This window comes from Ambystoma mexicanum, chromosome 7q, assembly GCF_040938575.1.
Source record: "Ambystoma mexicanum isolate Mex_15411 chromosome 7q, UKY_AmexF1_1, whole genome shotgun sequence".
In the NCBI taxonomy this organism is placed as follows: Eukaryota; Metazoa; Chordata; class Amphibia; order Caudata; family Ambystomatidae; genus Ambystoma; species Ambystoma mexicanum.
Window position 1 is genome coordinate 430,391,004 of NC_090941.1, and position 72,089 is coordinate 430,463,092.

Genomic DNA, 72,089 nt, shown 5'->3' on the forward strand with positions numbered 1-72,089 from the left:
TTGCTTACGGATGAGCAAGGCCTGCTGGTTCGTAGTGGTGAGTGCAAGAATGTTATCTATAGTGTTAGACCCCTGTTGGAAACCCATCTAATTTACTCAGAATATATTTCCTTGTATTATCCAGGACTTCCTGCAGCCGGACGCAAGCATAGATGTTTGTAGGTGCATCAAACATCGTAAGTAACTCATTGTTACCAGGCTCTAACCGCAAACCTTTCACATGTAGTGGTACAATGATGCTATCTTTCCATGGCTTAGGTATTATGTTTGTCCTGCTGGGAGGAAAGCTCAGACAACGCATAGCAACACAGGTTGTAATCCTAATCTTGTGCTTAGAAACTGGTCTCCGGTATTAAGCGTGTTATAAAAGAATTATTATTATTATTATTATTATTATTATTATTATTATTATTATTATTATTATTATTATTATTATTATTATTATTATTATTTGTATTATTATTGCCCAGAATAGTCTGTGTAAGATGTTTGCCCATCTAGTTGGATTTTTCTTGATTAAGGATTTGCAGATGTGTGCCTGTCCGAGGACACCTGATTAATTTACCGTCATGATGATATTAGTAATATCCTGCATACAAAGTGTAAAGGGCCAAGTCCCAGGAATCAGATCAGATCAGGGTGTGCAGCTATCAACATTGAATTACCTATGGCCATTCTTATATATTTTTCCCAGTCATTTTGCAAAGCACCCCTAATTAGATATTAGCAAGACTTTTATGTTACAGAAAGCTCTACAGTCTTTTCTGAGAGAACAGTATTCGTTTGAGCCATTTCTCTCTGCCCACTTTCCGAAAACGCAGTCTTGGCCCTTTGATATGCTGATCGAACATTTTTTTTTTTACTTCAGTTATGTAGTCCATAGTACAGAGTTGCTTATGAGATAAGATTTGTAAATGACGTTATTTCTAATACTAATTTCCCTGTTATAGGGGAGCAAGTGTACGTTCTGCTTTCCGTCTACTGCCCCAGAGAGTTTATAGGCTGTTTTCCATGCTATGAGCGAGACAACATTATTTGCATGTTTCATAATGCTCAAGAAAGAAGCTGTCAGTGGTTGCATTGCCACTGGCATCCCGAGTTTGAGTCTGTGCAATTAGAGATAGTAGCATTAATATAGTTCTTAGCCCTCACCATGTTTTCAGAATTCAAATTAAACCTGTGCCTATGTTAATTCCAAAAGTGCCCACTGGACCATGTCTGGGGTCATACATATTAACAGTGAGCAATGTTCCCTTTCCTCTCTATGTAGGACACCCATATCAAGTTTGTGCTGTCTAACCGACCTATAGACAAACACATAGTTTATAGATGTGGCACTGTTTTAGTCACCCTAGTGTGTTGTGCAGGGCTGTCTCCTAGACAGTTCCCATTGAGCATAGTGAAACCAGGGGCATATAGCAGCTTAGTCCATTTGTGTCCCTTATGATTGAAACCAGTGGCTTTGGGCGTGCCAGTGGAAGAGTCTAGCCAATAAATGTCTGGGGGTATTTTGGCATTTAGGTCACCAGTAACAACGATGACTGAGTGTCCTGTGTATTTTTCAATAAGTGCTTCTGTTTTATTTAGAATGTCCAGGTGATTGTACGGAGTAGGAGGGTCATATGTATTCATTACACATATCTTAGAATTCTTTCCCTTAATTGTTTGTGTGGTCAATTCTCCTGCTAGGATATTATGGGATTGTATTTCAGTTTTGGTAATATGATCGATGTTTCTGACACTAGTCTGGAGACCAGCTTTAGGACTGCCTTTAGGTCCTATTACCACAATTATTTGTATGGCATGTTTGCCCTCCATGATGAGGTAGGAGGTTAGCCAAGCTGAATCTGAGTATTATGTCTAGAAAGCCTTCATAATCTGTGTATTTTGTATTCCCTTGCGTGTTCCATGAGAGTAGGGTAAACAAACTATTAGGGTCACAGCATCACGCAGAGTTGTAGCCATTCCCAGTATTACAATGGGAGCCATTACCCATAGATGAGAGGGAGGGGTACTATTAGCAGGGACGTTTGTCACTTAAGAAATGTGAATGGGGTGATCAGAAGTGAGAAGGATGCATACTGATGCATGGTTTATGAAATAATGACTATAGCTTTAAAACCCAAGGGGAATTGGTTAGGCTCACATTAATCTGTATGATGATCTTGTGGCCAAAGCTATGTATATAGTGTATAGTTCGTTTATCATGAAAGGCTAGTTTATTATGTAATGTGGTTTGCTTCTGTAGGGTATTTTGTGGAGATTTGGGGCCTGACGGTATTTTATTACCGCCGAAAAATAACTTAGCAATAATCACTCTTTGTATTCAGATTTGGCCATGTGCAACAATAATACAATGGACATGCATTATTTCAGCACCCAGACCTGCATATTTGGTATACGTGGTTGGTGGTATTTTGGTGAGCATAATTCCCTTGTTTTATTTGTGGCCCCAATGTCCAGAATCCCTTATCTTTGCTTAGATTTTTCGTGTGATCACTAGAGAGACCTCAGACCTGCATTCTAGGAATACCACATTTCCAGTGATAGTGTTGGTGTGCCACCATGGGCGAACTCACTGACTTATTTACGACAGAGAGCTATATGTGGTAGTCTTGTGGTAATTTCCACTACCTTATATACGGTAGGGAGCTATGTTCAGAGAGTCTCTCTTCCCGTTGGCTCATGTACCTCCAACAAGCTATGCTACAGTCACTCACAATTATTCATACTGATTCTGACATGCACACATCTGTCTTAAAATGACCATTGCACTGTTTAAAAATCTCCCCACATCATCGGCATTGTAATGGTAAATAGAAAATAAAACACCCGTCTGTTTTCAAATATTTTCTGTATTATAAAAGCTGCATTTAGACACGATCTCATTCTTTACAGAAATAAATAAAATGGTACAGTCAAAGCATTGTCTATGACACACTGCAAAGAGCGTGGCGGAGAACAGAACTCAAATTGCAACATTGGTATTTGATTAAGACACGCACAGGAATCCTACACTGACTGCATATTACCGTACACACTCAGCTCCCACACTTCTCATTACCTTATCTTTTTAGTTGTTCTCTTTGTGAATGTGGCTCTCTTGGATTAACTCCAGCAAAAAGGAACGCTTGCCTTCTCAAGCCGGGGTCATTGCCTGGAATTCTCAGCTTTTTCAGATAGGAATGCCTCAACCAGTGGAAAGGTTTTTCTTTCAGCTCTCCCCAATCTCGACTGCAGCAGGACACAGGAATCTGCATTCAGTCAGGACCCCACAGCCAGGTCTTCTCCCCAGTAGTGCAGAAAGATGTCTGCCTGTCTTTTTCCCTGATACTGCCCACTAAAACTTTCCTCTCAGCCCTCTGTATGACGTGTCCCAATGAAATCCATCATCTCTCATCCTCCTACTCTTCAACAATAGCTTCGCTTATACATTTGCAATTGTTGCAAATCTGACTTCCTTCTTCCTGCAGTTACTGTGCACAAAAACACGGAGAATCAGGCAGAGAAGAGAAGAGAAAAAAATCTGCACACACATTTAAATGGTTTTCAGAGTATGCCTAATTCTGCAGTGGAGAACACATTTTATTAGTGGGTTATATTAAATAAGGTTTTATTAGTCAGGTTAATGGTTAATAGGTTAGCTGTTAATTTTCAAATGTGTCTCTCACACCATAGGCATTTCAGGTGAAAAATAGTGTGCATTTTTAAATGAACACGTGTGCTTTTAACTGTAAAAATAGATTTTCATCTTATATGTTAAAATCGTTTTTGACTGAATAGCCTGTCTTTCCTTGTTAATCTGGTAACCCATATAGCAATGCACCGCACCCTTGTGGTGGTGCTGCGAAAAAAATTGCTACCTGTGTAGTAGTGCTGTACTCTGTGCTGTTTGCTACCTGTGTAGTAGTGCTGTACTCTGTGCTGTTTGCTACCTGTGTAGTAGTGCTGTACTCTGTGCTGTAACACGCTAAATATCCTTACATATACCCTCCTTTTGTTTTTAGAACTTGGCTATAATCCAAGCCAATTCCTAAAAACAACTTGTTCTTTTTTTTTTTTTTTACAATATAGCAATCCAACAAAATGAATATTCATGTGCATCAATGAAAATTTGCAATCAACATTTCATCTGAGTTCATCAGTTCATAAAATGTTCCACATTTGTCTTCTCAGTGGAAGTGGCATTACTTTAAGTTTAAATTTTCCAAGTCAATTAAAAACAACGAAATAAAACAACTAACTAAAACAAATAATTAATATAACAAATTAAAATAAATAATTAAAATAATAAATACGTGAAACTTCATATGCCGGAACTTCTGTTTTGTCTCTTTTGGTATGTCCCGACCAGCGATGTTATTAGGTTCATTCGAGTATTCTTTCATCTTGGCAATCTTGAATCCACAGCAGTCATCTCTTTTGGCATTCCGGTTATTTTGTCTTCACCTCCACCTGGAGGCAGGCATCTTTTGGTCTTCATCCAGGGGACTCCAGGACTCCATCGTCTCCCGTGGCCTCTGGTCCCAGAACCTCCGACCAAATAATGTTAATTTTCTAAATCAAAATAGAAAATAAACAAATTAAGTACATAGCACAATACTAATTTCCACCTTTTGCCAAAAATAAAACATGCTTGGTAAAAATATTTCGTTTATATTTTTTTCTGTTTTTTTTTCTGAAATCAAATACAAGTTAAAAGAAAACAAGCATATATAAAACAGCATTCAATATTTAATACACTTTCTCTCTGCACACCAACCACGAGCTTCCGTTATATGTGCATTTATTTATTTATTTTTTTATATTATATATTTTTACATATATTACAGTGTTTATGCGCCATCATAACAATCAACTTTTTTTTTTAACTTCTTTGTCACTGCCTCCTGATTACACCCATTTATTTTCTCAAGGGACTCTATCTGTTTCTACATGTTCAAGCTGCCTGATCTCATGCCTGGGATGGCATGGTTTGATTTGATTTACATGGACAAACTGCTCTATTGCTGTTTCACCTTCATTTTTCAAAATTTTATACACTACAGGAGAAACCTTATCTATAATTCGAAATGGCCCCTGCCAGGCTGCTAGAAATTTAGAATTTTTCTGTTTACTTTTTCCAAAATGAAACTTGTACACCTGATCCCCTACATTGTATTCCTTTACTGATGTCTTTTTGTCATAATATGACTTAGCACTGTCAGCAGCCCTTTCCAGATTTCTCTGCACAAAAGCAAATGCATGTTGCAAATGCCTCCTCAGTTCATCAATATATTTATGAACCGTGGATGCACTCACTAGAGTTTGCTCATGTGTTCTGTATAGTAGGTGTTGTGGTAACACCATTTTCCTACCTGTCAAGACCTCATGGGGGCTAACACCTGTTGCTTTGGCAGGAGTCGACCTGATTGCCATCAAAACCAATGGTAAACGCAAATCCCAGCTGGAACCTGCTTCTGCCACAAATTTCTTTAAAATATCCACAACAGACCTATTGCTTCTTTCAACTGTACCTGAAGACGCCGCCCGATATGCGATATGTAGTTTCCTTTTCACACCTAGTATTTGCCATACCTTGCTCATTAGAGTACTTGTGAAATGACTTCCTCTGTCTGACTCAATTCTTTGCGGCAACCCAAACCTTGAGAACACATGGTTCACCAGCAATGTGGCTGCTGTTTGCGCACTACAATCTGGTGCAGGAATGCACTCAATCCACTTTGACATCAAACATACCACACTCAAAATATAACGGTGTCCCCTGCTCGACCTTTTTAAAGGACCTACATAGTCTATTTGCAAATCTGACCATGGGAGAGTTAGGCCTCTTTTCATCAATGGTGCTCTATGCATTGGTGAAGCAGGTTTAAATTGGGCGCATACTAGACATCCTCTAGTATATAATTCCACATCTTGGGACATATGAGGCCAGTAAGCATAATCTTTTAGTATTTCTAATGTTTTTTGTGAACCTCTATGGCCTGCAGTTATGGCATCATGTGCATGGTGTAGCATTAGTCCTCTGAATGAAAGGGGTACTACCCACTGTATTTGCCCTGTTATGGACTCTCTAATCATGAGCCCATCCTGTAATCTAATTCGTGTTTTGTTCTTTAATAACACCCTCAACTCTTCTTTTCCCATACAATCTTTTTCTGTTAAAGGATTTTGTTCAGGATCTATCAAATGATTATAATAGATTCCCAAAATTTGATCATTCTTTTGTGCCTCAATCAAATCTTGGTCTGGCGTGTCATGACTCCACTGCACCACCGGTTGATCTACCTCCTTTGGTGCTTTAGAACGTGTGACTGCATCAATTTGTATTTCACCCATTAAATAATCAATAGGTAGCAATTCTCCCATCACAGCCCCAATCTTAGCCAGATGGTCTGCCTTATCATTTCCCTCCTTATCCTCTCCTGGTGTTTTTAAATGCCCACGAATTTTTCTCCAGTATATTGTTAAATTATTTTCTGACACCAATTTGTCTATGGCTTGTATCATTTTTCCATGTTTAAGGGGCTTTTTGTTGTATGTAACCATGCCTCTTGCTTTCCAACCAGGCAAATACTCCACAAAGCTATTCCGTGCATAGTCAGAATCAGTCACCAGGACAATTTCACTGAACTTTTTATCAACTGCAGTAGCAATTGCTTTATAGATGGCTGCCAATTCCGCCACCTGACTGCTCTTATCTCCAATCCTCATCCCTATACTAGGAATGCCTTCACATTTCAACCAGACATTTCCTATTCCTGCCACTAATTGTTTATTACTGTCATTTTCAATGTGAAAAGCACAACCATCCACATATACAGTTGGCAAATCCTTGCATGTTTTTTCATCAAAAGCTTTGTGTGATGATTGTTCAAATTCCTGCAAACTAGTTTCCACTTCCATTTCATTTGGTATTTGTTCAGCTGCACAGTCATGTAAGTCAGCTAACCCTTGAGCAATTGGGCTCTTTTTATTTTGTCCATATCTCACTTCTACGGGAAAACCTTGTAATGCCAGCGTCCATGAAGTGATTCTGGATTGCGCTAGATTGCCTGATCTAATTCTTTTACTCTCTAAAAATTGCAAAGGTTGATGATTTGTTTCAATAATCACCTTTTCTCCCTGAACAATGGGGCGGAAATGTTGTAGCGCCCACACAGTGGTTAATAGGGCCTTTTCACATTCATTAAATTTCATTTCAACTTGGGAAAATGCCTTACTTGCATATGCAATGGTTTTGTGATTCAAATCGTGTTTTTGTGATAACACTGCTGACATACAATGTTCAGAAAAGCCTATTTCTATAAAGAAATCCCTGTCCTTTATGGGGTATGCTAAACATGGTGCCTTTACAAGACATTCCTTCAATCTAGCCACTGCATCAGACTGCTCTCTTTCCCATCTCCAGGGAGTATTTAGTTTAAGCAGTTTAGTCAATGGTTGAGTGATTTCTGCATAATTCTCAATGAACTTTCTGTTATAGCCTGTCATCCCTAATAAACTTTTTACTCCTTTCACATTTTTAGGATCTTTTAATCTTTTTATGGCCTCTATTTTCTTCCTTTGTGGATTTAGCCCATGTTCAGTCACTTCATGCCCTAGAAAGTTCACTTTTTTCTTGCACCATTGTGCTTTTTGCAAAGATACTTTGGCGCCTGCTTTCTGCAATTGGCCAAGCACATGTCTTATTTCATCAAAATGGCTTTTAAGGTTTTCATTTTTTATCAGGACATCATCCACATAAACTATTGTTCCTCTTTCCGCTGCATCCGGCATGGCCTTTCTCAAAAATATGCCAAATTCACTCCCACTATTGATGTACCCGAACGGAGCTCTAAGCCAGGCATATTGAGTCCTGTCAAATGTAAAGGAAAATAAGTGTTGTATCTCCTCTGCCAATGGCACACACCAATATCCAGAGGTGAGATCTAATGTGGTAAATACCTTTGAACCATGTATCTGAGCTAGGCCCTGATCAATGAATGGTAGTGGCCATCTAGATACTGGTACTCTTTTATTTAACTCTCTTAAGTCTGCACACAGCCGCCATTGACCATTTGGCTTTAACACACCTAAAATAGGCGTATTGGATGTGCTATGAATGGGCCTGATTATTCCCCGTGATTCCAAATTTTTAATAATCTCTGCCAATGATTCTAAACATGCCAGCGGTAGTCTATACTGGCGTACAAACACTGGATTTCTGCTACAACCTTCTGGTAGTGTGGCTACATGTAAATCAGTTAAACCACAATCATAAGCATCTTTTGCAAATACATCCTTAAACTCCATAAATATTTCCCTCAGATTGCGTCGATCCTCATCGCTGCCACATGCATCCGCTAAGGAGATCTGCTCTTCTACCATTCTGGAAAATTCTGGAAACTCTTCTGGTAAAGGAATCTCAGCGCTTTCCTCTAACTGTGTGGCTGTGTCTTTTTGTAGAGCTGCCACTTTTAAATATTTTGGCATATCAGCTTCCACTTCAATGGGCTGATTTCCTGTTTCATTTTCATTTAAATTAAATATTATGCAATCCTCTTGATGGCAGCACACTGTCTCATTTGAATCATAAGGATACACAGAATGAATTTTAAATATTCCTTTGGGCTGAGAGTCCAGGTGTTCTGGCAACTCGCTCTTGGCATCTACATATTTTTCAGGAATATTCCCAATCACCATGTTATTTAAATCTGCCGTATAATGTGATTTTTGTATGGCCATTCCTAATGGGGAGTTTTCCTCTAAATGAATATCCTGACAACCTTTATTATTTACCATGATTTTTACAGATCCCTCACCAATGTCTACCAATGGAATGTATTCATAATCCAGGCCTTGCTGTTTTATGGATTCATTCAGGCATACAAATGCATCAGAGCCTTTCATCTGCTGTCCATTTTTGCATTTCAGTGTTATTGCAAACTGTTTTGTAAATGCAGGAACAATAGTATTTTTCCTCATTTGTAATTCGACTGCATAAGGAACTAGTTGTGCACAATGATAAGCCCTTCTTTTGTCTTCAAATTCAGGTGCCGGACCACCTAGGCGTGACCATATTTTTTGATTAAGGAAATCTAACACCATACACATTCTGTGCATGATGTCATTGCCCATGTAAAATTAATTTTGTGCTCCACTCACTATCCATACATTATGGTAAATTATTTTCTGCCCAATGCTAATTTTAAGCATGCATCTGCCTGCAATTCGGTTTTCAAAGTCTGGACTGTCCAACCCAGAAACATATTGGTTTTTAATCCTAAATTTCGGCATTTCTTCCCTCTCCATATTTTTTTGCAACAATTTCTCATTAATGAAACTCCTTTCATGTTCAAGCGCTAAAGTGGCTTTTATTGTTTTAAGATAATCATTTATACCAACGTGAACCCATGGTTGCTCATCTTCCATGTGTATTTCTGCCAGAGTGGTAATGTGTTTTTCTGAATCTGTTTTAGGAACAATATTCTGTTTGCATGTATTCTCTTTTAAGTAAAAACGTAATGTGTGCTCATCTATAGCAGTCTGCCAATCTTTCCTTGGGTCCAAGTATATTCGTACAGGTAGTTTTTCATTGTCGCTCTGATCTTTGTCTTGACACATTAATATAACAGTGACACTAGGTATGCAGCTATTCTGGAGATATACCTCCACAGCATCATTTGTTTTGGCAACGGTGTGACATTCTTTTATATTGCTGTTTTGTGATTTTAGTTTCTTAGGCCTCAATGGTTTTTTGGTTAAGGACCACAGCACTCCATTCACCCCATCTATGAGAGGAGACAATCTTTTCAGGCAATCTGTCCCCATCAGAAATGGAATTTCACAAATAGATGTGATCAATACCTCTTGTTTCATTCTGTGCTTTCCTATTTTTATGTCAACCTCAGTTACACCTATGATGGGCACCTCCTCCCCATTAAAGTTATGCACTGGGCCTTGATTTTCCTTCACTGTGAACTGACTCTGTGGAGGCCTCCCTTCATTGATACTCTTTACCAGCTCCTTGGACATAATTGTGGCCTGTGCGCCAGTGTCAATCATAGCGAAGGTGTGGCATTTTTCTTCTACAGTGATGGGTGCATAATATCTGTCCTCAACTTCCTCTAATACACATAAGAAATGTGAATTCTTACTGATTTCAGGGCTCACCTTTCTCAGGTCTTTTTCACTTTTGGCTAAGCACATTGGTAAATGAAAAGACATTTTTCCCTCCTTTTTACCCATTTCTGTGCGAGATATTTTATTCATTTCTCCATGTTCAGAGGTTTTTTGGAGTTTGGCCACTGTTCGCCCATCCATCTGGGTAACATCAGAGACCACATTACAACCTTCCAACTGAACATGTGTAACAACATCATTCAGCAAATTTGTCATTTTTTAATTCTGTGCATTTGTGATCATTTAGTGTAATACCAGCCCTTTCAGCCTCTTCAAAAATATGTGGCTCAAAGAATTCTTCAGGTGATTGACTTGTACCCTCCTTGTGAGTATTTTCTTTTTCTGTCTGTGTTTGGTCATTGTTTTGATTGCCCAGGGAAGGAGCTATGGCATCCCCACTTACTCCCTGTTCACTGGTATTCCCCATGCATGAGTCATTTTTCTTAAATCTGTTCCTTTGTTCTTTTGGAATTCCTAATGTTTCTTTTTCATTTGTGCAAATCTTTACTGTTTTATTTAGCTCTAAGTTAAACCGTACCTCTTTTTTAGAAGTATTTGCGCTTTCTATCACAATTTCATTTACTGGTACTTTCATTTTTAATCCATTAGGCATCTCAGAGTCGTTATGCAAAATTATATCAGAGCAATCTGTCATTTTGGCACTCCAGTTATCATGAGTACTTAGTCACTTTTCGGAAGCCCCCCGGTCATTGCTATGGCCATCAGCCCCCTCTTTGGAAGGTTGTTTTTGCGCTGTATAGAGCTTTCCTATTTGCTCAGCTAACATTTTCACTTGGGCCTCAAGGCACTGGAACCTTTCCATCTCTCTAGGATCCTCTTTCTGTGGCCTAGGTCGATATTGGTTGTTTTCCCCCTGATTGGATCTATTCTGATACCTCTCAGGTGATTGATACCGGTTGGGATGGTTTCTGAACTCTTGATTCATTTGTGGAGGGGAGCGGGTTGCACCCATCCTTTGATTATAGTCCCCTGGTGGGGAATCATTGTACTGGCGTGGACTGTAGTTCACGTTTTGCCTCATGTCCTGTCTCTCAGAGTGTGGGTACTGGCCCCTATGTTGATTTCCATTATCAGTAAATCGATCCACATATCGGGGCCTATCCTGATTACCATATATCATGGTGTTGGGATCAAACCTACTCTGTGTCCCCAATGACTGGTAGGGACCATCATTTCTTTGATCTTGATTTTGTCTCTGGTTATTGTTCATACCTGCCATATCAGACCGGTATCTTACCCGGGGTCTATCCCCTAAATATCTAGGGCTGATGTAGCTCTCTCTATTACTAGGATCATGTGATTGGAACATTGGTACAGGAAATGGTGATCTTTGTTGATTACCCCTTTGTTCAGGTGTCTCATTTTTACCTTGACTTTGAGCAGACTCAAGGGACATTTTGGCTGACCTGATTTCCATTACTGTGGCTGAGGGTTCTTTAGATTTAGGCCTAGTATCTTTCATTTTATCACTTTCTCTACCCTGACAATAGAGTACCTCATATAGCTTGGTGCTTTGATGTACAATCCATTCAAGGGACTTGTCACGGTCAAATTCACGGACCAATTGGGATATGATGTCTTTCTGTAGCCCATAGAAGTATGCGGTTTTAAACTCATTGGAATTTGAGTCAAAAGATACATCAAAGCGAGAGAATGCTCTTTTTAAGTCTTGTAAAAATTGGCGAGGGGATGTATTAGGTCCAGCAGTAATAGTGTACGCGACTTGCTTTGCCTCCTGCAATGACTGAAAAGGAGAAAAATGACGCCTAATTTCTTTTTCAAACTCCAGCCATGTCATATTCTGCTGTTCATTTAATCCCCTTATGATGCTGGCCGTCGGGGCATCTAAAGTTAAATGAAAATATTGTCTGTACTGTTCCTTAGGTATCTGGAGTGCTTTAAAAATGTCATGTACCGCTTCTAAGTGATCCTCAATGCAGCATTCACCTCCCTTTTTAAATGGTTTGATCAGGGCTTTAATGGATTTCATTATTTTTATGGGGCTACTTGTTGCAATGCATGGAATTGCACTATTTTGTGATTCAATCCTGTTTTCAGGTGTATGAGATTGGTGGCTGCCCCCAATGGGAGTATCAAATCCCCCAAGGGCGCTGCAACCAAGTTCAGTCACCGGCCCAGTCACTGGGGCACTAGCTCTTTGGGCAGAGCTAGAATTCACCTCCACTCCATTGAATGTGGTACCCTGCCGCCTCTCCTGGGACCTGGGAATGCACATTTGCTGTTCTAAGTCCTTACACTTTTTAAGGAGTCTAGTTGCTTCATTCTGCAAATAATTATTTTCATCGCTCATTTTATTAATCGCCTCCTGCATGTCGCACATTTGCATTTGGCATTCATTGAACTCTTTATTTCTTTTGTCTCTTTCTTGAATCATTTTAATCATTTCTTGTTCTGCACTCTGGAGATCACCTTCTTTTTCACAATGTTCTTTTTGTAAAATCTGCATTTCTGAAACAACCTCATCTTTATCCTGCCTAATGTGATCCACTAAGGCTTTTAAGTGTGTCAATTCTTGCTCACTATCTTCAAATTGTTTCTTGCTTTTGGATAACTGAGTATCAAAGTCTCTGCATTTTAATTGCATGTCTTTTTGGCATACATCCAATTCTGCTCTCAACATTTCCTGATTTTTACTTGCCCCATCTAATTCAGTCTTGAACCTGTTAATTAGCTGAGTATCATTCTCTTGCATTCGCAGGGACTTGTTTAAAATAAACCATATTTTGCCGCATAGCCGTATTAAACAGTCTTTCTCTGCACTTTTATCGGCTGCATTCAATAATCTTGTAAGGCAGACCTGAATTATGCTGCCTTCTGCAAAAATATTGTCTAGTTTTTCTTTCTGCACCTCACCCTGAATGCGGTTACTCCAGTCTAACGTGCTATTCGAAGACCAATTCCCATGTGCAAATAACTTTGCCTCTAAATATTGCACTAGATCTGAGAATGTGGTTTCCCTTTGTGACATTCTGAAATTCGTTTTTAGTGGCACACTGCTATTATAAAATGGGTTCCCTTTAATGTGCAAATGGCAGTGTGAGACACGCTTGCCACGCCCAGTAGGTACTCTATGATCACTTTCCCGGCCAACGCACCATAAATATGTAGGGTATTTTGTGGAGATTTGGGGCCTGACGGTATTTTATTACCGCCGAAAAATAACTTAGCAATAATCACTCTTTGTATTCAGATTTGGCCATGTGCAACAATAATACAATGGACATGCATTATTTCAGCACCCAGACCTGCATATTTGGTATACGTGGTTGGTGGTATTTTGGTGAGCATAATTCCCTTGTTTTATTTGTGGCCCCAATGTCCAGAATCCCTTATCTTTGCTTAGATTTTTCGTGTGATCACTAGAGAGACCTCAGACCTGCATTCTAGGAATACCACATTTCCAGTGATAGTGTTGGTGTGCCACCATGGGCGAACTCACTGACTTATTTACGACAGAGAGCTATATGTGGTAGTTTTGTGGTAATTTCCACTACCTTATATACGGTAGGGAGCTATGTTCAGAGAGTCTCTCTTCCCGTTGGCTCATGTACCTCCAACAAGCTATGCTACAGTCACTCACAATTATTCATACTGATTCTGACATGCACACATCTGTCTTAAAATGACCATTGCACTGTTTAAAAATCTCCCCACATCATCGGCATTGTAATGGTAAATAGAAAATAAAACACCCGTCTGTTTTCAAATATTTTCTGTATTATAAAAGCTGCATTTAGACACGATCTCATTCTTTACAGAAATAAATAAAATGGTACAGTCAAAGCATTGTCTATGACACACTGCAAAGAGCGTGGCGGAGAACAGAACTCAAATTGCAACATTGGTATTTGATTAAGACACGCACAGGAATCCTACACTGACTGCATATTACCGTACACACTCAGCTCCCACACTTCTCATTACCTTATCTTTTTAGTTGTTCTCTTTGTGAATGTGGCTCTCTTGGATTAACTCCAGCAAAAAGGAACGCTTGCCTTCTCAAGCCGGGGTCATTGCCTGGAATTCTCAGCTTTTTCAGATAGGAATGCCTCAACCAGTGGAAAGGTTTTTCTTTCAGCTCTCCCCAATCTCGACTGCAGCAGGACACAGGAATCTGCATTCAGTCAGGACCCCACAGCCAGGTCTTCTCCCCAGTAGTGCAGAAAGATGTCTGCCTGTCTTTTTCCCTGATACTGCCCACTAAAACTTTCCTCTCAGCCCTCTGTATGACGTGTCCCAATGAAATCCATCATCTCTCATCCTCCTACTCTTCAACAATAGCTTCGCTTATACATTTGCAATTGTTGCAAATCTGACTTCCTTCTTCCTGCAGTTACTGTGCACAAAAACACGGAGAATCAGGCAGAGAAGAGAAGAGAAAAAAATCTGCACACATATTTAAATGGTTTTCAGAGTATGCCTAATTCTGCAGTGGAGAACACATTTTATTAGTGGTTTATATTAAATAAGGTTTTATTAGTCAGGTTAATGGTTAATAGGTTAGCTGTTAATTTTCAAATGTGTCTCTCGCACCATAGGCATTTCAGGTGAAAAATAGTGTGCATTTTTAAATGAACACGTGTGCTTTTAACTGTAAAAATAGATTTTCATCTTATATGTTAAAATCGTTTTTGACTGAATAGCCTGTCTTTCCTTGTTAATCTGGTAACCCATATAGCAATGCACCGCACCCTTGTGGTGGTGCTGCGAAAAAAATTGCTACCTGTGTAGTAGTGCTGTACTCTGTGCTGTTTGCTACCTGTGTAGTAGTGCTGTACTCTGTGCTGTTTGCTACCTGTGTAGTAGTGCTGTACTCTGTGCTGTAACACGCTAAATATCCTTACACTTCCAAGAGATTTCTATACATGAAGTATCATTTAAGCACATGAAATGCAAAGCAAGACCTTAATAAATATCTATATCAACTAAACCTGGGAATAGGTTCTCAGTTGCTTAAATTGTCCACATCCCGGTTTCATAATTTAACCAAAATGTGTGATCCTGGGCAAACAATGTAATTGCTCTGTGTCTTATCTGCAGCTTTGTAAGTGATTCACTTCATGGCTTATGTTAAAATGTCATGCTTTTAAATTAAAAAGTCCAACGACTATGGAGTTGCTCCATATAGATTAATAGTTCAGTTTCTGTATTTTGCCCCACAGAGATATTTGCCACTTGGATTACTTATGGCAACTTATTCTAAAGTCACATCCATGGTGCCCCCAAGTATCAAAGACTGATGTTGCTCCTTGCAATGTCCTTTTCTGTGAACTCTCTTCTGTTGTTGCAATCGATATGCAAATGTGGAGGCCTGCATGTATTTTTCCCCAAAGAGCTTGGCGAGAGCTCTAATGGATGAGTTTCCTGCATCTGTAATCGTCCTGCAGTTTTACTTTGTTCTCTTATGTTTATGTGTTAAAATGCCATCTGCCACTAATGCCTTCAAACACATTGGGCCTCATTACAAGTTTGCCGGTCCGGGAACTACGGTACCAGTAAGCTTGCCGGTACCATAGTTCCCGGGCCGGCAAACTACGAGTTGTGCTCACGTGTGCCTATCTGCCTGCCAGGTCTGGCCTGTTGGGCAGAGCAGCACTCGCGACCACACCATGTCGGATGCACCAGCACCGTTTAAAACGGTGCCGGTGCATCCAACCTCCCCATTCCCATTGAGTCCCATGGGGCTCAATGGGAATGGGGAACATTCTGTTCTGGCGCCCGCAAATGGGAAATTACTGGGTCCAACAGGGCCGTAATGACCCGGTAATTGCGCATTCGCGGGCACCGGAAATGTTCAGAGGTTTGGCGGCAGCATGCCCGTTTTACCGGCAAGGCTTCCGCCAAACTTCTAATGAGGCCCATTGATTGGGGTGGAGGGATGGGTAGAGGGGTGCAAATGAGACCCTATGGAAACGCATGCACTGTATTCTACCGCAATCATCAGAGAATGGGAGTGTGTTGGATGTATTTTTAGGCAGGGCAAGGAGGTCAGTGTAGTCATTTTTTGTCTGCAGTTGACGATCGTTTCTACTGAGCCAGGTACACCGTGTGACATGTAGAACCTCAGTAGAGGTTCCTTGCGTGCAATCAGAACTTTTCTATAAAATTACCCTCATCGTAGAACACGCTGTGTGACATTTTCTACATTGAATGGAGATGTAAAATCAAGTCGCATTACTTTTACATGTGCATTTAATGCCCTGTCCCATTTTCCTGCTGGCTCAATGTGTAGGAGGGAAGGAAGAGTGCACGGTTTTACACCTGCATAAGATTTTCATGCAGGCGTAAAACTGATGCTTTCCAGTGGAATACACCTTTCAATTGCACATACTCAATAGCAGAAGGATTCCATTCGAATCAATCCATTACAAAACAATACCTGCAAAATTAAATCTGCTAGCAGTGATTTATTTCTCTCAAAATTGAAGGCAAAGGCCATGTTGGCTCATTTCACTCTCCAGTTTTCTAGTGCGCTTTGTGAGTGACGAAAATTGCATGTAGTGGGCCCCACAGGGACCATCATCAGGATGAATTATTTTCAAAACCGCTACTGCAAACACCCATGTGTTTGAAAAATAATTATAGCTGCCATTAGTTAACAATTCATTCAATCTGATCTATAGTGTTATCATTCTATCTTGAGACATTAATGATAAAGCAAGCCAATTTTCTTCTCTGAGGCAAATGGTCTGCAGACCTTAATTGAATTATTGTTTGTGCAGTCGCCAAAAGGGATGCCGAACTACAAGGACTAGACCCACCAAATATTTGTTTTAGACAAACTGCTACTCTAGAGGGGGAAGCAAGTTAGATACAGAACAGAGATTGAAAATAAAAACTGTTATTCAATAAAATATCGAAAAGCTGGGCTTCTTTCAAAAAGGGGCTCCAGACCATTTGCCCCAGAGAATAAAATTGGCTCACTATATCATCAATGACTCAATATAGAATGATAATACTTCTGAAATGTTGCAAAGATACTTCTGGATGCTTCAGGTATGTTACTTTTAAGTTCCTTTATTAAGTTACATTGTGAGGCCATAGGAGTACAAGAGAGGAACTCACCGGCTCATACCACCTAGTCTACATATCTCCAACTCCTGGGGTGGGACGACAGCATCCTTGCATTGTCTCACTCATGCATCATTAGTTCATTACCTTTCCTTTGCACACAGCCAATCACTGGCCTGCCTGGATATCAGTTTATCCAGTCCTCCTTACAACTGCAATCCATTTCCTACCATGATGCAATCCATTTGTACAGCGATCCAAACCCTGAGGTATCTGGGTGCATTAGTTGTTACATGGTTACAGGCATTTACATGATCACAAGAGATCAAAACAGTAATTTACATCATACATTTACAAGATTACAGGAAAGAAGAGCAGTCATTTACATCATATATCACGAAGTTGCGATATATTTACTATCTATATATACATTCTTCCAAAAACAAAAGATGAGGCATCTAGGAAGGACTCATGGTTGTGATGTATGGGTTTATTATTCTAAAAAAAATAAAACAGCCAAGTTTTGGTATCTTTTCTAAACTTGTAGTGGGATGAGGCTGCTCTCAGAGGATCCGGCAGTGTGTTCCAAAGCTGGGATGCTAAAACTGGGAAGCTCCTCCCTCCTGCTTTCTTGAGTTTGAATTTGTGTACCTTGAGACTGTTGGCGTGCTGATGTGTGTTTGATACATTTCTCTGCTAGTTATGAGCGGACCAGGTTGGTGAGGTTTAATTCTTTGAATGTAAATCTGTCCTTGATGGCGAGCCATTTGGTATTGCGCCTGAGGTATGAGATATGTTGTGTTCTTGGGATGCTGAATGCCATTCTGGGGCCATTATTTTGGAGCATTTGCAGTTTGCTGATTTTGTGTTTGCTGGTACCAAGATAGAGGGCATTGCAATAATCTAGCTTAGACAAGATGAGGGCTCAAGCTAGTGTGATGCAACTGTCTGTGTAAAGAAAAGGTTTGCAAGCGTAAATGAGTTTGCAGATGTAGCTAGTGGCAGAGGCAGTGGCGTTAACTTGTTTGTTTAAATTTAGAGCAGAGTCCAGATAGAAACCTAAAGTCTTCACCTACTTCGAGACTTTCATGTTTAGACCGCCAATGTCAAATGCTTTGAAATGGTTGGTAAGTTTTTTTAATCTGTTGCTTGATCCAATAAGTAAGAGCTCCGTCTTGTCATCGTTAAGGCACAGACCATGAGTGGTCATCCAAGCTTGTATTAGGAGGTAGATTTTGTTGATCAGTGCCACGTCTGTGTTGTAGTCTCCTGAGATAGGAATGAGTATCTGGGTGTCGTCCACATAATGCGTAGGAGACACCTCAAATTGTCAAGTTTATCAAATAGAGGCTTAGTGAATATATTATACATCGGAGGGATTCCACAAGTAACCGGTACTGGATCGGCTGCTGACGTGGGCGAGAACACTCGCATGGAGCGATTGTCTAGAAAGATTGAATCCATGCTGTGGCTTCCTTTGAGAAGTGGGTCGCTGAGGTAAGATGGTTGGGGAGCACTTTATGGTCCACCAATCCGAAGGCGGCGGATAGGTCCAGAAAAAGAAGGATGGCTAGTTCGCCATTGTCCTTCCGCTCGTCCATTTGGTTCTTTAAATCAATGAGGGCCGTTTCTGTCCCATTTCTCTGCTGAAACCAGATTGGCGAGTACCTAATAAGTTGTTGGTCTCAAGATAATTTTGAATCTGGAGGTAAGCTGCCTTGTCTAATATTTTTAGAAGGAACGGAAAGGTTGTTATCGGTCTATAGTTTGTCGGTATACTTGGGTCTAAATTCAGTTTCTTTAGGAGGGGAAGCACCCAAGCATCTTTAAGATTAGTGGGGACAGTGCATGAGTTAAATGAGGAGTTGATGACTGAGGTAATGAAAGGTGCTAGGTCCCTAGCTGCCTCTTTGATTATAGATGGAGTACAAGAGTCCCCTAGGCATCTGGAAGGTTTGAGTGACTTAATTATGCTCTCCACTTCTGAGATAGTTGCCAATACAAATTTAAACTGGTTACCTGATTTAGACTGTTTAGGAAGGGTTTCCTGGTCTGAGAGTCAGTGAGGTGGAGGGATGTTTTTTTGCTGCAATTTTATCTTGGAGCATGGCGATTTGTTACAAAGGGCGTCTTGGAAATTAGAGCACCAAGTTTTGTCTTATTTGCATGTGTCAATAGGAGTGATGGGAGATTCAAGTTCTCTAAGAATGCTGAAAAGTTCCCTTGTACTAGAGTTAGCATTTATGATCCTTTCATTGAAGGTATCTCTCTTTGTTTGGAAGATTTCCGGCTTATATCTCGCAGATATATTGGGGGGATTTTCCTTATTTTGCTCAGCAGGTTTTTTTTCCAGAGGGATTTGAGGTGCCTTTATTTGTTGCGTGTAGCTTTGAGGCTAGGCATAAACCAGGTGTTCAAATGAGCTTGTGGTTTGCATTTGTGTAGTTTTAGTGGTGCTATTGTATCAATAGCTTGGTTGAGGTTTGAATTGTAGTGTTCAACTAGTGCTCTGGGTCTGTACTGAGATCTGAGATATTAGTGAATGGGTGGAGAAGAGGAAATAGGCTATTGGCTCTTATATTTCATTTATTTCTCGTTAAGGCTGAGGGCCGTGTGAATCGGGGAGTTAGTTGATAGGTTATCTTGGATAGTAAAGGAAATGAGGTGATGGTCCGTCCATGCACAAGGTACATTGTCAGTTATAGAGGTTGTGCAGTTAATGACTGTGAGCCAATCAAGAGTAGAGCCTTTAGACTGGTAGGCATCTTGATTCTAAGGGTAAGGCCTACCTCAGAGATAATGTTAGCAATGGTAGTAGCATTGGCATCATTGGGGTAATTCAGTCCAAGGTTGAAATCTCCAAGAGTTATAATTTGCAAACCAAGTTTGGTGTTGGAGTTGAGTAAGGTGGTCATGTCTTCCTCAAAGGATGTGATGGGGCCAGGTTGCCTATATAGTAAGTGCATGGTAATGGTGCAAGAGTCTGATAGAGGTAGTTTTACTGACAGAACTTCTGTAGAGTGGAATGGAGGATGCTGAGTAACTGTTAAGCCTAGATTAAATTTGGATATAAAGGCAATGCCTCCACATCTAGAAGATTCTCTATCTAATCTAATGATGGAGTAGTTCTCAGGAGTTGCTAAGGAGAGTGAGAGTCCTCCTGCTGGATGTAGCCAAGTCTCTGTAATAGCAAGGAAGTCAAGCTGATTGAGCGTGATGATATCTTCAATATCGGTAGAATGGGCAACCAAGAATCTGGCATTGATAAGTGCCCCTGTGATTACTGGTAATTTCTTGTCTTGACAGTTCTGGAAGTGGCTGTACTGTAGAGATAATAACTGAGGGGAAGGTTCTTCATTGGGTTTAGGTATAGTCTTCTTTTTGTATGCCATTGGTAAGTTCAGGGTCTTACGAGCGAGGGAAGAATGTGAAGGAATTTTATTGAGCCTAGATCCTAGCCTATAATTGCTGAGGCTAGTTGGGCAAGGTTGATTCGGCTTAGGTTTAGCAGTGAATCTTTGAATCCATTGGGCAGGAGTCAGTGCACATGATCTGATGGTGAATGTGTAAACCCCTGGGAGCTGTTTATTCTGTATGGGGAATAATGGAGGCAAGAAATAAGTGGGTCTGATTAGATCAGACAGTGGTAGTGGTTGCAGAGAGGTAGGAGGTATAGTGTCCATATTGGCACTAGTTGCGGTGTGGGCCATGGGTGGTTAGAGTCCAAACTGAGGCTTAAATGTATGTCTCACTTGCGCTAAAGAGTTGAGAAGGCCAAGTGTCAAGGTTAGGAGTAGTACATGCTTAATAGGAGCCAAGTACATGGTTGAGGTATTCTTGTGCAATACAGGTAAGGATTAGAGTGGGCGATCAGCCAGATGTCCTGAGAAAATAAGATGACTCGTGTTGGCTGTACAAACTAGCAGGCGTAGCGATTTTACCCCACTACGCATGCGGGTAACAGACTGAACAGTTATTAGAAATGCAATCAATGGTTATGTACAGGCTGTATCGCCATAGAATACATGCAAAGCAAATGGCTTTGTAAAAAGATAATAAATTGTACAGCCTACTAAACTGTGAGTGAGAAGGCAGGCTAATGTTGACTCTTAGAAAACAATTTGTCACAGTAACATGCAAGAAAGGACAGCTTGGCAAAATTAATTCTTGTGATAGCACTAAGTGATGGGGCAGTGTAACAGCGTAAGAGTCGATTGTAGCAAGGGCAGTGCCGAGGACTTCACTTTCCAAACAGGCCGAGCCTGTGCATTTAAGGTGGCTTCGGCTAGACAGTATAAAGGTTACAAGTAAAATAAATTGTTGTTATGAGACAGTGCAGCACATTTAAGAGAGAGCGGACGGTTCGAAGGTGGTAAGCATGTAACGGTTATGCAGTTATGTCGCACACAGCACACATTGTATCACAGGTTGGCACTCTATGGGGCCGATTCATGGAACCAACGTGCGCCGAAAATCTAGGCGCAAGCATGCGCAAGCATGCGCAAGCATGCGCAAGCGGAAAAAAACAGGCGCACGCGCACGCGTGCGATTCATGGAAGTCCCTGCGCGTGTTCACCGCGGGATGTGCGCCAAACCCGTGCATGGCGCACAAGTCACTGCAACATCGCGAAAGGCGTGCGCGACGGTGCGCGACGCGCACAGTGAAAGCGCACAACCTCAGTGCACACAGCAGAAAGTGAGCGGGACATGGGGCGTAACGCGCGGAATGGGGAACAACACGCGAAAATAAGGGCGTAACTGGGGATGCACTGCACGGAAGCAGAGGTAACGCCCACACGCACACGAACCACACGTATTCATGGAATGGAATAGGGCAAACCCACGCACAGCCAAAGCCGCGCACAAGCTGAAACACGTCCGCCACACGAAGGCAGGCGGTAGAGTCCCAGCGCATCAAAAAAGTGGCGCCGCGGGAAGTAAAATACGCGATTGAGCGGGGTACGTGTATTCCGGGTGTGCGCGGGAAGTGACACACGCGATTGAGCGGGGTACGTGTATTCCGGGGGTGCGTGGGAAGTTACACACGCGAATGAGCGGGGTACGTGTATTCCGGGGGTGCGCGGGAAGTGACACACGCGATTGAGCGGGGTACGTGTATTCCGGGTGTGCGCGAGAAGTGACACACGCGATTGAGCGGGGTACGTGTATTCCGGGGGTGCGCGGGAAGTTACACACGCGAATGAGCGGGGTACGTGTATTCCGGGGGTGCGCGGGAAGTGACACACGCGATTGAGCGGGGTACGTGTATTCCGGGTGTGCGCGGGAAGTGACACACGCGATTGAGCGGGGTACGTGTATTCTGGGGGTGCGCGGGAAGTTACACACGCGAATGAGCGGGGTACGTGGATTCCAGGGGTGCGCGGGAAGTTCCACACGCGATTTGGCCGTGTACGTGGATTCCAGGGGTGCGCGGGAAGTTCCACACGCGATTTGGCCGGGTACGTGGATTTCAGGGGTGCGCGGGAAGTTCCACACGCGATTGAGCGGGGTACGTGTATTTCGGGGGTGCGCGGGAAGTTCCACACGCGATTTGGCCGGGTACGTGGATTCCAGGGGTGCGCGGGAAGTTCCACACGCGATTTGGCCGGGTACGTGGATTTCAGGGGTGCGCGGGAAGTTCCACACGCGAGTTGGCCGGGTACGTGGATTTCAGGGGTGCGCGGGAAGTTCCACACGCGATTGAGCGGGGTACGTGTATTTCGGGGGTGTGCGGGAAGTGACACACGCGATTTGGCCGGGTACGTGGATTCCAGGGGTGCGCGGGAAGTTCCACACGCGATTTGGCCGGGTACGTGGATTTCAGGGGTGCGCGGGAAGTTCCACACGCGAGTTGGCCGGGTACGTGGATTTCAGGGGTGCGCGGGAAGTTCCACACGCGATTGAGCGGGGTACGTGTATTTCGGGGGTGCACGGGAAGTGACACACACGATTTGGCCGGGCACGTGGATTCCAGGGGTGCGCGGGAAGCTCCACACGCGATTTGGCTGGGTACGTGGATTTCAGGGGTGCGCGGGAAGTTCCACACGCGAGTTGGCCGGGTACGTGGATTTCAGGGGTGCGCGGGAAGTTCCACACGCGATTGAGCGGGGTACGTGTATTTCGGGGGTGCGCGGGAAGTGACACACGCGATTTGGCCGGGCACGTGGATTCCAGGGGTGCGCGGGAAGTTCCACACGCGATTTGGCCGGGTACGTGGATTTCAGGGGTGCGCGGGAAGTTCCACACGCGATTGAGCGGGGTACGTGTATTCCGGGGGTGCGCGGGGAGCAGCACACGTGAATTGCACGTGTGGGTCCTCCCAGGTGTACCCTCTACACCCTCCACGGCCCCTGCAGGTGGCTCACACCACAGGGGCCTACCTAGCACATGTCCTGCAGGCACCCCATCCACCATGGCCATGCCCACCAGCCAACCCACATATCAACTAGCACTACTGCCCACCAACGCATGTCCCCCTGCACCCCCAGCCACCAGGGGCAGCCTCCAGCAGACCCCCACCCATGTCTCCCCCCACCCCCACCCCCCACCAGTGCAGGGGCAGCCTCAAACAGGCCCCCACTCATGTCCCCCTGCACCCCCACCCCCTAGCATCCAGGGGCACCTTCCACCAGGCCCCCACTCATGTCTCCCACCACCCCCACCCCCCAGCATCCAGGGGCACCCTCCACCAGGCCCCCACTCATGTCCCCCTGCACCCTCACCCCCCAGCATCCAGGGGCACCCTCCACCAGGCCCCCACTCATGTCTCCCACCACCCCCACCCCCCAGCCACCAGGGGCAGCCTCCACCAGGCCCCCACCCATGTCTCCCACCACCCCCACCCCCCAGCCACCAGGGGCAGCCTCCACCAGGCCCCCACCCATGTCCGACTCATGTCTCCCAGCACCCCCACCCCCCAGCCACCAGGGGCAGCCTCAACCAGGCCCCCACCCATGTCTCCCACCACCCCCACCCCCCAGCCACCAGGGGCAGCCTCCACCAGGCCCCCACCCATGTCCAACTCATGTCTCCCAGCACCCCCACCCCCCCAGCCACCAGGGGCACCCTCCACCAGGCCCCCACTCATGTCTCCCACCACCCCCACCCCCCAGCATCCAGGGGCACCCTCCACCAGGCCCCCACTCATGTCCCCCTGCACCCCCACCCCCCAGCCACCAGGGGCAGCCTCCAGCAGGCCCCCACCCATGTCCAACTCATGTTCCCCACCCAACATGTCATCACAGTCCAGATCCCTGGTCTCTATGGTCAGCCCCCAAATGCAAAACACCCACCCGAGTATTGCATCCACCCACTCATATTCTGCAATTACATCACAGAACACCAATTGCAAGTTCCAAAACAAACACATGTCCCTCACATACACCCAATGGGTGTCAGTGATTCTCTAAACACATAACATGAAATGCATGAAAACAATGAGACACCACACATTGAAGTGCAACAAATAAATAATGTATTCAAGGAAAGATGAATAGAAACAAAAATGAAGAAACAGAAATGTGAATGGAAAAAAATGAAAAGAAGCATGTCCGTTCAAAATAAAAAAAAAATTAAAGAATATAGAAATCCAAAGTAATGTAGTACAAAGTCAATGTCCACCAAACAAAATCCAATGTGAAAAAAAAATTATAAGCCATTGATCCATGGATAATGTTAAAAAAGAAAGTATGTACAAGTCCACAACTATGTACAATGCAAGAAGCCAGGGTCCTTCATCCCAACAAAATAAAGGAAACCTAACTAACTACACTAACTAATAAAAAAAACTATATACAAAAATGTGGCCAATGTCCAAAAGGTCCAAATGAAATAAAAACAAAAATGAAACTTAACACTACCTACATTACTATGTACAAAGGCAGCGGGCTAGTTCCACGGCTCACTTCTGGATGTGCCGGGCCAGGGCATCATCGAACTCCTCCTCAATGTCCCGGAGGCGGTCCTCCTCCATGGCCCCGAGGGTCCGCAGGGCCGTCGACGTGTCCACCTCCAAAGCCCTGCGGATTGCCTCGAGGCACTCGACCCGCCTCAGGGCCCTCTGCATGGAGTTCTCCGCCCTGACCATTGAGAGCCGTGCCTCTTCCGCCCGCTGCCGCTCCGCATCTATGGCGTGGCCCAACCGCTGCCACACGGAAGACACTTTTTGTCCTGGGTCCTCCTGCCCTCCGGCCGATGCCTGCCCCTCCGATGTCGAAGGCCCCAAGCCTTCATGGCTCCCACCATGGTGCTGCTGCTGCTGTGCCTCTGCCCCTGCACTGCCTCCTGCTGCCTGCACATCCTCCGCCGGCTGGGGTGCAGTCGTTGACGTGGCCACCCCTGCTGGACGTCCGACTCCCGACTGCGGCAGGGATGCCTCCTCCACCAGCCTGGCCGCACCGTCAGAGGCAGCTCCACAGGGCACCCAGTTGACTGATGGGTGGGAAGATGGCACAGAGGACGACTGGCGCGTAGGGGGTCCAGCTGAGGAGGGGGTCGTGGCAAGCCCCATCAGACGGAGGAATCCGGCCTGGGTGACCTGTCCCAGCAGGCTGACGTGGTCAACGAGCCATTCGAGATGATGTGCAGTCTCTTCATGAAAAGACTGCAGGTCACCTCGCATGGCCCGTTGACGCAACGCCACTCCAGCCAGGACAGGCTCAACCCGGGCCTGGATAGCCACGTCCGCAGGCAGAGGAAGGCCAGTTGACGTCAGCTCATCCCCTGCCTGAAAACTGGTCTGGACATGGGCATCCCTGCTGGTGCAAGATGATGCAGGGACAGGATCAGGGACAGGATTGCACACAGGCACCTCCACGGCGGCCTGTGCTGCCTCCTGTCCCTGGTCCTGCACTGCACCACTAGCACCAGTGGGATCCCCACCCCCAGACCCCGTCTCCGGTGCTTGCACGGCCTCCTCCTCCACCAAACCCCCCACCAACCTGGATGACTCTGTGCCATCTTCCCCCGTTGGGCCCTGTGGGGTCCCAGCTGCCCCTTCTGCTGCCGAGGAGTCCAACTGCAACCTCCGCCTCTTGGACCTCCCCCCGGCAGCTGCGGCCTGGGACGCGGCACCGGACTCCATGAATACGCTGTGCGCGGAAATGGATTTTAGCGCACGCGGCTGGCGCAGGGATTCGCACGCGCACACTGTGCGCCAGCCGCGTGCGCCACTTGTGCGCTGAATTCTATGAATCGGCCCCAATATCTTTCCACACGGCCTGTTGCAGGCCGCCTTGGATGATGGGACCTTATATGGGGGGGAGGGGCAGTGGGTTCTCCGTAGATGCAGACCCGCATCAGTTTGCTATATTTGTGTCAGTTTTCCTTCCAGCTCACATGGATTTGTCACATTGGCCCTTTGAAATAACAGCTTGTCACCAGTGTTGTAAGGATACTTGTGGACGCTTCAGGTATGTTACTTGTAAGCTCCTTTATTAGGTTACATTTTGAATCCATAAGATTACATGAGAGGAACCCACCTTCCCCCACCACTCAAACTCCTCGGGTGGAACATCAGCATCCTTGCATTCTCTCACTCAAACATTGGCATTCTCACATTTCAACTCTTTCTCATACTTGAGACATTCCAGGCTAGCAATGCATCCATCCATACAAGAAAGCACTTCACAACATGAATCTTGCACTGGGGAATTGGGCTGTGTGTGCAAACACAGACACCCACAGAAGTGAAAGGAACAGTAGCCGGATTTGCAGGGCAGGTTTGGCAGATTTGGAAAAGATATTTGGGAGGTGATGTGGGAACCATTGAGAGACTCTTCTACATTTATCCCTGAAGAATACATTATTTCCATTGATGCCTTGATCCAATAAACTCGCATTTCAACATGTTACTACATATAAGTCATTAGATTCAAGGATGGGGAATGTGAATATAGGCTGCATATAATGGTGTATCAATTACAAGCCGGACTCATGTTATCATGTGTATTCATATTGTTAAGTTGCTGTGACTATATGCAATCCATGTTTTATGTGTATGCCATACAATGTGTAACTTTAACTAAGATTGTGTATTTCTTTTTCTGTACTTGAGACACTAATGTACTTTATGTTCCCTGTGCTGTATACGTATGTCACCATATTGCATGTGCATCAGTCAGCTACAATTAATTTAATAAGCAAGATGACATTGGCCCTCATTACGACCCTGGCGGAAATCGCGGTGCAAAATGCACCATGGAGCACGGCGGAAAGCTGCCGATAGCACCATGGGGGTTGGCGGATTTTCCGCCCCATTCCGACCTTGGCGGGGCGGTAAATCCTCATCCCCCATTTTACCCTTCCCCATTCCCATTTTTGCCCCATAGGGTATAATGGGAGTGGGGAAGGCGTTAATTACGCCACCGCAAAATACGGTGGCGTAATTAACAACAAGGTCCCGTAGCGCCATGGATTTCTCCGCCCGGAAAAACCAGGCGGAAAACGCTCCATGGCGCTACGGGAACTCGTAGTAGGGCGGACGGGTCCGCCGCGAATAACGCTGGCGTAAACCCACTCCGCCAGGGTCGTAATGAGGCCCATTGTATTTTAACCACTACATGCAGAACATTCCATTTCTTTCGTGTCTCATGCAGGTGAGGGTGCAATATGAGGCATGCATTGCTGTTGGGCATGTTTAAAGATTGAAGCAATGTGTATTTTAGAGCACGTCTGAATTGCACTGATTGAGCACAGCTCATTCTGCAAAATGAGGTCGTGTGGTGCCTGCATACCTTGTGAATGAGTAAGCTTGCTGACATGTATTTGCGTGACCTATGCATATAATGGCAAGCATTAGCATTGCTTGGATTATTTTGGGATGTGAGGCTGTACCACACATGCATGGCTTTATTTGGCATATGATATACACCAGAGGACATGATAGCTGTGCCTGGCGCACAAGGCTGGACATGGACATAGGCCGCCTGCATGCAGTTGTATTTGGCTGCACTAGGGATTTTCATGTTAGACTAGGCACATGGGGCAACATTTACGACACGTTTTTCAATGGGATTTTCCCATTGAAAAAAAACACGTTTGTAAATCAGGCCCATGGTGCAGTACCTCGGCCAATGAGGCTGCACCTATGAAAAGATGGCAGCACTTGTTCATGCAATAGAAGACGGCCCCATGGCACGTGCCGTCTGAACCTGCAAGTGGCATGACATGATACATGTTTGCTTTGTCAATTATAGCTTCGTTTATATAGGAGACAGTTTCTCCAGATAATTGGCGGGTTTACAAAAACAAAGTATACACTGCAATAGCCAATACTCAACTAATAATTGAGCGTATTGCATGCTGCTAGGTACATTAGAATGTATAACATATTTTGGTGAGAAAAAAAAACATAAAATAAATGTATGATTTAACAAAACCAAGTCAAGCCATTTCAATCGGCCCTTTGTGAGCTATTCTAGAAATTGTGAGCCTAACTGTCTCCTGAATAATGTGCTTTAAACTATAAGTGTTGAATGCATGGCTCTGATTATGGCTATTGCAATCAACAATCAGTGACACAGGTGCGATGTGTTCATTATGACGAGCCTTCGGCAGCAAAGCACATTTTGTCTGACAGAGCACAGAACAATACCCTGAATGCGTTATGGAATTTCTACAAAGGCGTATCCATGGAAAATGATTTTGTAATGTTGTCTTTATTTTGCCTGCTTGCTCTTCCGCAAAGGCGCGTGTTATGACACATGTTCAATGTTCTAATGCAAGATGTCCATGCATTCTAAACTCATTCAATGATTCGCCAATTTAATTCAGTTAATGTATGAGATATGGTGTTATATGATCGTATTGATTATTCGGGGGCCAAGCAGGCTTGAAATTACCTTTGCTATTGGATTATTGTTAGTGCCGTTATCTTTGTATTTCCATCCGTCCTCATGCCCATGTGGAGTCGTGAGGCTGAAACGGTTCACAATTGAGCGATCCTTTCCATGGATGCACTCACCGGATATTGCCATCCAGTCTCACCCCCGCAATGTTAATACCTCTATGTTTTCCCTGGATCCCATGTAAGTGATATTGATGATATACACTATTGATGCTTCCTTTTGTTCCAATAATTAAAGAACTAATGTAGGAGTTTATTATAACTCCATCAAAGCTGTTAAGCAGTAGATTAGCCAATGTGTGTGCACAGATTTTTCAGCATATTGGGAGTAATTCATCATGCCCTAAATCACTTATATTGGATTTCTTTACGATTGCTTGCTTTACGCTTCTTTAGGAAACATATAAATATTTTAAACGAAAGGAAATACTCGCAGAGCCTGCTCACATCTATGGATGGCACTACAGTCACTCGGTAAATGGCTCTGTGACGGCCTCCACCACATAAAGGCCATATGGATGGAGATGTTCCCCAATGGGCTTGTTTGATAGGGGGTCTAATGTGCAGATGTTTAGAAAGTGGGTGGAGGAGTAGTTTGGGCCCAGGATTTCTGGACTTGGAGCAGAGACTGTGGGCCTCATTACAACCCTGGCGTTAAGGGGTTAACGGCGCCGTAAAAGGCTGCAGCGCCGTTAAACCCTTAACGCCCGATTCACACTTTAACGCCTGCTTTTTGCAGGCGTTGAAGTCCAACCCGCTAAGGGACCATGGTGCTAATTACGGCACCGTAATTAACGGTGCCATAATTAGCGCCTTCCCCATTCCCATTGAGCCCTATGGGCCAAAAATGGGGAAGGGGCCATGGTGAATGGGGATTTACCGCCCCGCCAACCTTGGAATGGGGTGGTAAATCCGCCATCCACCATGGCGGAATCCGGCATGGACCATGGTGCTAATAGCACCATGGTCCAACGCCAGGGTTGTAATGAGGTCCTGTGTATCAAGTACCAGGCAGAATTAAGCATGAGTAAGGGAATGCGGACCAACATGATGGTGTTTGGCCTGCAAGAGGCAATGAATGGGTGATGTGGAGAACTCTAGTGGCAGTGACATTTAATCTAAAATCAAGGTGGACAGAAGCATGCAGAAGCTAGTCCTTATGCATGAGGCCAACTCTGAAATCCTTTTTTGGCTGGTGACATGGATGGGGCCATCTAAGCAAAGGGGCAGGTCTGGAGCTGCAGCTTCATGTGTCTAGGTCTTCCATTAGCATGGTGTAAAAACATCAGTGTTGAAGGCCGAAACCCTTGCCACAAGACTTTGCCCTGTCTCATACAGCCACAAGCACATGAACACAGATCATACAGTGAAGAGAGTTTGGTCCAAGAACTGTGGTGGCCACAGGAGTACCCACCTTGAACATTTAGTGATGTGCCAAAGTCTGGCACTAGAAAACTACGGGCCAATCTCACTCCTTCTGGATCATCCTACCATCACCTAGCCTAACATGTACCCTAAATTTTACCCAGGACCATATTCCAACATCTACACTGCTCCTTCACTTAGATTTACGCCCCACATATCCCTAACTACCTAACCACTTCCCTTTCTCTTCATTCATCACCTATCTTTACCTCGCTTTGCCTAATTCTTGCATTGCCTTACCTGCCATTTTCCCACCCTCATCTTGCCTCTTCTACCAATTCATGTCATACACTCCCAACTTCCTCTACTTACCTGTTGGATCTACGCTTGTTCACATGCCCCAAGCACTCCACTTTCCAAACTCAACTCTTAAGCCACTTACCCCTCTGTCCTTGCCCCATATAGCTTCTTCACATGCTGAGAAATGTAATCCCCACCGCCTACCCTAATACCTTCCCTACAAACCCCACTGACAATGACTGCCATCACCAGGGCTATCAGACCCTATCATTCACACCATCCACCCCTCACAACCACCAATTAAAACCTACTTCCACACCTCCATCTCCCATTCAGCATCGATCCTTATCTCTGCTGACCCTCTTTTCCTCCACTAATTTCAAAGCTCAGACCAGAATAAGAGAAGTCAGACGGTCATGCTCACGGTGCTGCAAAGATGGGAGTGTGGAGGTTGGAGAAGAGATGGCTGCCATATGTATTTATTTATTTATTTCCCATTGATGTGGTTTACTATTTTCATCAATCAACTAAGGACGTGATTTCTATCTGTGCTGCTGCTTCCACTATGCCTGGAACCAATCTTTCCATACGGGGATGCTCGATGTTCCTTGCAGATGCCACTAAGCTGCTTTCAGCTATTCACTTGCCAGACCGCTTAGACCCTTGGTCTGTTTCTGCCCAGTAGTGCACGTTCAGCACTAAGTTGTGTTGTGTTGAGGACGATATGTGTTGTCGGAAATGGTGTAACAATGTCCCCCCAATGGCTCCTTTGATGTTGGGAGATGGAGAATCATGTCTCTGTGCTAGGCACATTGCTGCTCCTGTAATGTCTGATGGTGGTATCATTGGTGCTCCATGAACATCAATGATAGTGTTTCCCTTCCTTGTCATCTATGGGGAATAGTTTATTCCATTTTGATTGCACTGTCTTCTCTCCCACTTCCATAGTTGATGTTGGTTATCTGGTTGTTTCTCAACACCATTGGAATCTCACTGGTTTGGAATCTTTTACAGGCATACGCCACTCTGTGCCATTTACATTTCATGGTACGGTATTACTGTTGCATGTTTGACTCTTTCCTTGCATAGCTCATCATGTTTGAGTGACATTTTACATTGACAGATCACTGGTCCATGACTACATGTTTTTCTTTCGTTATGATTCTCCTTTCCTTGTGCTGTTTGTCTTGCTTGGTATGTATCATCATTTCAGTTAACATTGAACTGTCCCATTGAAAATCGCTTTGTTGCAAAGCTGTATAGAAACACTATACAATACATACGTAATGTGCTTAGTCTGTGATGTCCATGCCATTCAGTAATGGATCCTCAATGTAGCCTCTTCTGATCCTTTGGCATCTCATTCAATGGTGTATGTTTTAGCATTTGCATGAAAAGCCAGGGCCATCTTTTGCAGCCCATTTATATGGGATTTATTAGGAACTGTGCACTTAAAGCACAAACACATATTAACCATAGTGCATTGCAACCTCCCACCAGCTTGAGAAACAATCTGAATCGCTTCCAAATCTCAGCTTAAACTTCATTGTTTGATCAAAAAGGGAGCTCCTCCTACGCTCTCCCCCTGCTCCCTGCCCTTCTCCGCCCTGTGTCCGGTGACACTTAATAATGACGTTTTGTACATTTATATAGTACTCGCCTTCAGCTTGATGAATTTGCCTCTTTAAGTCACATATTTTCATACAAATACATTAGTTAAGGAACAGTCAAGATGATTAGATTTAGTGCTACAAAACCCTTGAGATTCAGCAGATGTGAGGAGTGATGATCATCAAAACTCTACTGCCTTTATTCGCTCTCCTGATGACTACATTGAAAACGACTTCAAATTGTTTTAGTGTGCTTTCTATTTAACCCCTGCAGCCAGAGTGCTGCAGGCTATTAGCAATGTATGTGCTGCTATAATCCAATGAACTGTTGTTCAAACTATACACTTCAAAAGGATGGAATGCTCAGTCAAATCCGCCAGGATTCAAATGGGTAAGGTGGAGAATGGAAGCATATATCCCTGAAAAAATGACTGAGACTCTTGTATAATAATTAGCAGTAATTCAACCACGCCTTTCTACAATATCTATTCAATTAGTCTAGGAACAGATAACATTCAAACAAAAAAAAACCTTCACAAACACCTGCAGGCATCATTGACAATGTGAAAGAAGAGCAATTGGAAAGAACGCGTAAATCAAGTACCTATCACATTAATATTGTTTTTATTGTCGCAACTAACAGCTTACATTATTCGAAAATGTAATTGTCGCCTAGGTTTGACATAAAAGCTAACCTGTAATAACACAATGGCTTTGCAAGTCAAGGTCATTTTATGTTTAACGTAGGTTTCAACATTACAGAATCTCCAGTGGCTCTAGATTGGGGCACCGTGCAGGCAGACACAATGCACTTCCCATCCGTGGCAATGTCTCGGGAAGATAGCTCAGGGGCAACATGCTCATCTTGGAAGCAAGACGACACGGAGCAACACAGGCACGATCCTCGGGTCCGCACTTAGAAACCTCTGGGTATTATGCACGATATAAATAACCTGTCATATCATATCATAATGCACACCGGAATTCAAAGAGTGTTCAAAATACAGTGAAGACATCCTTAACATTGTTTTGCTTTTGGAAACTGGTCATATATGGAACAGTTTTATTTTCGCTTCATTTCAGCAATAGGCCACAGTGATTGACTTGAAGCAGAAATGGATTCATTTACTATTAACTTAGATGTTATTCACTGATGTCCCTCTCTCCCTCTGAGCCCCATGCAAACCTGTGACCTCCACCTTCCTTACAGATTACCAGCTTACTCTCCAAGATATCTTAAAGGGATTCTAGCCAGTCAGATCTCTTTGTCACGTTTACTCATTTTCTGAGAACAGGAAAGTTATCGTGTGGATGCAGTTAACATTGAATCAATAAAGGTGCACATAATACACTGTGCAACAGGTGTTTTAACAACATTGATGTTTGCAACTCCTTATGTTCTGTGCCTAAAGGGAATAATTGTGAGATTTTGAAAGGCATAAAGTGGAGCCAACTTGCAAGATATCAGGTGTGGGAGCACTTCAAAAGTAGTTGAGGTCTTAAAACCTAAGCACATTATGTTGAGGTGTGTTCAAGTTATGAAATGTCATAAGATGCACCTTTCTTAGTTATTTTAATTTCTTATTATGTGCCTCCATCTGACACAAATAATGATGAGGCTGTCATGTAGACCAGGGATTTATTCAGCATAACAATAGTTAACTAGAAGATATTTTCACATTGTTCAGAGACACGATAACTGATCTAGCAAAATCTTTTAATTTAATTATGGAATTATTCAAGCCAAAACGAAATGATAGAGTTCACCACAGCGAGGTGAGGGCAACGCATATTAATTGCAGCTTGGACAGCTCAACTGCTCCCAGTGAGAGAATTGGCAGGATGCCGGCCTCCTTTTATGGCCCAATGGGACGGTAACAACTCCATGCCCACAAGAGTTCCCACCAGGAGAGCTCCTATTAATTCGACTTCCAAAGGGGCACTAACACAACAAAGACCAACCTCACTCCAGGGAGTTGGTAAGAAGGAGATGGGAGTAGAATACTTAGAGAGGGCAACTTGACATGGGAATTGGTTTCAGCATCTTGATTTCATTGTGGCTTTCTTTCCCTCCTGACCCTCCATATCTTGCAGAGTAAGGCACTCCAGGAATGATGAAATAATGTAAGCATTGAGTGTTTGGAACCCTTAGAGCAGGCCTGGTTCTGTCCAATAACATGTGCCCTTTCACCTTTAAATAGAAGGGGTCTCCCAATCCTTCCTAGATTCTCTCTTATACATCAAGAAGAATATTTTTCCAGAACCCTGTTGGGAGTGCAGTCCATTCCAAAGTCTTCTGCCAGAGAGGTGAAGACAGGTGAAACAAATGCAGAGAAGAGCTCTGTCCCTTACCAACCCCTGGGAACATTGGGGGTGAACATCTGTTTGGACAAAGCTCTGCCACTTTGCCAGCTGCTCTGGAGCCAGCTCCCTCTGTGCAGTAGCACCTATGGCATATCAAGTGCTGGTTGGGATTACCATAACAACTAATTACAGGCCTAAATACCCGCAAGGCTCAAAAATATGGCAAAGTACCACTTTATTATCAGTTCAAGAAAGCAGTGGAATCTGGCAAGCATAACAAGTTGCAGCTGATTCACTCTCAAATACATTTCCATTACAAAAAGATGTTATACCTCAATTTATGCTCAGCTATGACATCATCCTATGTGGAAAATAGTAAAAACCTATTGGGTGGAGGGATTGGTTAAGGGAACATATATACCTATAGCTTATTTAGGTGTTAGTAACATCATTGCATCATTGGCTGTCCTTTATCTGGTTGGCACGTCTAGAACAACCTTTAACTACGTATAATACAGATAATAGTAGAATAGCAGAAGTGGATTGGCTTCTGCAAAATGTATAGTTCATCATCACTTAGGCCATCCTGATTATTTTGTATGCTCTTGCAACCTTGGACATTCAGCTCATTAGCTACAGGTAAGCAACACGAAACCTAGGTGCAGGGATCAACATCAGACAACTGCCGACTTAGCCAATTAGCCTTACCATCTCTCATCGGTTAGACCCTAATCCAAGGCCTCACCTTTGTAGTTGACCTTGCTGACTGTTCTCTTCTCTGGAATTTTTAAGGGAGTGAAGGCATGTTGCTATCTTCATCTGCAGGGTTATGAATAGGGTTTGTTTTCTGGTCTTGCACCATACTAGAGGAGACCATGATTTGTCCATTCTGTCCTTTAATTTAGTGCTATTTGTTTCAATTATACTGGGCGTCATTACAGTCTTCGGCCTCTGGAGACTTGGTTGCTCCATCTTAAATATGCTTTCATAATTTTTAATTGTCTAACACTAGGCATGCACATATGTTTACTTCTTTGCTTAATCTAAGGGATATATGGCTTATGGACATGGCTTATCCTCTTTGACTCCATTTGTACTTTGCAGTTGTAGTTACTTATCTTCTCAGTATATATGATTTCTTTGTACCCATATGTTCACTTAAATTGTTACTTCAGTGACATCTTCATTCTGTGAGAATTCAGATATCGTATCGTTCTTCTACGTCCTGTGGTGTCTGTAGACTTCCTTCTTCCACTTCAGTTTGAGGGTGCATTTGGTAATTGTCTGAGTGCATAACGTCTTTCATATCTTTGATGCAGTGTTTGGACGAAACAGGTTTCATCCACAATGCTTTATTGCTGCGCTTCCAATATGTTCGAGGTGAGTGGGCAGTCTCCATGAGTGGCATCTACATTCCCTTCTCTGCGTTGCCCCCTTTGGTCGAGTTCTAGACCACCTCCTCAATCATCTTCACCTTTTCTTCACACTGTGGTTTCTTTGAAATCCATAACTTTGACACCTCCTTTATGTCACCTTTGTTCTTTATATATTTATCCATTTGGTCGACTGAATACCCAACATCCCACATATTTCATATGATCCTTGGGATATAGAAACTTCATTCCTGGAGGTGCCAAAGGACTTCCTTTCAGGTGCTCACAGGTTGTGCCTTTGGTCTGTGTATGCTTGTCAGGTATAGAATTCACATCAATCATTATCTTCATCCCAATAGCTTGTTTCACTGTCTTCTTACACTGTCCTATGATTGTTTATACATGACTGAATCCTAGCAACAGCAATTTTAATATTGCACCCAATAGTTTGAAGGCATTTGCCATTCAGGTCGGAAACCATGAAAGCAGGGAAAAAAACAATCTTCTTCTTCGGTCTCATCTACTTCTTCCACCATTTTCATATGTAGTGTTGACAGCTTAGTTATTGCTTCCATTGGAGTTCCATTTTCTCCATCGTGGGCAGGTATATAACTACAGCAAGAAGCCCCGATATTGGCACAAACGCTTCCTTCCATTGCTGTAATCAAGTCCAAGACATACCTGTTATGGAGGGTCATGAGTCTGATGGCTCTCAATTCTTCTCTAATCACATTACATCATTTTATTGTAGTTTGGGAAGTGGAGTGCTTGGGGCATGTTCCCACCTGGTGATTTGTAACCACTTGGTGTTCACTCCAGTTTTATTTCCTGGCATGAATATGGCTGTGAATATGACTGCTGTTTTACTGAACAATGTGTGCTCACCTGGAATGTCATTGTATTCTGCTACTGATTTTGCTGAAAAATAGTTCTCTCTCTTCTGTTGGATGAGGTTGAGAGACGTCTTTTTCCTCTGGTGTGTATCCATTTTTGGAAATTCGGTAATATGGAGAACACTTTTCAGAATCATCAATACAGGAACATGTATAATCTCAAAAGAATATATTCCTTCCCAATTTTTTGGTAGCTGCATATAAGCTTCGGATCCACATGCACAATAATGTTAAATTAGAATGGCAGTTCTTCCATTAATTCCTGGGACATCAATTATTTGCTTGCATCCTTTATTTTCTCCAATTGTGATCAGTTCCCTGTTTCTGAAACACAGTTGTTCATTCTTCATTTGTAGAATGGACAGAGGTCCTGATTCATTCTCAACCCATGTTAATAATTTTGCATTCTTGCCAAATCCTTTAGGAATTCATCATTCACCCTTTGCACTATGTGTACTGGTGCTGCCATCATTGTGTGTGAAATGCACCCAAGCATTCCATCTTCCATCATATACTGGTGGCCTCTCTCAGCATCCTGGCATTCCTGCTATATCCCATTGTAATGCATTAAAAAATGTATTAGCTTTGATTCCAATATGGAGTCAATATGAGAGGTAACCTGTGAACACCAGTGAACATTAGATTTCAGACTTAAAAAGAAGCCCATTTCTGAGCACAATGTGTGTTTGCTGGAGCCACGGAAAGACAACTTCTTTATGTGTTCAGATGAAGCTTGTTTTGCATTATTTTAGCAGCCAAGAGCAAGGTCTTTCGACTTTTCATGAGAAACCGGACATTATTTACAAATTTAGTGGAGTCCAGTAGCTGCAATGGCTGTGCAGCTGTGAGATTACAGTAAACATCTCTCGAAAAATATTGGATTACATTTTGAGAGAAAGACATCACACAGACAGAGAAAGAGCAAGTCGCTTTTCACTTCTCACTTTGAAATTTGGCTGGGCTGACTGAAGCAGATGTGTTTCCATCAGCCTGTTACTATTGGCGAGTGACTCTCTCTCCTAACTTGGTGGTTTCCAGTGAAGACCTGGCAGAGATGTAGAATGTTAGTTAATGGTGATGTATTCCTGCTTTATTTCTATGTGTATTTTGCTATGTCAATCTTTAATTGCGACAATAAAAGAGACCTGAGACCGGTCTATTTCAAAATCTACATGAAATGAGAATTCATTCTTGTATTCTAGAGAAAAAGCACACTGCCTTCCAGCCTTTATTTAAGTGCAGAGGGGAACCCCTGGAGTAAAGTAATATCTTCATATTCATTGAGAAAACAGGAACGCAAACCACCCATACATCAGCACAACCCAGTCTCATTTGTTCATCAGTCCCTAACTGTTCTTCAGTTCACTCCAGTTTTATTTCCTGGCATGAATATGGCTGTGAATATGACTACTGTAGAGGACTACTGTAGAGGAGCAGGTAGCTGCTTTTTCTCTAGTTCCTGCCCCCTCACCACCGTCATACTGGAGTGGTCGAAGAAGAGCAGTGGTCGAAGAGGAGCAGTAACGCAAGCTAGAAAGGAAACATATCAAACATATCAAAGCTTGCTACAAAGGTATACACAACATGGCTAGGACGACCATGATAGGAAAATGGACGCTGATTTTTGTCTGAGACAACCAAGTTACCTCAGAAACAGACTAAGGATGTATGATCAGGAGAAGTGGAAGAATAATTCTGTGTGCAGAACCGACGATGGGAGTTACATGGGGCAATCCTCATAGATTGAAGAAGAAAACATCTGCAAGAGCCAATGGATGGCCCATTAAACATGTACAGAGTGTATCTGAGATAGAGTGAGCAGGTCTCTAGAGACCAAGAGGAGCAAGTACATCCAGCATAATTAAATCAAATAGTAGAAAATATAAGGCTGAAATTGACAAATTTGTGGTCTGCTAACAGGTGATTTTGGAGCAGAGAACAAGGGCTATGTATTAAGCCCCAGACAAAGATAGTGGTGGGCTCACACTCCCTTGAATGTTCCAGGCAAGAGAGCAGTCAACAAGTTCAAATACAAAAGGAACACTTTGGCTTATGGCCTAAAGATAAGAGGTGATGGACTAACTGGGAAAACGGGGAGTAGTCTGATGGGAATCAAACACCTAATTTCGTTTTGCTTACTTGCGGCTAAATAAGTTGAAAGTCCAAGGTTGGGATAGTATGCCAACCAGAAAATGATTGATAATGTGGGATCAGTCCTTGTTGGCGCACTAGTGGCCACTCTCAATTGGTTCCAGAACCTGCCTTTACATTTAGTTCTAATTAACCTGGCCACAAAACAAAAAACTACCCCCTCAAACTTCCCACAGAGTTTGTGAATAGTATTGAAGATTGAAAATTAAGCTCCGGGGGAGCGTCTTGCGCTCGAGGTCAGTCCTTTCAAGGTAAAAATTGTTTCAAACAAACGTAGTACATGTCCAAATCATGTGAGATGTTTATTTTCCAAAAGAAGCAACAGCAGACACGTGTTTCGACCTCCGGTCGTTGTCAAGGCTGTGTATATCATGACATAGCAACATTAGTGACAATATACATAAAAGTGAAATTATCGTTACTTCATAAAATTGAACATGAAACCATAAATCCATAGAAAGAGGGAAATAAATCATACCATATTGTTTCATGTACCAGGTCAGGATTTGATGGTGGGAGTCAGAACAGGATAGGATTTCAATACCAAATGATAGAAAGAAAATATAAAGTTGCAATGAGCAAATTGGCAAAAGTTGTTCTTCCATTGTATTCAATACACATTAAATTATAACCTTAGAAAAGTTATTCTTGATAAATAGACACCAAGCTCATACAGGGTTTGTGAGGTGTTCCATCTATCAGTACCCGATATGACCAAAATATAACGCAAATTTAAAAATCTAAAAAGTGTATCCTGTATATACTGGAATAATTCAAATGAAACCTACTCACCCTGAAGTTAGATCCAATGTCTTTAGCAACTATTGTTTATAATTAACTCATGAGACCAATGGGACATCAAACGGGTTTTCCGAAGAAATGATTGTTGGTAATTCTGCAGTGAATGAACATTTATATATCAATCTATGATAAACTATTTGATGACAGGGACTGTGTGTTAATACAAGCAATGATTTTCTTACCTTGTTAAGGAATAGCAAATTTACAGGCAAAATGGATTTCAATGGGCCATTTCTGGCATACGTATCTTTATGTGGCCTGCAAAATTACATGAAGATTTATTAATGATATGATATGACCATTAAAATTAAATCAATAACCATAAAAAATGATATGATTTTTTATTAATGTGCGTGGGCACAATACTCTATTCAGCAAGAGTGATACCGTCTCCATTATGGTAGTGTCTTGTTAGTAAAAGTTGAATAAGTGAAAAATAACATTAAAATGTGGCCCCATATAAACATAAACTGTACTTTATTCCCCCAAATAGTCCCTTTGAGATGAACAAACCCAATTTAAGTGATTAGCATCAAAAAATTCCGTACCTTCTAGTTGTGGGGATAAATCCCTGATCCTGATTTGTGAGGCAGTCCCTTTCGGTTCCCTCAGCAAGGCTTTTCAGCCGCGAATGCGGCTACCACGCCACACTAAATGGTGTTTGTAACGTAATGATGTCATGCGTGTACGTGACGTCATCAATGTAAACATGATAACGCGCATTGTCAGCGCACTATATCTGTTGTTGGCAACAAAGTATATATATATATATCATTATTTGTGAAAGGTATACATAATTCCCTTGTTGGTTTCCACTCCTAATGTAATAACAGTTGAATTATATTGTAGGAGAAAAAAGGACATGTTCACGTGTACTGGGGTAAAACAATTACGTTAATATTATGGAAAATTCCCCATGTGTGTTTTATATCGGGTTACTGAAGAATGGCACCGCACAACCACCTAAGAGTGGTTTTATGACTAGCCTGTATATGGTTAAAGAAACATGCATTTCATTGTCGCAATTCAAACCCACTTGGGTACATCTTAAAAAGCAAATTAGTTTACACTCCTGTTGCCTCAATTTGAGCATAACATTGCCTCCTCTTTTGCCTAACTTAGCCTTCATTAGTCCAATGAAACGAATATCATTGCTATTGTGCATTTGATGGCATTCTCGCCAATGAATGGCCAACGATGATTTGGGGTCACTGTTTCTTAAACTAGACAGATATTCCCTGATCCGAACTCTCAATTGTGTAATTGTGCTCCCTACATATAGCTTGCCACAGACACAAATGATAGCATACACAACATTCGTAGTGCGGCAATTGATAAATTGGTTAATTTTAACCACATTCCCATTCATGTCCGTGAACGATTGACAATTGTGTGGGCGTACTGATATTGATTGCAATTACCACATTTGAAAAACCCATTGTTTTTCTTCAACCAATGTTCTTCTGAAACATTGACTTTAGTTTTTAGAAAAGACAGACTAAGTTTTTGTTTTATTGTCTGAGCTCGTGTATAGGTAAACTTCGGTTTATCAGAAAGATAGGGAGTCAAATCATTATCCAATTTCAATATATTCCAGTGTTTATCAACCAAGCGATAAAGAATAGATGAGTCTTTTGAGAACTGAGTAATGATCGCAATGTGTTGCGATGCATGCTTCGCACTAGAGCGCTCAGAGAGTAAATCTGACTGTTTGTATTTTAGGTATTTGTTCTCTGCTTTATTAATGCATGTTGATTTATATCCTCTACTCAAGAACCTAGATCTCAAAACTTGTGTTTCTTCTTCATAATCAGAGTCCCTTCTGCAATTCCTTCTGGCCCTGTAGAATTTACCAGAAGGAATATTTTCAATTGTGGAGCGTCTCCTGCGGTTCTGTATTATACTGTGGAAAATAGCCCGTCCCCCTTCTTGGAACTTGTCAGTTCTCCTGCATGCCCCCTCTGCTTCTACACATGCAGGCTATATGTCCTGTCCTCCCACAGTTCCAACATTGCTGCGGTTGTACTCCATTAAACCCTCATGGACAAAAATGTACCCACCTTGATCTATAGGGTACTCTACATTGCTTGGCTGCGCTGGCTGTAACTCTGGTATGGCCACGCTTTCGCAACTTGTCAATACGGCTCCTTCTGCGGCAAACTTCGACAACTTTTTCTAAACCAATTTTGCTTCCTCCTCTTTTCTATTTTCAGCTGTTTCTTATTCTTCTCTTGTAATAGTTGACAATGATGTACGATAGTCAACTGTATTCATGGCCACGGCTTTTGATTCCATCCCTCCTTGTTTCTTCATCTGTTGGGCAGTCCCTGAAGTAGAATATGATAAAGTAATCCTACTGTTTTATCCCATGAGTCTCTGAACTCAAGACACCAACCTTCTTGAATCACCTGAATAAAAGCAACAGTATCTTTATCCTCACCCATTTTCCTTGTCATAATTGCACCCATGACTGATGTGTGAGGATATTGTACTCGGAGTGCCCTCCATATATCTGCTCTACAATTATTAAATAGCACTCTGTCATGTGCTGTGTTTGTGCTGTCGCACTCGCATATCCCGCTCTTCTCCAAATGTTGTCAGCTCTCTCGCTTAGGACAGCTGTCAGTAGGTCTTTCACACCACCCACTACTAATGTCATTCCCACTGTAATTCCTTCTAACTCATAAATACATTTTCCTGCACCTGCAGTGAAATTGGGCAATTCAAATGTTCTTGATCCATTTGTGGCCAGGGTATATATTGTGGTCATCCTCCCTCTTTCTATAATAATGGGAATTGTATGAATCCGGATCCACAATCATATACACCTATGCTCCTTGTCTTCCAGGTGGGGCTTGTTTCGCCCGTTCGTCTTTGTCCTGGCACTAACCTAAATGTACTTACATAAGCAGGGATATATCCCCTGTACTCCATGACAGTGCTTTTGGTCGTTCAGAATATAGTGTAGGTTCTGGTGTTTTTTATTTTGTGTCCTGGAAGTCTGACCACTTTAAACCTCTTCCTAAATCTTCTTCTGTCAGAAAACTGCATGCACCTTCCCTCCATGCTGTCTCATTTTCTTCCCTTTCTTTGTCAGACATCATTATACCACAACTAGTATGACTGTTGTCTTTTTCCTCATCATCAAGATCTAATCTGCTTAAGGACATTGTTCTATGCTTGTCCATCATTACATCATCTGATCTATCTCCTGTTTCTTTCGGTGGAGATCCTGCAATGCTCCCTCTGGACTTGTAACCATCTTTCTCTGTCATTTGCCTATATAGATCCACAATCCTTTTCCCTATGCTTTCTGCATCATGCTCATCAGTCCATATCTGTACTCTTGGTATCCCCTGCAGCCCCCAACGAGGCTGGTGTGATCCTTTCTCTTCTTCCCATAGTTCTCGTGCTTCAATTGGTATTATACATCTATTAACGATGTGATCTAGCTTGTCATCCCTTTGTCCACTACTCATTCTTATTTCTTCTTCCCTTCTTCTCATTTTTCTTTTTCTATTATTCCTCTTACCTCCTTTGGAAGCTGTTCTTTCAATCTTTGTGCTTCTATTTCTTCACGTTTCTTATACTTTATCCTCTCTTTCTCTTTGTTCTGTTCTTCATACCTTCTTTGTTCTTCCTTTCACTTCCTCCCTTTTTCCTTCTACTCTTTATATATCCTTTTTCTTCCCTTTCCTTCTTTTCCCATTCCTCTCTTTCTTTGACTTTGTCAAAACCCTTTCATCTAATTTGAGTACTGTCTGTACTCCGATCCACTCGTTCTGTACTATTGTCACTCCACTAGCTCTGTCTTGCTCTCCTTTTTGTCTCTTGGCATCTTCTTCTATCTCTCTTTGCCCGTCCCTTCTCTCATCCACCTCTTTATGTTCATCGTGTGTGGACATACCTATGCTCTTTAGTGTTGCTCTCTTCCATGTTATCCGGGGGGCACATATATTGGATTAACGTACCCCGTTGCTGGTTTTAACTCCTTTAGAGGATAAATTCCCCGTTAATCTTCAATTGTGCTATTGTTTTTAGGAAGAGAAAGAGGAGTTGAGGGTGTTACGTCCACATCTTTATGCTGATAAAGCATCCAGTCCTTCTCAGGCAGATCTTCTATCTCGCTCTAACACATTTTGCATAGCTCTAAAACGTCTAACCTTTTCTGTAATCTCTTCCCTGTGTATGCAGCATGTAAGTATTTTGTCATGTGTTGCAATACTGTTCTTGATAGCAAATCCTCTTGAGGCTAAGGTATGAATATTTTGTCAGCCTTACCCTTTACCCACTCAGCATGGTATTGCTTAAGATTAGTCATGTATCTTGGTAATGTTTTGCACAGGTGTAAAAGGGGAGTGTCCCCCATGATGAAAAGTCATTTTTGACTGTCAATATTCACCAGTTCTTTTATTCTAATTAATTATACCACAATAATCAATTCGGGCAAGCACCATCAATTTCTGCCCATTTCCCAAAATAATTCTCCAAACAATTTTCAGTCCTGTTTTTATTATTGGCAATCTAAGAATCTTATTTTATTCAATTTTTTCAACTCCTGTCCTCTTCTAATTAATTGATTGATTGGCGCCAATCGCTTGTCTTTTAGGATCTAATAACCAGTTAACTTTATTGCTATTGTTCTACGGTTTCAACGTATAACCTATATTATTACAGCAGATATACAAAACACATCAACACTTAAGACTGATTTTTTAACAACCTCAAACAAAAATGTGCACACTACTTTCTACGATTGTCTTCCTTACATTCCCTAGCAGTAGTATTTCATCTTTATTTTACTCCATTTTGGAGTGTGTCGTGCACCCATCTTTGGCTCTTAGCAACAGGAATCCCTTAAATGATACTCTGTTCCTGAGTTTGATGTGGTCCCTTCTATTCTCCTTGAGATTAGGAATAAAGGTATCTCTCCTTTAATCAAATCCTGTTACGTTCCCCACTATATGCACATACAAAGTAATCATTCCCCTTTTATTTGCCACTTTAGATGCTTCTTCTTACATCTATTTGGTCAGCATAAGCCCCTCGGTATCGACTCTTCCCCAATCCACCACTTTGCCTTCCATCAGATGGGCGTCTGCAGGGACTAGACAGGAGATTCATCAAAGGGTCACCTGCTGACAATCTCTGGTTACATGAGTTTTTCTCCTGCTCTCCACAGGAAACTCTGCGATCTTCTGGCTGATGGTGGAAGACGTCAAGAATCCGAGGGTCTGGATCTTGAACCATCCGCACTGCTACCAAAATGTGCACCAGCACCAAGTGCTGGCCGGAATTACCAAAACAATTAATTATAGGCCCAAATAACTGGGCAGACTCAAAGAAGATGGGAAAGTACTACTTTAATATCAGTTCAATAAAGCAGGGAACTCTGGCAAGTCACTGCTTACTCACTTTCAAATACATTTCCATTACACAAATAATTTATACCTTAATATGCATCAGCTATGAGGTCACTCTATGTGGGAAGTAGTAAAATGCTATCAGGCGGAGGGATAGGTTAAGGGAACATTTATAGCTATAGATTATTTTTGTTTTAGTAAGATCATTGGCTGCCCTTTATCGGATAGGTATGCCTAGAACAACCTATGTATAATGCAGATAATAGTAGAATAAGAGCAGTGGATTGGCTTCTGAAACAAAGTATAGTCCATCATCACATAAGCCATCCTGATTGGTTGGCATCCTCTTCCAACGGTATCATATGCAGTACCCTTTAGGAACACCACACACAGTTAAGACTACAAGTGCAAGTACAAATTCACCTTTGGTACAAGCCCGTACTACACAGTAAAGTTGTAGCGATGGCTGAGCAGACAGACTTATCTCAAGAGTAAAGTGAGCAGTATCAGAAGTTATCGGAAGTTACACAAAGGATAGCAATTACTATGGTTCAAGCAAACACTGATTCAAGGTTTTTGAGCAAAAGAATATACATTTATTTACACCATCAGTTATAAACCATTTCACTAATATAAAGCAAATTGCCTGACGTCAGATCAAATGTACTGAGGTACTTGGCTGCACCACGTTTATCCACCAGTTCATCTCTCCTTGGTAAATGATGGGCATAATTCTTTGTGACTTCATTTAGAGCTGTATAGTCCACACATAATCTTTGATCCTGCCTTTGGTACTAGAACAACTGGAATAGACAATGGACTTGTAGATGGCTCTATAACCCCAAGATCAAGCATCTTGTTGACATCTTCCTTTATGTGGGTTCTTACATGTTCTGACATTCTGTAACCTCTGCTTTTCACACGTAAACAGTCACCAGTTAGAATGTCATGCTGGTCCCAATGTGTCAAGCCTGGTGAAAGTGAAAACAGGGAGGCAAACTGATTTAACATAAACTTGCACTCCTCCTGTTGTTCAGATGTCAGATTAGAAGAGAGATTAACTCCTTCTATTTTTTCATCTAAAGGTTGGCCTCTGAGTAGGTCAGGTAGAGGTTCACTCTCCTCCTCCTCTTGAGCTGAAGCTAGAAGCAAAGCTTGCCCTTCTGGTCTCGAGACATATGCCTTCAAACGGTTGGTGTGAAAGAATATGGGAGCCTCCTTAGGTCTGCCTAAGTCCACCAGATAATTCACCTCTCCAAGTTTTCCCACAACCTTGAAGGGCCCTATCCATTTGTCTTGCAAGGCCCTCTGCCTTGTTGGCACCATAACTAGCACAAGCTGGTCTTGAGCAAACTCAACCATGTTGGTCTTGTGGTCATGCATTTATCCAAAAGGAAGGAAATCGCTCTACATGTGACATTCTTAATGTATCCTCAGAATAAGGTGTTTTAAAAACAACCATTTAAACAAATATAGGTTGCATATACTGAACGTAATCACAAACAAAATTACCTGAAATTCAATTTTTAATTCATGTTACAATTTCAAGTACAAATCACATAGACATTTAAAAAAACATATACACACAACAACTATTTTGCATATCATAAAATGATTCCACCTCACAAACTTAAAGTCACAAATAACTTAATTCAAAAACATCAGTGTCAACTCAATTAGACGTATTACCCACAGTGTTTGAATAGCCCAACTTATATAAGTTTCTGTCCTATATGTTACAAATCACTGGACATTCTTCAGGGGCAGAAAAGTTGTCTTGTGCTTTGAGTGGATCTTTTCTCATTCCCTTCACACCAGATTTTTCTATATCTGTCCAAATGGTCCGAAGTAGTAAATATCTTCTGACTTAATAGCAAAGCCAAATCTTGCTCTTCACAATTCTAGTAGACAGGGACATTCCCTTAGAGCATCAGGTACCCTGTAGTCAAGGACTTTCTCATCTTCTTGAACCAATTCACTCAAAGGAAAAAATTCCCCTCATCAGTTGTTCTATACTTCATGTAGATCATAGTTGTTCTATACTTCATGTAGATCATATAGTATCTTCATCTTGAAATACTGCTACCTTCAAACCACCAAAGTGTCTACAAATTTCCAAAGTGTCTAAAATGTCTTTCAACACAGGTGTACACCTCAAAATCAAAGGTGCAACACAAATACGTCTGGCACCTTAGCCTTGTCCAAAGGCACACAACGTGTCGAAGTCAAAACAAACCGCAAAGTAGGTTAGTGCGTTGGAAGAAATTTTAGACACTTTGGACATTTTTAGACACTTTGGTGGTTTGAAAGTAGCAGTCTTTCAAGATGAAGATACTGAGAGAAGGCATGGCAGTAGAAGGTCCCACTTTCTTTTAAGGGGTTCCGCTAAAGTACCTATCATGCTCGTCATAGTATCATTAAACCTCTCTACCGGTCCATTGGTTTGTGAATGGTAGGCTGTAGAGAACTTGTAAGTAACACCACAGTTTTTCCACATGGCTTGCATGTAGTGGGACATAAAATTGGATCCCTGTCGGATGTCACTTCCTTAGGAAACCCTACTCTGGTAAAAATACCAATTAGAGCATTAGCCACAGCCTGAGCCGTGACAGTTCTCATAGGTATCGCCTCAGGATATCTAGTAGCACGGTCTACTACAACCAGGATAAACCTGTTTCCTGAAGATGTGGGAGGGTCAAGGGGACCAACAATGTTGATGCCCACCCTCTCAAAAGGAACTCCCACCACTGGGAAAGGCACCAATGGTGCCACATTCTTGGCTCCACTCTTGCCAGAGGTTTGGCAAGTGTGACAGCTCCTATAGAATTTGTTAACTTCTGAACCCATACTAGGCCAGTAGAAGTATAAAGAGATCCTTTCCTTGGTCTTTTTGAAACTCAAGTGACCAGCCAAAGGTATCTCATGGGCCAACTGTAGGAACTGGAGTCTGTTTTCTAGGGGCACTACAAGTCTTTTGTAGTCCCCAGGGATAGACTGAGTTGATTCACTGTAGAAGAGGCCATCTTCCCAGTGCAACCTATGCTTCCCAGCCCCTTGCCCATCAAGCTGAGAAGCTGCCTGTTGTCGGAGACCTTCAACAGTAGGACACTCTCTTTGTCCTCTGCTGAAGTCTGCCCTGTTCGGTCCACCTTCTGCCAGTAAAGACTGCAGCTCAAGAGGTCAACCGGATCCAGATCTCCAGCTAGAGTTAGGTCCTCTTTCAGATCAGGCTCTTCAGAAGCTGGATCAACCACACAGGTTTGTACCTCACATTCAGCCTCAGCTGGTGGAGGAGTCACCGGAGTGACTTTGGATAATCTTGGGGATGTTGTTGTTGGTAGCACAGGGGTGCTATCTGCTTTCTTCTGTGAGGTCTAAGGTTTCCCCTTTGCCTCTTTCGTCTTGGAAATAGCAGTTAGTAAGTCCTGTGGACTGGGGGTGAAAGTTTTGTCTATCAATTCCCCTAGAGAGCCTCTCAAAATCCTCTCCCTTGTAGGCCTAGTGATCTCCTGTCTCTTTTTACTGGGAGGCCTGGGGGTACTAGACACAACTCCAAGAGCTTTCAGGTCATTACCCAACAGGACTCTCCCAGGCACTTCACTCTTCACACTAACAGCTATCTTGACAGTCATGTCATTGCAATGGATGAGAGCTTGTAACTGGGGAAGCATTTGCACAGGGCCTCCAGCTAACTTGGTTAGGTGTTTGGGTGCCTTAGCAACATCCTCTACCTTGAAAAATGATTCATCAACCACAGTTACGCTGGCTCCAGTGTCTCTGATGGCAGGGGTCTCCTGGCCATTCAGAAGAACACTATCTTTATAATACTCATTAGTATTATCTGGGATGGAATTATAGACATCTAAATTCTGTTGTTCCCATAACCCCAGGGACACTAAAGAACCACTAGCTGAGACTCTCATGGGTACATCAGCCAGTATGTGAAAGTGTCCACTTGCCCTAGGTACTTCTTCCTCTGGGGAGAAGGCTAAGGAGATAGTGTGGACCGCTGAAGGTTTACCCTTGCATCTAGGATCCCCTTTCACATGGTCAGTTGACCCACAAACATACAATTTCCCAAATGTTTTGATGAATGGCGGCTTGTTCTGACCTCCTTCTGGTTTGGGTCCAGAAGGTACACTAGCCTGATTCAGTTTCCTTGTGGCTTACCCTTATTCTGTTTGGGGCCCTCTTTTACATTGGAGGTATTCAAATTTTCCTTGTTATCTTTCTCTGGCTGCTTTCCCTCATCCTTCTTCTGAGTTGCCCCAGAATCCTTGTGAGTAGCCCTGTTGGCAACCAACCAGTCAGCAAACTTAGCTAACTTCTTTGGATCTATCTCCTTAGAATCAGCCAAGTGCTGTCTGAGCTCAGGAGACCAGGCATCATATATTGACTCTAACATAACAAGATTTCTCATACCTTCATAAGTGTTAACTCTATAACCCTTAACCCAACTATCTAAGTTTTTCAAACATTCACATACCCAGGTAGCCCAAGGGGTACCATCATGATTTTTGAGCGTCCTAAACCTCTTAAGGTAATGGGAAGGGGTCTTCCCAAATCTAGCAATTAAAGCTAGCTTCACACACTCATAATCCATCCTATCCACCTCCCCCAACTCCATCACAACATCAGATGCCACAGTGGGTAGCCTAGAGAAGAGCCAAGGAAGCAACTGATTCCCTGTAATGTCTTGAATCCCATGGTTATACAAAAAAATTGCCAACCAAGCCAAAATATCAAGCTTAGCCTCAGACATACCCACATTTTCTTTAGGCATACATGGGGCCTCATTACACGGTAGGCTATTAGCACCTTGGTCCATGCCGGTAAAATACCGACACCGCCTTGGTGGAAAGGGGAATTACCGCCCTATTGGTTGGGGCGGTAATTCCCCCTTCCCCCATTGCCCTTCCCCATTCCCATTTTTGCCCCATAGGGCTCTATGGGAATGCGGAAGGCGCTAATTACGGTGCCGCAAATTGCGGTACTGTAATTAGCTCCCTGGTCCCTTTGCGGGTTGGTTTTTAACGCCTGCAAAAGGCAGGCATTAAATTCTCCAACCCGCAAAGGGACCTCGTAGTAAGGCGGTAAGGGTTTACCGGTACCGGTAAAATACCGGTACCGGTAAACCCTTACCGCCTACCGTGTAATGAGGCCCATGGTCTTTTAGGATTGGAAGACCTGTAAGACTCTGGGATAGAAGCATTCTCAATAAACAACTTTTTCATTTTTTGTGCATGGTTCATCTCCATTTCTCTGATCTTATGTTCTTGATGCTTTTGTTCAGTTTGAGCATTAAAACATTTGAATTCCAATTCAAGCCTCATCTTTTCTAGATCAAAGAAGTCAGGACTGAGTGCAGGACCTCTAGGGGTCCCGGTGGACAAAGGTTAAGGTTGTTGAGCAAGCAGAGGAGCAATAGGGCCTACAGTGTGAGACTCATCTCCCTCATTTAACTCATCAATAATATTTGACACATTATCTTCCTCATAACTTTCCACATTTGCTGGAGGGGCAGGTATTTCAGACCCACTCCCCAAACTTAGTTTCTCTAACAACTTTGCAATTAATTCTGACTTGTTGCCTTTAACAGAGAGATTCCTATCTCTACACAGATTTTCAAATGATCAACAGTGTAAGTAAGGAGGGTTCCTGACTGTAGCTTTCCATATCAGACAAGATTAAAATTGCTTATTAGTGGTGTTTAGCCTTGTGGTTAGTTCAGCCACGGTAATAGCAGCACAACAGTGTTAGGCAGAGTCATATGCAGTACCCTTTGGGAACACCACCCACAATTAAGACTACAAGTGCAAGTACAAATTCACCTTTGGTACAAGTCCATACTACACAGTAAAGTGGTAGAGATGGCTGAGCAGCCAAACTTATCTCAAGAGTAGGGTCAGCAGTATCAGAAGTTACACAAAGGACAGCAATTACTATGGTTCAAGGAAACACTGATTCAAGGTTTCTGAGTAAAATAATATATATTTATTTACACCATCAGTTATAAAACAGTTCACTAATATAAAACAGCAGAAAATCACAATCTTAATACACTACAATAACCCCCATTCAATTCTGGACAAGTTAAACTCAAAATGAATGTGAGCAAAATGGCACTACAGCAATTTAAAAGGGAGGAAAAGACAAGGTTATCCAAAATCAACAACAGCAACAAGTGATAGGCAGGGCAATCTAGAAAACGCTTATTACAACAAGGTTCAAGTCAATAAGCCTAGGCCAATGTTAATGGTTCAGAGTCTTTGCAGAGGATCACACAGTTCAGAGTAATTTGCGGTTAAGTCTTTGCCAAGAGTTCAAAACTAAGTTGGTTGGAGTAAAAGTTATTCAAAAGAGAAGAGAAGGACAAGCCTTTGGAGAGGGGAATGATTTCAAACACTTCCACCATGGTCAGACAGAACAAACAACTGGATTTGGACAGTACCTTAAATGAAGAAGAATGCTATAGCTGAGGCGGTTGTTCCTGGCAGTTCCTGCAGGCTCATGGTTCCTGAAGTGACTGTCGTGGTGACAAAAAGGAGGAAGACTGGAGGGTCCTGCACTACCCAGGGAAGAAGCCAGCAGCAGACCAAAGCGTTGAATGGAAGGTGTGCTCCTTAAAACCCAAACAGGTTCTGTTCCTCCTGGCTATCCGGTTCACTGCATCGATGCACAGCAAATTCGACAAGGAGAGGAAGACATTTGGTGTTTGGCGAGCTGGTTGGTCCCACCAAGTTCAAGGGATGAAGATTCGTTGCAGATCTTCTCTGTTGTCTGATTCTCGGGCGATTCGGACCTGCAGCAGGGCTTCACTGGGATGTCCAGTATTTGCAGCAGTCGTCTTCCTTCGGCTCCTCTTTGGTTCTCTCGTTCCAGTGGTGACTCTGCCTTCCAAGTCCCAGAGACCTGCTTTTAAGCAGTTTTCCCCCATTCACACAGCCTGGCTGTCAATCACACAGCAGGAATGAAACTAGAGTGTGACTTGGGCCTAATAACCCTCCTTCACATCCTGTCCACCTAGACACTCAGGTGCCTACGGAGGGCTTTTGTGCAGAAGCCCACCAAAAGACAGCGAAAAAAGGAACCAAACCTGGTTTGGTGCACAGACTAAATCGCAAGAAAGACCTTTACAAAAAGAAATGGTGAATAAACCTGACCAGAATCAAAATAAAATCTATGAGGTCCAGCGGGTTAGAGTTTGAGGCTACCACCATAGCCTCTAACAGTACCAAGGCTATTTTTATAGCTCACAGTAGAATAGAAATGGTAGATACCACTGCCACCAACCAACTCTTAGAGAAAGGGGAACAAAATAATGTTCCATGAGAAACAGACAAAAAGTGATAACTATTAACCCTTCCAGTACTCTAGAAAAATAGTTTGTGATGGGTCTGTACATTTAAAAATACTAGTAAAGTCAATGGCAACTTTACATGTTCTGGGAGACAAGTAGTCAGTCCCAGAAAATTGAGTTTAAAGTGGGAAGTCTAAAAAGACAACCCTGTGTCACTGCACTAAAGGTGCTGTGTGACACACAGTAAAACGATGATGCCTATGGAGTAGGTGAGACTCCATAGCCCATGCGCACAAAATGTACAACACACAGCAAAACAAATGTAAGAGTGGGAAAAAAATGCTCACACTCTTACCAGGTGAAAAAAATAAATCCTAGAAATCCAGCAAAGCTGCTGAGGCTCTCAACAGGTAAGGGAAATTATCCAATCTGGAGAATTCTCCATAACACAAACCTTGGACATTCGGCTCAGTAGCAGCATGTAAGCAAAATGAAACCCAGTTTGCGGGGAACGTCAGACAACTGCCCACTTGGTCAATTAGCCTTACAATCTCTCATCAGTTAGGCCCTAAACCAAGGTTTCTTCTTTGTAGTTGAACTTGCTGACTGTTCTCTTCTCCAGAACTTCTAAGGGAGTGAAGGTACATTGCTATCTTTATCTGGAGCATTATGAATAAGGCTTGTTTTCTTTTCTTGCACCATGTGTCAGGAGTCCATGATTAGTCCATTCTGACCATCTATTTAGTGCTATTTGATTCAATTATACTGGGTGCTGCTACTCTCTTTGGCCTCTGGAGACTTGATTGCTCCGTTTTATATGTGCTTTCTTAATTTGTAACTGTCCAACAGTTTGCACTCTTGGATGGTTCTCCTTTGCTTAATCTAAGGGGAATATGTATCACGTACATGGCTTATCCTCTTTGAATCCTTTTGTATTTGAAGTTGCTACTCACTGTGCCATCCTTGATCCTTAGCCAAACAAATATTCTTTGTTCTTGCATGAATCTTTAGTTCAGTGCCTGTCAGCTCTTCTGCATCAGTCTCTCTCCTCTGGGTTTCCAGCTTAGTATTACACAAAACGGATGAGCATCTTCTCAACATGGCTACTTTACCAACGCTATATTTTCTACTGTAGCAAGCGTCTGTATTCCTAACCTACCTTGCGTTTCTGCATATATACATCTACTGCATCTCTTCTTACTTATCATCTCAGTACATATGATTTCTTTGTACCAATATGTTCATTTATTTTGTTACTTCAGTTACATCTTCATTCTTTGAGTATTTGTGTATCATTTAAGTCTGTCCTTGTGTCTTTTCTTCATGACATCACTTTACAACTGTCAGACTTTACTTATAGTTCTTCTACGTTAGTGGTATCTACAGACTTCCTTCTACCACTTCAGTTCGAGGGTACATTTGGTACTTTTGTCTGAGTGCCTAACGTCTTTCATTTCTTTGATGCTGCATTGGGAGGATAACAGTTTTCATGCACAGTGCTTTCTTCCAATACGTTGGAGGTGTGGGGGTGGACTACATAGGTGAGGTGTACATCTCCTTCTCTACACCTCTTTGGAGCAGAAGGAACCGCTGCAGGATTCTGCGTAACTCCCTGGACTAGGAAGAGCAGAGTAAGAAAGATTCATCTTTTCCTAGAACCCATGAGTTAAGACTCCCAGCCACAAGAAGACCAACAGAGGCTAGAATCCTGTTCACATAGCTTCAAACCACATGCAATGCCTTTTTGAGCAGACAAGACCAGTAGTGCAGCTTTTGATATAGCAAGAAATCAACTCCACATACATAACGCTTATTACTTGCCTTGATTCGAACACTGGTTTGCAGCCTTGGAAGCATTCGAACCAACAGATCCTCATCTCAACCTGACTCAAACTATGACTCAAACTGCTGTAAGCCATTGTGTCATAATTTGACTGGAACCAGAGCTAACATCATCCTAAACTAACTCAGCCACTGGACTCTTCAAACTGCAATGCTTGAAAAGCCACACACAACTGCACAGAGCATTTTCTCTAATCCAACTCGATGCTGACACATGGCCTGCATCAATGTGACACATCTACAACTGTTTCTACCACAAGCCTTTATAGGGAAGCCCATGTTGACACTGTCAAACTACTTAAGATCAAGATCAGGTACTGTTGAGAGTCCCTGTTCATCTGGTTCACATTCTGGGGCTAATAGTGTCATTTCAGAATTGTTTTGCATCTTTGCTTTGAAAGAAATTTCCTTTAAAGTGACATTGTTGTAAATGCTTGCCTGACCACTCCACTGCAAGCAGAGTGGTATTCACTATACGATCGGAATGTACTGTGGTATAATACACGGTGGGTTTTTGCTTGGGTTTTCAGTTAGTCAGACCATCCAGCTTATAGCGATTTTGCGATTTGCAAATAAATCTCAAAATCAGCTGTTTGGCGTCATTCCCGATAAATATAGGTCAATGGCCGTGAAAATTTAAACATCAAAGATCCCCCTACATGGAGCTTGTTGAATGGAGAGGAATTGTTTTAACTACTGCCCATCTTCCTTCTGTTGAAATGCAGAGTTGCACCAAACAGCAGCTACACAACCTCTTGATTTGGAAATGGACTTTGTTGCTTTTGCATGACTTGGGGCATAATGCAGATGGAAATACCCATGGCTCATAACTGAGCATGTGGTCATCTTGACAGAAGAATTATTTATACAAGTGAAGGATTACATGTTTCTTTCAAATCACTGTCTGTAAGTTCATAGGATACTTGGCTATCAAATCAACCGATGCATTTGCATAGATTGTCTTTGTAAGAGCACAGAGGTTTTAAGCATTGGAATAACTGTAGTTCCTCGTGCTGCAGTCTTGAGAATGTAGCTTAAAAGTCCTCAGGGTGTGTTCTTAGTGCAAATGACTGCAAACAGATTAAAAAAAAAACTGTCGATCAGAAATGTTAGATGAAAACACCTAAAAGAATGCATTTTATCTTTGTTGTGAGGAGATCCTCCCTTAACCTGTTCAAAGCAGAGGCCTGTCATCCCTCCTGATAGAAATATATTTACGTTTTTGCAGCTTTTGCTCCATTTTCATCTGTTTGTTTACCTGCCACTCTTTCTTCATCCCTCACTCTTTCCTTGTCATCCTCTTTCAGTTGTTTTATTTTTAAAACCCCTTTTTCTTTTTTGCCCTATCGTTTCCTGTGCTCCCACCCCTTGCCAAGCTGATCCTCAATCATTCTAATTTCCCCCATGTACCTATCCCGACACCAAATGTGCCTCTTCCTTCCCCCCTCATATGCAGTCCTTTAATCATGCACGCTACTCTCATCAGCCCTGCACACACGCATTCTCGCACCTTTACATCAATACCCATATCTCTCACCGTCACGCACAGGTGCTTGTAAGCACTCTCCCTCATTCTCCTTCTCTTGCATCCACACTCATACCCTTGGAAGCACTCTCTGGCTCCTGCTGTTTCCATGCATATTCATGCACTCACATCCTTTTGTGTACTTTCACTCTTACCATCACATTCAGCATCACACACAATCTCTGCTCTTACTCATGCTACATCACACCATCACATGCACCCTCTCCCCCATATTCTTAACCCTGTGCCACAGTGTCAGAACTGCCCCACCAACACCACCATACAGGGCTACAGAGTCAGCATTGCCACCACCCAGAGACTCTGTGGTAGTACTGGCCCCAGAGCTGACAAAACTATCATGCACAGTGCCCAGTGCAACTAACTCCACCAGCCAGAGCCTGAGCAATAATGCCCTATGTGGCAGTGTCCTGGTCACCAACCATGCTCTCAGCTGCAGCACTGGTCTGATCAACATCACCACTGCAGAGGCAGCCCCATCCTCGCAAATCATGCTCTCAGTGGAAGTGTAACTCCCAACACCACCCACATGGTTGTCCTCAGTGCTAGTCCCAACAACACCAACACCACCTGTGCTACAGTGGCAGCATCACCCGCACCACAACTGAAGGCCTCAGCAGTAGCACCAGCCTCACAAATAAACACTTAAACCACCACCCAATACCTTGCTGGAAGTGCAGCCAACACAATTGCCTAATGCTTAACCAGCCTAGCCACCGTTCATGGCCTCAGCAGCACCACTATTCCCACAGACACTACATGCAAGGCTTCACTGAAAGTGCAACCATCACAACCAATGTCTCTAACACCCAAATGAGCTGTACCACTGATCAACTAGCACCACCACCTTGGGGAGCGGAGGCAGTATGATCTCCATAACCACCCAGGTCCTCAGCGGCAGCACCAGCCCCAGCCCCACTGCCTACACCACTACCCATTGCACAGTGCAACCAATACCACCCCTGTAACTGCAGTAGCAGTGCAACCCTCACCAGTTGGGCTCTCAGCAGAAGTGCCAATCCCACCAATATTACCACCCATTCCCTCAGTGAAAGTCCAACCAACACCAAGATTTCCCTGGGCTATAGAGGCAGCACAACAACCATCACTACCACACGGGACCTGAGTGGCAGCACCAGTACCACCACCAACACCACCTGAGGCCTTACTTGGGGTGTAGCTAACATCACTCATGGTCCAACAGGCAGCACCACCACCCATGGCCTCAGCAGCACCACTAGCCCCGACATCATCCAGTGCCTCAGAAGCAATACCAGCCTAACAGCACCATCCAAAGCCCAGCTGGATGTACAACCAACACTATAAACAGGGGCACAATCCCCACCCATGGCCTCACTGGTCCACAAACACCACTATCCTGGGAAGCAGAGCCAGTGCCACCCCCACAACCACTATTCCCTATGCAATTTAAAATACTGAAAAAATCCAGCAAAAAAGCAGTTGTTTGCCTCAAAATGTGCTTATTTTTTCCACCAAATTTTACATCGCATGCCACAATATCCTGATGGGTTTGGTTAGTTATTTGCATTTTTGATTGTTTGATTAAATATGTATATTTATATTGGCCCTTGATTCAATATTCTTTTATTTTGGAGTGTTTAAACTATGGCTGATTGGGTTGCTACTATTATAATTTCACACCACTCCTGAGAGTATAGTCTGCCCACAGACAACATTACCAGAAAAGGCAAAGAAGGTAGGGCTGTTGTTCCAATGCCGGTGCACCGCCCATAATGTGAACTCAAGTATCATCTGGGGAAGGTCTTCTAGAAGGGTACAGGACCCACCTCAGCAGTGATATAATGGCCACATGACATGGGGACAGCAGCAGCACTGATAACTTTAGGCTAGTAGCTGAGATGTGGCATAATGCAGCACATAGTCGTATATTCTTTTTATATAAGATAGTCAATTGTTGAATTGTAGCTTTGCTTTACTTTACTTTTTGCCAGCATTGCAGCACACAGCATTGTATTCCTTTAATGCACTGTACCTCACAGAGAGGATGCAGTATATCATTGTTCATGTAGCACATTCTCCCAGATCTGCAAATGGCAAACAGCACTCCACATGTCCCTGTACTTACTACACTTTGCCTGCAGGACATGATTGCAGAAAAAAACATGGTACATGGCACTGCACTCCTGCATGCATCACACTTCATAGAAAACACACAGTTCATCAGGGTCTACATTTTCTCCATGGCAAATACATGCACTTTTTGCCCTGTAAAGTTCATAGTGTGGAACACATAGCCCTGTATTATCGTGCCTGTAGGAATATTAGTCATAATGAACAAGAACTATGCCATTTATGAGTAGGCCTCATCCAGAGGTGCAGAGCTACCTTTATGGAGTATTAGGACATAGATATTAGTTGGGAACACTTGATTGAATTTCGGCCTGTCCACCAAACAAACTGAGTGTTCAAGGGCAGGTGTAGAAAGGGCAAGAGATAATTGCCAACTTATTATTGCAAGGTAAGCATTTCTCAAGGGACAGAGGCCCAGTTCCAGACAGTAGCTGCTGGCGCATCAGATAGGGAAAGAATACATAATGTTGTAAAGGCCATAGTGAGGGGTGGGAGCAGTTCTCAGGCATTCCAAATGTGAAATTGACTGCATAATATGGAGAAATTAGCTGAAATGATGGTCCAGTAGTGGTGCTCGGGAGTGTACCTGTCTAGATGTACATTCATTGCAGGGAAGTGCCTAGAAGATGGAGTACTAGGATTGGCAACATATATCAAGATGAGGAGCTTCAAAGTGAGCAGGTGCAAACAGAGGGAAAGGGATATTACTAGAGGAGGTGTGTGCCATGTTGGTTTGTGCATCATTGGTCAGTCTCTGTGGGATGTTGATGTCCCAGTTGTCAGAGGTGGCGTGTTGCAATTAGTGTAAAGCCCTTCAACAAACTATTGCCCAAGATGAGATTGGTGCATTTTTTTCTGAACAATCGGGGTGAGATCATGTTGGGTGAGTGGTGTTCTTTTTTGTGACAAAAAGTCAACAGGCAGTAGTTTTTGAGCAATGCACAGGGTTGTTTAAGGGGACTAGTGATGACCAGCCAATGACAATGTTCAGATGACATTTTTGTTACATTCCTTTTCACATATGCTAATGTTTTGCTTGTGGCTCTAAAATGTTCAGCCAATGGTAGGTGTGTTGAAGTTGGCTATGTTCAGTTCATCTTCCCGGCCATTATGTAAGAATACTTTGTCTTTTTTTCCTGCAAGTGGTGCATTTCTTTCCCTGCAAGTGGTGCACTCCTATTTTGAGTTTGGCTAATTGCTTTTTCTACTTTTCTACTTTTTGGACCTGTCTTGGAAGCACCCTTAGCTCAACATATGGAGGCCCAAGTCAGATTCCAGGACTTGAGGGGCTGAGGGCTCTCCCCTGCACAACAGGGGATGGTGGAGCCACCCTATAGAGACCAATTTGGTATGCACACATGAGGAGGTATCACAGATGCAGAGTTCCCAAAAGGTCTACCTTATCCATTAGTTGTGGGTGCCTGTCCCAGGTGGTGCAGGCCTTTGGCAGAGGTCCGGCGTCTAGGGAGTTGGAGGACTGACAAACACATGAGTGTTGCCTGGCATGAAATCATAAGGTGTAGCAAGGAATTTGGTCTTGTTGATTATTTTCTTTACTTTTGAATAATTGAGTAGTGCAATTAGTGCAGGGGCCTCCAGATAGTAGGGGAAAGGCCAAGCCGTTTGGTAGTGCTTGCAGATTGGAAAAGGGATCTCTTCAAAGGTGGAGAAAGATGGTGTGGCACAGTGTTGTATGAGGATTTGGTGATGGGATCGTCTCTGTTGGGAGAAAATATGACATCATAAGTGGCATAGTATTATAGTACAGTAGTGCATGTGGATTATGGAAGGGGATCTCCGTTGGGAGGAAAGATGACATCATACGTAGAATAGCTTTGACATATTGATGAGGAGTAATTTTTGTGGTAATAGTTACTGCGCTGTGCAGAAGGCATTTTTTGGGTTATAAAGGAGGAGAAAAAGTAATTGGAATATGTAGAAGTGCATCATTTTGAGGTGTTTCATTGTAGGTAGTAGTGTGATTTATGATTTGTAGTGATTAGAGGAGAGATGTTTTGGTTGTGTTGAAAGTTATATTTGGTTATGATGGAGTTTTTGATTGGTCTTTGGCTAGCTGAAACTTTAGAACTGGGCTGAGCTTTAAAAAACTTTGAGTTCTAGAAAGCCCTGGAGTTTTTGATTGCAGAACTTTCAAATAGATCTTGGATATACCAGAAAAAAGAGCTATGAGGGCTTTGGAGGGGTTGAGCAGTTATCATTTGCCACCTCTGTTTGCATCAGGTCAGGAAAGTTGGGCGGCTTGTTCAGTGTGTGCTACTAGCACAATCAAACTCCTTCAAAGCTGCTGGGAACCATCTTTGAGATGATATCTGTGCGAAGCAGGCAGTGCGACAAAGTTCCGAGCAGCACAGTGCCCTGGCATCCTGTTAGTCTCCTAATCCCTCCCCTAACTTAATAGTAAACACGGTTGGGGCAAAACTAAGCGTAAACTTGTTTCATGCCATGTTACACTCATTATTAATGAATGTCACTTAGGGTTGTTGCAGAACCCAAAGAAAGATATCAGTGTGGAATTATGTGTTTTATGTTTCCATCTTTCCAGCACCATGCACTGAAAAAACGATGTTTGCTGTTCTTACATATCACAAATGTGAAAGTCTGAAATGTGTGTCTTATCTTGCTATGAGATTTAAACCTTTTCTTAAAAAGAGTAATACGGCGAGCATATGTGGTGGTTTTATTGTTTCTAGTCTCTGTTTAATTTATGGTATCCAGTGTTACAAGAATTTGGTCTGTGCCTGGCGCAGGACCAAGCCTACTGGTGTCTAGCCTAGCCCGTGGTAAATTGGTGGAAAAAGGAAAGTGGCAGAAATGTATATAACACCCCACATCAATTGGGATCATGACAGAACATTTTCAAACTGGACAGCAAACCTTTCATCACGCGGGCAGTCTAACATCGACTCAGTGTCCAGGGTTAGGGAGAAGGAGGAAATGGGGAAAGCAGGGAACATGAAGAAAGAAGAGAGGGATGACAGACTAGGGCCAAATGTTTTAGGAGACGATCCACTACCCACATAGCTTTAGTGACGGCTAAATAGGATGGAAACAAGGGAGAAGATAAGCAACTGGGGATGCAGTTCCTTTTACTACAGAATGGTCAAGAGAGTGCTCTGTATGTACATTGGCTGAATATAAACAAAGAGAATTTGCTACATAGTTTGCACTCACTGCAGATGCGGGGAAATAGATTTATGCATTAGAAAAAGAGACAGCAGGGATACATTTGGCTGTGGGCAACATGACGTGTTTGTTTGCCACCCTACTGGGGTACTAGGTCAACGATGTATGAAAAAAGGCAGGGTATGAGTGGGTGACAGTAAACAGTGATACTCACGATGATGCACAATTCAATAACTACAGGACAAATGTGTGGAAGGCACTGAGGGGATTATGCCCAGACTAACATAAACTCTATTCTGGCTCACTGGATATGTCCAGATGAGGACCCTGCACACTATATTCAAGAGATTGAGGAGAAGTGGTGTTTAGAGAGGCAGCAGCTATGGGATAGGAACATACCTGTTTTCTACCACATCATAGAGAGAGGTCTCCCAAAGGATGTACAGGCAAAGTTGGGGAAGGTTGTGGGGATAGAGAGCAAGTGGCGGTTAGAGATACAGGCAAATATAACACATCACTGCAGGGCTAAACAGGACAAAGGGAGGAGGAAGGTAGAGGACTCCCACAAGGTGGAGGTGAAATTGGTGCAATTCTTTCATGTCTCATGTAGGTGAGAATGAAAATGCAGGCATGTATTGCTGTTGGACATTTTTAAAGATTGAAGCAATGTGTATTTTAGAGTATGTCGGAATTGCACTGTGGTTTTGTGGTGCCTACATACTTTGTGAATCAGTAAGCTCTCTGACATGTACTTGCGTGACCTATGCATATAATGGCAAGCATTAGCATTAGAAATATGTATATTTGTAAACTTGCAAATACTGCCTTTATCTTGACTGTCTTTATTACTGTACCCACTGTAACCAATGTTCCACACCATAACTTGTAATCAAGCTTTGAATAACCTTGTTGCACCTGCGCCCTCATACCCTCGGGTCTGGTGCGCATTACAAATGAATAAACTAAACTAAACATTGTTGCGATTTTCTCCGGAAGTGAGGCTGTACTGAACATACATGGATGTATTTGGCATATGAGACACCAAAAGACATGATGGCGTGGTGCACTAGGCTCAACATAGACATAGGCCGACCGCATATAGCTGCATTTGACTGCACTACGGATTTACGGTTCCATGTATTTATAACAACAACCAAAATAACAACATACATTTTCAGTAACACTTTAATAACAAACAAAGTTGAATATATGTTCTCTTTTTTTATTTGGGGGGTCCCCCCTCAAGCCACCCATTTCTACAGCTGTTTTACCCTCCCTCCAACTACTCCCACCTCTTTTAATCCCTTTCCCCACCCTCATATATACTTTTACTAAACAATTTGAATGTTTGTCGTTATTCATTTTTCGTCATTAACACTGAATTCCGGGATTTACATGCTACACCAGACACATCAGGCATAATTTACGAATCGTTTTTCAATGGGATTTTCCCATTGAAGAACACTTTTGTAAATCAGGCCTGTGGTGTCAGTACCTCACCCACTGAGGCTGCACCTATGAAAATATCAACACTTGTTCATTCAATACAATACTGCCACATAGCATGTGACAGCTGAAGCTGTCAGTAGCATCAAATGAGATTATACATGTTTGCTGTGTCAAGCATCCCTTCCTTTATATAATAGATAGTATATCCGGATTGCTGGGGAGTCTACAAAAACGAAGTATACACTGTACTAGACAATCCTAAATAAATTATTGAGCGCATCGCCTGCTGCTATGTAAAATAGAGTGTATAATATATGTTGCTGAAAAAAACATTAAAATAAATATATGATTTAACAAAGCCAAGTAAAGCCATTTCAATTGGCCCTGTGCGAGCTATTCTACAAATTTGAGACTAACTGTATCCTTTCTGAATAGTGTGGTTTAAACTACAAGTGTTGAATGCATGGCTCTGATTATGGCTATTACAATCAAAAATCAGTGACACAGGTGCGATGTGTTCATTATGAGGAGCCTTCGGCAGCAAAGCACATTTTGTCTGACAGAGCACAGAACAATACCCTGAATGCGTTAGGGAATTTCTACAAAGGCGTGTCCATGGAAAATGATTTTGGAATGTTGTCTTTATTTTGCCTGCTTGCTCTTCCGCAAAGGCGCGTGTTATGACACATGTTCAATGTTCTAATGCAAGATGTCCATGCATTCTAAACTCATTCAATGATTCGGCAATTTAATTCAGTTAATGTATGAGATATGGTGTTATATGATCGTATTGATTATTCGAGGGCTAAGCAGGCTTGAAATTACCTTTGCTATTGGATTATTGTTAGTGCCGTTATCTTTGTATTTCCATCCGTCCTCATGCCCATGTGGAGTCGTGAGGCTGAAACGGTTCACAATTGAGCGATCCTTTCCATGGATGCACTCACCGGATATTGCCATCCAGTTTCACCCCCGCACTGTTAATACCTCTATGTTTTCCCTGGATCCCATGTAAGTGATATTGAAGATACACACTATTGATGATTCCTTTTGTTCCAATATTTGAAGAACTAATGTATGAATTTATTTTAACTCCATCAAAGCTATTAAGCAGTAGATTAGACAATGTTTGCGTACAGATTTTTAGCCTATTGGGAGTAATTCATCATGCCCTAAATCATTTACATTGCATTTCTTTACGATTGCCTGCTCTACACTTCTTTATACAAAATATAAATATTTTAAATAAAGAGGAGAGACACGTCAAGCTTGCTTGCATCTTTGAACAGCACTACAGTCATTCGTTAAATGGCTTTTTGCCTGAACCACCTAAAGGCCCTAAGGGGTCTGATGTGCTGGTGTTGAGAAGGTGGGTGAGGGATCAGTTTGGGCCCAGGACATCTGGACTTGCAGCAGAGTCTGAGTATCGAGTACCAAGCAGATGGTGTTTTGTCTGCAAGGGGCAATTAATGGGTGATGTGGAGGACTCTAGTGGCAGTGATATTTAATCTAAAATCAAGGTGGACAGAAGCATGCAGAAGCTGGTTCTTGTGCATGAGGCCAACTATGAAATCCTTTTTTGACCGGTGACATGAATGGGGCCATCTAAGCATGGGGACAGGCCTGGAGATGCAGCTTCAAGTTCTAGGCCTTTCATTAGAATGTAGTGCCAGGCCCGTACAAGAGATGGTTTAGAAACATCAATCTTGAAGGCTGAGACCCTTTCCACAGGACTTTGCCTTGTCACATCGGGTCTCAAACACCTGAACATAGCATGGATCATACATTGAATAGAGCTGGGGCCAAGGCCTGTGGTTGCCAGAAGAGTGGCCGCATTGAGCATATGATAATGTGCCAAAGTCTGGCAAAAGAAAATTATGAGCCAATCTCATTCACTCTGGATCATCTTACTACCAAGTGGCCTCACATTTACCCTAAAGTCTACCCAGGACCATCTTCCAACATCTACACTGCTCCTTCACTGAGATTTACCCTCACATATCCCTACCTAACTACTTCACTTTCTCTTCATCCATCACCTATCCTTACCTCTCTTTGCCTAATTCTTGCATTGCCTTACCTGCCATTTTCTCACATGTTGCCTACCTCTTCTACCAATTCATGCTAATACACTCCGAACTTCCTCTACTTAGCAGTCCGATCTCTACTTGCCAACCTGCCCCAAGCACTCCATCTTCCAAACTCAACTCCCAAGCCACATCCCCCTCTGCCCCTGCCCTGTATAACTCCCTCACATGCTGGGAATTCTAATCCCCACCCCCTTCCCTGACACCTTCCCTACCAATCCCACTCACAATGACTGCCATTACCGGCACCATCAGACCTCACCATTCACACCAACCACAACTACCAACCTCCAATTAAAACCTTCTTCCTCATCTCCCTCCTCCCATTCAACATCGATCCTTATTTCTGCGGATCCACATTTCCTCCACTAATTTCAAGCCCAGCCCAGAATAATAGAAGTCTGACAGTCATGCTCACAGTGCTGCAAAGATGGAGAGTGTGAAGGTTGGAGAAGAGATGGCTGCCATATTTATTTAGTTCCCATTGATGTGGTTTGCTCTTTACATCATTCAACTAAGAACGTAATATCTATCAGGGCTGCTACTTCCACTATGCCTGGAACCCCACTTTCGATCAGGGGATGCTCCATGTTCCATTCAGATGCCACTAAGCCACATTCAGCGTTTCTACTGCGAGACCGCTTGGGCCTTTGGTGTGTGTCTGCCCAGTAGTGCACTGCCAGGGCTAAGTTGTGTTGTGTTGAGAACAGTGTTCATTGTCGGAAATGGTGTGACAATGTCCCCCCAAGGGCAGCTTCGATGTTGGGAGCTGCAAAAGAATGTCTCTTTGCTAGGCAAATATCGGCTCCTGTAATGTCTGATGGTGGGATTGCTGATGCTCCATGAGCATCAATGATATTGTTTCACATCCTTGTCATCTATGGGGCATAGTTAATTCCATTTTGATTGCCCTGACTTGCATGGGATTCCTTCTCTCCCCCTTCCATAGTTGCTGTTGTGTATCTGGTTGTTCCCCAACCTCTTCATTGGCACCACTGGCATCTCCCAGTTTTGAAATCTTCTACAGGCATACGCCTCTCTGTGCCATGTACAACTCATGGTAAGGTGTTATTGTTACATGTTTGACTCTTTCCTTGCATAGCTCATTATTTTTGAGTGACATTTTACATTGACAAATTACTGGTCCATTACTGCATGTTTTTGATCGTTATGATTTTATGTCCCTGTGATGTTTATGCCTTTTAGTAATGGATCCTCCAATCTATCCTCTTCTGATCCTTTGGCATCTCATTCAACGGTGCACATTTTAGCATTTGCATGTAAAGACAGGACCCATTTTTGCAGCCAAATTATATGAGATTCATTAGGAACTGTGCAATTAAAGCACATGCACGTTTTACCCATAGTGCATTGCAACCTCCCACGAACTTGAGAAACAATCTGAATCTCTGTGAAGCTCAGCTTAAACTTCGTTAATTGCTAGGAAGAAAGTCTGCCGGGCACTCTCCCCTCTGCTCCATGCCCTTCCCCACCACTGCACCCGATGACACTTAATAATGACATTTTATATATGTACACAGTACTCCTCTTCAGTTTGAAGAACTTGCCTCCTTAGGTTAATATAACGTTTGTAAGTCACCGGTTTTCATATAAAATAAATATTTAAGGAACAGACAAGGTGAACAGATTGAATGCAGCAAAACCCTTTTATCAGTGGATGTGAGAAGCGATGATCATCAAACCTCTACTGATTTTATTCTCTCTCCTCATGATTACAATGAAAACGACTTCACATTGTTTTAGTGTGCTTTCTATTTAAACCATGCAGCCAGAGTGCTGCAGGCTATTAGCAATGTCTGTGCTGCTATAATCCAATGACTTGTTATTCAAACTATGCACTTCAAAAGTATGGCTTGCTGAGACAACTCCGCCAGAAGAAATGACTGAGACTCTTGTATAAGAATTAAGAGCCACTCAACAATGCCTTTCAGTGATTCTATGAACAGATAACATTAAACCATACAACCTGACAACCACCTGCAGGCATCATTGGCAATGCTTTTGGCGTGCCAAGAATTCAATGTCACACCCACAACACTAATTGCTTGCCTTGATTCGAACACCGGTTTGCAGCTATGGAAACATTCGAACAAACTGGTCCTCGCCTTCGACCTGACTCAAACCATGATTTGAACTTGTGTCATCATTTGACTCGTCCCAGAGGTAGCATCATTCAAACTAACTCAACCACTAACCAGAGCCTACTGGACTCTTCAAACTCCACTGCACAGAGCACTGTCTCGAATCCAACTTGATGTGACTAACGGCCAGGTTCAACGTGACACATCTTCAAACCGTTTCTACCACAAGGAATGATAGGCAAACCCATTGGACACTGTCACATTACTTAATATCTATATCAGGTATCGTTGAGAGGCTAGGTTCCACATTCTGTGGCTAATAGTGTCTTCTCACACCCTTTTTGCAACTTTTCATTGAAAGGTATTTCCTTTAAAGTGGCGTTGCTGCAAATGCTTGCCTGACTACATCTCTGCAGGCAGTCAGTGTTATTCTTTACAATATCTGAATGTTCTCTGTTCTCGTACGGGGTGGGTTTTTACATGGGTTTTTAGTTAGGGTTTTGCATTTTTTATTGTTTAATTAAAATATGTATATTTGTATTGGCCCTTGATTCTACATTCTTTTATTTTGGAGTGTTTCCACTACAGCTGTTTCGGTTTCTACTGTGATCATTTCAAATCAAGTATAGCCTGTCCTCAACCCACATAACCATAAAAGGCAAATGAGGAAGGGCTGCTGTTCAGATGCAGGTGCTCCGCCCATAATGTGAGCACAAGTATCGTCTTAGCAGGGTCTTCTAGAAGTGCATCAGGACCCCGGCTGTGATGTAATGGCCATGTGCCATGGGGACAATAGCAGTGATGATAACTTTACGTTAGTAGTTAAGATGTGGCACAATAAAGCAGGCAGTAGTACATTTTGTTTTTACATAACACAGACAATTGTTGCATTGCAGCTTTGCTTTGCTTTTTGCCAGAATTGTGACACAACATTGCATTCCTTTAATGCACTAGACCACACAGGGCAGATGCAGTATATTATTGTTCATGTACCACATTGCCTCACATCTGCGAACCACACACAGCACACCACATGGCTCTATGCTTACTACACTTTGCATGCACAACATGATTGCAGAAAATACATGGTCTATTGCACCACACTCCTGTGTGCATCACACTTCACAGAAAACACACAACACATTGCATAGCACACCTGCCCACAATCAGTGCCGGGTTATTTGACAACTGGATTGAAAGTGCATAGCAATTACACTTACACAATCACCACCTGACAGAAATACACACACAGTTCATCAAGGTATATATTTTCTCCATGGCAAAAATGTGCACTTTTTGCCATCTGCAGTATTAGAGTACATAGGGCCTCATCAAGAGTTTGGACTCTTAAATGCAGCGGTAATAGCGTTACTGCCACATTTAAGGGTTGGTCAAATCTCGAGTTGGGTGGTAAGTTTCAGTTTTACCTCCAGTGTTTTGCTGGAGGTAAAAATCTGCAATTACTGCATGTTTTCAGGGCTATTACTGCCGGTGCAATTACCGCTGGCTGTAATAAAACCTCCAAACCCGTTGGCTCTTTTGGACCCAATGGGGAATGGGGATGTACTGCCCCCTGTAACTTGGCATCTGGCACAAATTGAGCCGAACAGAGTTGCCATAACTCAAGTTGCGTTGGGCGGTATCCCGGCGCAATTAGTGCTGGGATAACAGCGAACTTGTGATGAGGCCCAAAGTGTGTAAAACACAGCACTGTATTTTGGTGCATTGTGCCTGTAGGGATATAAGTTATGATGAGCAAGAGCTTTTCCATTCTCGGGTAGGCTTCATCTAGAAGGGCACAGCTGCCATTATAGTGTATTAGGCCACATTTTGTATGATTATTTTTTAATTTAAATGTTGTGGTTTATTACAAACCTTTTCATTATGTCATATATCAAAACAGAAAGAAACCCAAAAATGATCATTTATATCATAACATTTCTGGATCGCAAGAGTCTTTTTTCCTATATTGATATTGATATTTTATTTCTATCGCGCTCATACACAAGTGTTTCAGAGCGCAACAAGGCAAGGGAAGGGGAACAGGGGAGAACAAAAACAACAATCTTACTAGGCCCAGTGACATTGAGAACGTGCAAGTGCATGGAAGGGGGAACAAAAGGAGAGTGCAGAGCGAGAAGGAAAAAAACAACAATAATAATAAATAAAAAGGCAACAAACAATGGGAGTGCAGTCAGCAAGTGGCAGGTGCAGGGTTTGTGGCAGCAGGCCATGTAGGTCTGAAAGTGCAAGAAGAAAGGGGAGGGCTGTATGGGTACAGATACAGACACCAGTGCAGGGGGTGGCACGGAGGCAGTGCGTGGCCAGGTGCATGGTGCTGAGGGAGAGTAGAATCAACAGGGGAGAGGAGAGGAGAAGGCAGAAGCAAAGAGGAAGGTTTTGAGGTGCTTCCGGAACCGGAGATGATTCTCCTATAATGATCACAAAGTTAGTGTATTTGCTATTACACCGTTAACACTTGTAGCAATTATGGCTCTCCAGAATTGAACAATTCTGAATGTGAGTACTTTGTCGTCTCCGCTCAGAATTCAAGTCCATCGTTGATCAGCATCGATCTGGACATTTGTTGGCTGCATCATGTCTCTAAATGAAGATATTTTTCCTTCCAGAGCCAGACAGTCCATAATATTATGGCAAATTGTCTCTGTTTGATCTGATTGTAAACACAATCAACACAAGAACAGCTCCTCTGGCAATTGCTTTGTTATGGTTAGTAATTCACAAGTTGGCAACAGATTATGGCACAGCCGCAGGGGATATGTCTCTCATCAGTTTATCTGGATATTTCTGCAGGTATTGGAGTAATTGATTTTGCAGGCACACATCAGTAGCACAATACAGTGTTAGTTGATAATCCGCTATTTTGTCTATAGTATTAATCCAGTTGTTTCTTTGGAGTCTTTTTTTTTGCTACTTGCAGACGATTTATAAGCATTTCTAGAGATATTTCTTTGTTCTCCATTATTTGTACACCTGCTTTCTTCCATATGTTAACACAGTTTGTTTCGATGAAGGCTCCTGTTGTCGAAGAATGGCTATTGCTGGCATGTCATCTTCTACCAGGGTCTTTCTGAATAATGTTAAGAACGTCCAATTTCTTAAAGACTCTAGGGACTGTAATGCCAATTCAAATTGTATCCGTGATACTGGGAAAGCAGGAGGTGAGGACAGGATCTTGCACCAGATTAAACCTTCTAGATAAGTCTGATGTGTACAGATTAAATAATGTTGCCGCTAGTGGGCATCCTTGTTTAAGTCGATTCCACATTGGAATTTCTGACAATAAAAGTCTATTTTGGGCTACCATGATTTTTATCATCGTATTTGTGTAAAGAGCTTTGATTGGTTCAAGGATATCCATTGGGCATTTCCATGCATCTAGTTTTTGCACAGCTTTATTCTATTGACCGCATCAAAGGCAGGTTTTAAATTGATAAATGCAGCATGAGTCACAGATCTTGAATTCCTGACCTCCTGTTTCAGTAAATTGTGTAAAATCAGATTGACATTAGTTCCTATATCTTTCACAAATCCGGTTTGTCTCTGATCCATTTTTCCAGATGCTTTCACCCACTTGGTTACATTTCGCAGAAGAAGGGAGGCAAATACCTTGCCCAGTGGATCCAGAAGCACAATAGGCCGATAGTTTATTGGTCATTTTCTATCACCTCGCTTGAAAATTGGAACTAAAATTGCTGTTTTCCATGATGTTGGTATGGTCTTGTATCTCACGATGATGGTAAATATTCATATGCAAAAATCTTTCCATACCTGAGGATTCTGTCGAAACATTTGGTTGGTTAAGCCATCTGGGCCGGGAGCCCAAGTTGGGTTTAGATGTTTTATATGCATTAAAATATCGTGGGAATCCCAGCATACATTCAATTTTTCAATTTTTTAATCTGGTAAGTATTTGCACTGGTCTTCGGATTTTTTATAGAGTGTGGAGAAATACGACAGCCACTTAGCTTCAGGAACATCAAGTACCAGTCTGTTGCTTTGTTGGAAATTTTCGTCAATCAGAGTCCACAGATTTCCAGTATTTCGATTTTGAACTGCTGAAAGCATGATTTAAGCTTTGTTCTGAATTATCACTGTTCTGGCTGATTTATGCCAGTTCTTGTATTTTTGTTTTAAATATTTCACTGTTTTCATATAATCTTCTTGTTCTGTAGTCACAATGTTTCTTATATTCTTTCTTAGCTCTGTTTTTTTAGTGCTATTTGCTTATTATATGAATGTAGGTGGTTCCTTTTGTCAATTTACTGTTTTATTTATTTATCATAAATTGTTTCAGTACCGAGCCATATTCTAGTTTCTCTCTGTCCAAAAGAGATGACAACTGAAAGGCATTTGTTATTCATGCTAATTGTGCTTCTGTCATTCTTAGACGGTTTGCACCGTGTTCAGTTCTAATGGATGGATGGAGACTTTTTTTGGGAGCAACATGGAAACGGTCCATTCTATTGTCAATCTTTTATGATCACTAGTGCTGGTTTATACGTTTGTAAATTTTGTGATCTCATCTATAATTGTTTCAGAGATATAGATATAATCCAGATATGCATAAGTCATGCCTCTCAACCATGTAGGCTTTGGTGGAATATCATCAATCTGGTAACCAGTCACCAGGATCATATGTCTTTTCTCCATTTCTTTAGACCATGTTTGTGCTTGCATCTGCAATTTCTGTATTTCGTTTTTCCGTCGTTTGTTGTCGAATAGATGGAAATTAAAATCTCCACATACAATAAAGTCTATGTAATTGTTTTTAGCACAGATATCATCAATAGCTGTCAAAACTGTGTTGATGAATAAGTCGGCATTAATTGCCACTGGATTCCAGTAAATGTTAATAATCCCTAATTTTCTCTGGGTTTTTTAAAGATTTTCCGTATTAAGCATGGAATCAAATGGAGATTTATATTCAATGATGGTGTATTGGGTCCGGGCATTAAGATTTATACGCTGGACAACTTCCAACACACTATCACTTTTAACCAAAGTCAAAAGTCCTGCAACCGGCTGTCCTTTAGCTAGTTTTATAGCCGGATTCATGCAAACCACGTATCCATCACATATTGGAATATGATAGAGCCATGTCTCTTGCAAACAAATGATCTGATAGTCTAGGAGCTCAATGTTCTCATCATTCAATAAGTGGTTAGAGCCCCTTGAGTTCCACAAACATATACTAAGTTTTGTTTTATTCTGTTTCTTTGGTTGCTACTAGCACTCTCTCCTGCATTTATTAGTTGGGAACACTT